Genomic DNA, 72,089 nt, shown 5'->3' on the forward strand with positions numbered 1-72,089 from the left:
ACCTGGCGGTATCATATTCTGTCCCAACTTTATTCTTTTGGCCTTTCGTGGGAATCTCCTTCTCTTCCTCCAAAATTTCCTCTCTCGTCGTTCCTTTTGAGTGATGCTTGGTATCACTCTCTCTGCCCCTTTTCGGCAATATGAGGGTGTGCCCCAAGGTAGTGTTCTGAGCACTACTCTTTTTCTTGTTGCTCTCAATGGTCTTCTTTCTTTCCTTCCTACTGGCGTCTTCTCTGCTCTCTATGTAGACGATCTTACCCTTTGCTTTCGGGTGGATGATTCGCCTCTCCTTCAACGGCGGCTTCAACTTGCGATTAATGCCGTGTCATCTTGGGCCACCGATCATGGCTTCAAGTTCTCTGCGTCTAAGACTTGTGCCATGACTTTTATTTGGAAGTGTGTCATTCTTCGTCCCTCTTTGTCGCTTTATGGACGTCCCCTTGTGTACATGGATTCCGCTAAGCTTCAGGGGTTAATCTTTGACACTCGTTTGTCTTAGTCAGCTCATATCTCTTACCTCCGTGTGCTGAATGCTCTAAGGTCCTTTCCCAACTTAAGATTTTGTCCCATACTTCTTGGGGGAGCGGATAGGCGTACGCTCCTCTCTCTACATTCCTAACTCGTCCTGTCTAAACTCGATTATTGTTGCCCTGCTTACTCGTCCGCTTCTCCTTCTACTCTTCGCCATCTTGATGTTATGCACTATGCTGGGCTGCGCTTTAGCTCTGGTGCCTTTCACTCGACTCTTACCCTCAGCTTGTATGATGACACTGGATTCATATCTCTCCAGGACCGCCGTGATCGCTACTGTCTTTGCTATCTGACGCTGTCCTTGGAGCATCCTTCCTTTCGCCTCTGTCATGCTTTGACTTTTACCCCCTCCTGTAGTTCCTGTTCCACTTCACCACCTCCCTCTTTCTGTCCGGCTATCTCACTTACAGGACACTCTTTCCATTCGTCTTTCTCATATTTCTCCCCGTATTTTTCCTTCCTTGCCCCCGTGTTGGATCCCTCTTCCAAAGTTTTGTACATCCTTGACCCGCATTACTAAAGCTTTTACTCCTCCTAAGGTTCTGAAACACCTTTTTCTTGAGGACTTCTTCACACTCCCGCTCCGTTTCCGTCTCCACCGATGGGTTTAAGTCTGCAGACGGTGTGGGCTACTCTGTTGTTTTTCCTGACCACATTTATATGTGTCACCTCCCTTCTGGGACTAGGATCTTCACAGCGGAACTTTATGCTGTTCTCCATGCTCTCTGTCTCCTGCTTTCTCGTTGTCAGTCCTCCTTTGTGATTGAAGTTGACTCTCGTAGTGCCCTCATGGCTCTCAGGTCCTTTAATCCTGTCCATCTGGTAGTTGTTGAGATTCAACATTGGCTGTTTCTTATCTCTAGTAAATTTAAATCCGTGGAGTTTTGGCTGGTTCCCAGCCATGTTGGTGTTTCTTTAAATGAGCATGCGGATGCTGCTGCTAGAGAGGCTATCCGCTGTTGTCCCGTTTCCTGTAAAAGTATTCCTTTTTCCAACTTTTATCCGGTTATTCATTCCTCCATCTTTGCCCATTGGCAGGGTTGTTGGTCTTCTGTTGTTGGTAACAAACTGCGTGCTTTTATGCTATGTGTGTCCCCATGGCCTTCCTCCTGCCATCGTAACCAGCGGTGGGAAACGGCTCTGGTGCGGTTGCATCTTGCCCATACTCGCTTAACTCACGGTCACTTAATGGAGCACCGCCTGGCTCCTTATTGTCCAAATTGCATTGTCCCTCTTTCCGTCGTGCATACCCTTGTTGAATGTCTTGACTTCCAGGATGAGCGTGTGTCTTGCTTTCCGACCGTCCCTCGCGGTCACTTGTCCCTTGATCCGATATCAAAAGTATCCGATTCATGGTGAATCAGATACTTTTGATATCGTTTGCCTTATGTGTTTCTGTTCTCATATTGGCATCCTTTGTGATATTTAGGGCCCTCTGATTATTCCGCACATTTGGTGGTGCTACATAGTCTTCCCGGTTTGGTGCCTTCTTTTGATAATTACTTACGAAATGAATAGTATGGTAAGCAAAATAGTCCAATTCCAATGCAATGTCACACAAAATAATAAAATCGAAATGAAAATAAATCAAAATCTATGAAAATTAAATTTATCAATGCAATTGGAAACATTGAAATGGAATCATAACATATTTACCATAGTGTGTGTTGCTATTACATGCAATAGATGGCGCTGTTAAAAAAAAAAACATGTTTTTACTTGTCACAGGTGTGGCGTCTATATAGTAGGAATATAAAAACATGCGCATATTCGAATGGAACGTTTGTGTCACAATTTCAAAGAAATCGGTAAAGAACTATGGAGATTACAGAATGTGTTGCACTTACATCCAACAAATGCCACTGTTTAAAAAAAAAAACATGTTTTTTTCCTGTCACAGGTGAGGCATGTATATAGTAGGTATATCAAAATACGCACCTATCCGAATGCAAATTTGTGTCAAAATTTCAAAGCAATCGGTAAAGAGATTTCAAAGATTTCTCTCACATGAAAAATACATTATTTCAAATAAAGCATGTTTTTACTTGTCACAGACGTGACATCTATATAATATGTATATAAAAACCCGCTCGGATGCAAATGGAACGTTGAGTGAAATTTCTAATCAATCAATTTAGAACTTTCGGAGATTAGCGATTTTGAACAAACTAACATTTCCATTTTTATTTATATACTAGCAGTACCCGCCACGCATTGCTGTAGCTCAGTCTGGTTAAATGGAAAGAAAAGAGAAAGAGCACGTTTCTAATATGTTTAATTTCACAGTGTTTGTGTGTATACAGTATTTTTTATTGTTCCATTGTCTGTGGAGACAACACGTTCTCGTACTTTCTTACAGTCAATATTGACTTATTAAATACGTGCATATGTGACATACTAAACATACTAGTTTACCTTGAAGAGCTTCATAGAAAACACCGACCTTCTCTAACCTTCTTAGTATGTTAAGATAAGCATCTTATTGCTTCGTAATTACAATTATTACTTAACCGAGACCTATAACAGGTTAAGTAATAATTGTAATTACGAAGCAATAAGATGCTTATGTGACTGCCTCGCTCTGAATGTTAGACTGAATAATATTGTTAAGGTCGTAGACGTTTTGTTCTTGGCCACAAGAATAGCTCGTTCACTCAGCCAATCGTGATTCTTATAAATGGTTTAAATATTGGGAAATACTTTTTCAAGCAATTCTTCTTTTGATGTCACTAAATTGCATAAGTTATGAGGCAATGAAACTCGTCCTGAGGTCAGATCAACCGGCCCATTTATGTTCCCAATTTTTTTTGTTAATTTCTAGAAATTTATGTGAGAATATCTCAGCTGATGGATTGTTTTGCAGTAGCTACATAACTACACGCATATTTGTAGTTAATTTAAATGTCTTTACGTGGCGCCACAAAGTAGAGTATTTCAGGCAACCATTTATTTCGTCCACTAGTGTCGATCGAGGAATTACAGGTAATGTTTGCCTGAAATCTAATGCAAGCAATATTAATGCATTCCCAAATATATGGTCTGATGTTTCCATGCAAATCATGCAATGATCGATCAAGAGCCTCGAACAATTTTTTGTGGGGCATTGTGCATTCATCCCAAACAATAAGTCTGCATTTGTGCAATACTTTTCCCATGCCGGATGCTTTGGAAATGTTGCACGTGGGAATTTCAATGAATTGCATGTTCAATAGCGATTTCAAAGCCGAAGTAGCAGTTCTTCCACCTGGTAGCAATGTCGCAGCTATTACGGACGATGCAAGAGCTAAGGTTATGCCATTTTGGGATCGAAATACGGCCAGAATCAATCTAATTAGAAAGGTTTTACAGTTCCTCCTGGCGCATGTAAGAGCATTTCTCCAAGCCCGTTATTGACAGTTTGAATTATTTGATTGTTAATGTCTTTTCGCTCAAGCGTTAGCCTAGGAATATTAGATTAAACATACAACAACAGATCGCCCGTGTTGTAATGTTGTTCACGACGCAATTCTACATCGAACGAAGCAGCAGCAGCATCCTCTCATCCTCCCAACTACTCCCCACTCCCCCATTCCCTTGTCCTCCCCACCATTTTCCCCTCCCCATCCCTTTTTTCTCCTCACCATCTCCCACTCCACCGTTCCCTCGTCTTCCCTATTATCTTCGACTCCCCTGTCCCCTCGTCCTGTCTACCACTCCCCCCTCCCCTGTCTCTTCGTCCTCCCCACCATCTCCCACTTCCCTGTCCCATTGCCCCCCCCCACCATTCTCCATTCCCCTCGTCCCCACTATCCCCAACTTCCCCATCCCCCTCATCCTCCCACCATCCCCCACTACTGTCCCCTCGTCCTCCCCTCCATTCCCCATTCCCTCGTGCCGATGCATTCCCAAATGATCTGACGTTCGCATCATAAAATTGGGAACATTACATGATGTGATGTTCATATCACTGATATATAAGAATAACAGTAAAATAAAACGAAATGAAAAAAATGAAAAAAACTATTTACATGAAATGAACGGTATGGTAAACAACACAGCTCAATTCAAGCGCAATGTCAAACAAAATAATTAAATCAAAATGAAAATAAATCGAAATCTATGAAAATTCAATTTATCAATGAAATCGGAAACATTGAAATGGCATCATAATATATTTAGTATGGTGTGTGTTGCTCTTACGTGCAACAGATGGTGCTGTTTTCCAAAAGAAGCATGTTTATACCTGTCACAGGTATGACATCTACATAGTAAGTATATGAGAACATATGCCTATTCGAATATAACGTTGTGTCAAAATTTCAAAGCAATCAGTGAAGAACTTTCAGATATTACAGCATGTGTTGCTCTTAAGTCCTACAGATGGCACTGTTTAAAAAAAAAACATGCTTTTTTCCTGTCACAGGTGAGGCATGTATATAAGAGGTATATAAAAACATACACCTATTCGAATGCAACAGTGTGTCAAAATTTCAAAGCAATTGATAAAGAGGTTTCGAAGATTTCTCTTACATGAAAAACACATGAAAAACACAGTTTCTCAAAAATGTATGTTTTCCCTGTCACAGACATATCATCTATATAGTATGTATATAAAAACTCACTCGGATGCGAGTGGAACATCGTGTGAAAATTTCAAAGCAATCGGTGAAGAATTTACGGAGATTAGGGATTTTGAACAAACGAACATTTACCTATATATATATATATATATATATATATATATATATATATATATATATATATATATATATATATATATATATATATATATATATATATATATATATATATATATATATATATATATGACAATGTCAGACCACGGAGGAAAAATGAAACAGGAAATTTCCTTAAGTACTTTCGTATATTAAATACATCTTCAGAAGGTCTTTTAATATACGAAAGTACTTAAGGAAATTTCCTGTTTCATTTTTCCTCCGTGGTCTGACATTGTCACATTCTTAATCACGTGTTTATTTTCGTGATATACACACATATATATATATATATATATATATATATATATATATATATATATATATATATATATATGGTATTAATAGGGTATTAATTTCATCAACACAAGACAGAACAAGAGTATTAATAGGGTATTAATTTCATCAACACAAGACAGAACACGAAGCAATGGATATTGAATAGAAGTGTTTGTAGAAAGCCTATTGGTCCATATTTCTTGATGCTTCTATATTGGAGCGGAGTCTTGAGGTGGGTAGAATATAGTTGTGCAATAATTGGCTGTTGATTGCTGGTGTTGACTTCTTGATGTGTAGTGCCTCGCAAACGTCAAGCCGCCTGCTATCGCTGTATCTATCGATGATTTCTGTGTTGTTTACTAGGATTTCTCTGGCGATGGTTTGGTTGTGGGAAGAGATTATATGTTCCTTAATGGAGCCCTGTTGCTTATGCATCGTTAAACGCCTAGAAAGAGATGTTGTTGTCTTGCCTATATACTGGGTATTTTGGAGCTTACAGTCTCCAAGTGGGCATTTGAAGGCATAGACGACGTTAGTCTCTTTTAAAGCGTTCTGTTTTGTGTCTGGAGAGTTTCTCATGAGTAGGCTGGCCGTTTTTCTGGTTTTATAGTAAATCGTCAGTTGTATCCTCTGATTTTTGTCTGTAGGGATAACGTTTCTATTAACAATATCTTTCAGGACCCTTTCCTCTGTTTTATGAGCTGTGGAAAAGAAGTTCCTGTAAAATAGTCTAATAGGGGGTATAGGTGTTGTGTTAGTTGTCTCTTCGGAGGTTGCATGGCTTTTCACTTTCCTTCTTATGATGTCTTCGATGAAACCATTGGAGAAGCCGTTATTGACTAGGACCTGCCTTACCCTACAGAGTTCTTCGTCGACTTGCTTCCATTCTGAGCTGTGGCTGAGAGCACGGTCGACGTATGCGTTAACAACACTCCTCTTGTACCTGTCAGGGCAGTCGCTGTTGGCATTTAGGCACATTCCTATGTTTGTTTCCTTTGTGTAGACTGCTGTGTGGAAACCTCCGCCCTTTTCCATGACTGTTACATCTAGAAAAGGCAGCTTCCCATCCTTTTCCGTCTCGTAAGTGAAACGCAGCACGGAACTCTGCTCAAATGCCTCCTTCAGCTCCTGCAGATGTCTGACATCAGGTACCTGTGTAAAAATGTCGTCAACATACCTGCAGTATATGGCCGGTTTCAAGTTCATGTCGACTAAGACTTTTTGCTCGATGGTACCCATGTAGAAGTTTGCAAACAGGACACCTAGGGGAGAACCCATGGCGACCCCATCTACTTTCATCGAAGACATCATAAGAAGGAAAGTGAAAAGCCATGCAACCTCCGAAGAGACAACTAACACAACACCTATACCCCCTATTAGACTATTTTACAGGAACTTCTTTTCCACAGCTCATAAAACAGAGGAAAGGGTCCTGAAAGATATTGTTAATAGAAACGTTATCCCTACAGACAAAAATCAGAGGATACAACTGACGATTTACTATAAAACCAGAAAAACGGCCAGCCTACTCATGAGAAACTCTCCAGACACAAAACAGAACGCTTTAAAAGAGACTAACGTCGTCTATGCCTTCAAATGCCCACTTGGGGACTGTAAGCTCCAAAAAACCCAGTATATAGGCAAGACAACAACATCTCTTTCTAGGCGTTTAACGATGCATAAACAACAGGGCTCCATTAAGGAACATATAATCTCTTCCCATAACCAAACCATCGCCAGAGAAATCCTAGTAAACAACACAGAAATCATCGATAGATACAGCGATAGCAGGCGGCTTGACGTTTGCGAGGCACTACACATCAAGAAGTCAACACCAGCAATCAACAGCCAATTATTGCACAACTATATTCTACCCACCTCAAGACTCCGCTCCAATATAGAAGCATCAAGAAATATGGACCAATAGGCTTTCTACAAACACTTCTATTCAATGCCCATTGTTTCTGTTCTGTCTTGTGTTGATACTTTTAATACCCTATTAATATCCCCTAGTGTTCTGTCTTGTGTTAATGCCACATCACCCTTCCCACCTCACTCAAATGTAATGCCACATCACCCTTCCCACCTCACTCAAATGTAATGCCACATCACCCTTCCCACCTCACTCAAATGTAGATATAAAATCAGGGAAACGCAAGTCCTAATCAGTTGTGTATTTGTGAAGTCTTTGAAAATGTAATAAGTTTTACGAAACGCGCCCGTGTCGCGTCAGACTAGAAATAAAAATGAATTTTGGAGAAGTGATTTTTGATTTACCTCCAACAGTGAAGCGTAATGTACGAAAGATTGAGAAAATTCGTGTTAGAATTATTAATCTTACTTTTTCGGTCATATTTAATAATATATGTCTACAGGAAAGACTGCTACCAAAATATACTAATATATATATATATATATATATATATATATATATATATATATATATATATATATATATATATATATATGCATACATACATACATACATACATACATACATACATACATACATACATACATACATACATACATACATACATACATACATACATACATGCATACACACTAGCTGTACCCGCCACGTGTTGCTGTGGCTCAGTCTCATTAACTTTTATTTATTTATTTATTTTTTTTTGAGATATATACAAGAGTTGTTACATTCTTGTACAGCCACTAGTACGCGTAGCGTTTTGGGCAGGTCCCTGGAATACGATCCCCGCCGCGAAAAATCGTTTTTACAACCAAGTACACATTTTACTGTTGAGTTAAACACAGGCTACAGTTAAGGCTTTGCGCCCAGTAAATCCTCCCCGGCCAGGATACGAACCCATGACAAAGCTTTTGCAGAATGCCAGGCGAGTGTCTTACCACTGCACCACGGAGAATAGTGAAAATGTTTGAAATGGAAAAGAAAGAAAAGAGAACGTGCACATTTCTAATATGTTTAATTTTACAATGCTTGTGGTGTATACAATATTTTTTGTTGTTACATTGTCTGTGGAGATATAGAGATTGTTTGGTTTGCCGACTCTAGAACACGCAACATATAATTGTCCATGTGAGAAGCAATCCGTGTCTAGATATAAACTGCACGATTCTAAAGATTGGCCCTGAGCTTTGTTGATGGTGATTCCAAATGCCAATCAAATTGGAAATTACAATCTCTTAAATTGAAATGGCATATCTGTTGGAATCACAGGAATGCGAGGAATCAGGACATCTTCACATTTCAAAGATTCTCTCAAGATTGTTACTTCTACGACATTGCTGATTATTCTTTTTGATGCAAAGTTTTGGCTGGTTGATATTTCGCAACATGATAATTGGCAAGCAGATTTTCAATTAACGTACATGTGATGGTATCCCTGGCAGATTGAGTGAAATCAAAAATTCTGTTGGATAATTAACCACTTCATCTGCTTACTCAACAGTGTCGACAGACTTGTATGTGACTGTCTCACTTTGAATGTTTGATTGAACAATATTGTTACGTTCGTTGACTTTCTGTTCTTGGCCAGAAGAATAGCTCGTTCATTCAGCCAATCATGATTCTTGTAATTGGTTTCAATATTGGGAAATACTTTTTCAACAAATTCTTCTTTTGACGTCACTAAATTGAAGAAGTTATGAGGCAATAAAATTCGTCCTGAGGTCAGATGAACGTCAATATTAACGTCTTTACGTGGCGCCACAAAGTAGAGTATTTCAGGCAAGCATTTATTTCGTCCACTGGTGTCGATCGAGGAATTACAGGTAATGTTTGCCTGAAATCTCCTGCAAGCAATATTAATGTGTTCCCAAATGGTCTGATGTTTACGTGCAAATCATGCAATGATCGATCAAGAGCCTCGGACGATTTTTTGGGGGCAATTGTGCATTCATCCCAAACAATAAGTTTACATTTGTGCAATACTTTTCCCATGCCGGATGCTTTGGAAATGTTGCACGTGGGAGTTTCAATGAATTGCGTGTTCAATGGCAATTTCATAGCCGAAGTAGCAGTTTTTCCACCTGGTAGCAATGTCGCAGCTATTACGGACGATGCAAGAGCTAAAGTTATGTCATTTTGGGATCGAAATGCGGCCAGAATCAATCTAATTAGGAAGGTTTTACCAGTTCCTCCTGGCGCATGTAACAGCATTTCTCCAAGCCCGTTATTGACAGCTTGAATTATTTGATTGTTAATGTCTTCTCGCTCAAGCGTTAGCCAAGGAATGTTTGACTGCCCATACGACAACAGATCACCCGTGTTGTAATTTTGTTCACAACGCAATTCTACATCAAATGAAGCAGCAGCAGATCGATTCGATGATGGCATTTCCAATTGATTTAGAACTTTGTTCACGATTTCTAAGCACATATCTTCAGTCATTATCAACGCTTCGTTGTAGATTTCTGATGTAAAATCAATGTTCATATTTGAATTTTCCTTGCGTATTCGACGGATAATATCTTCAGCCATGTGCGATTTATATTTCTCCCATAACTCTGATAGAGATGAAGGAGAGCAGGTGGACAATATGATTGCAAACAATCCTCGAATTTGATTTGGATATGATGTGTCATTAATTCAGACACCTCAGTGTCGGTCGTTCTCCAATAAATTAAGAGCTTGACATGCACTGTGGCATAAGTTATGCCGTTGACAAATCTCAATGGCTGGAAAGACGTTGGACCGGGCACATTTACCAACAGTTTGCGAAGAAAGAAGCATTCATCTTGATTGGGATGCACCGTGTGCAGTCTGCCTATCGTAGTTTATTTGAATATGCCAGGTTGTCCGTCGACTCCCTCTCCTTGTTTGCGTCGTTCAAATGATTTTCTAATGACATTCTATGTGTAATACGTAGGCACTTCCGAATCCAGCAGTGTTTTCGCAAACACGTCATTTTGACATAACGTGAAGAAAGCAGTTAGCGCTGTAGCCGGTGGATTCATGGCTGTTTGTTGGACATTTGCAGCTGTGAAATAAACGTGTTGTCCATTTTCATGTTTTCAAAACAAAAACAAAAAACACTAACGAAATATTTAAATTGAAACGCAGATCAATCGACACAGTTCAAATTCACCACCAATTGCATTAAAACATAAGAAGCACAATTGAAAAAACGAAATGAAAAACAATGAAAAAAGAAACAAATAAGCTATACCCACGAAATGAACGGTATGGTAAACAACACAGCTCAGTTCCAATGCAACGTCACACAAAACAATTAAATCAAAATGAAAATAAATCAAAATCTATGAAAATTCAATATATCAATGTAATCAGGAACATCGAAATGGAATCGTATCATATTTTGTATATCGTGTGTTGCTCTTACATCCAACAGATGGCGCTGTTTTTCAAAAAACGCATGTTTTCACCTGTCAAAGGTGTGACATCTAAATCCTATGTATATAAAAACACGAACATATTCGAATGGAACGTTGTGTCAAAATTTCAAAGCAATCAGTGAAAAACTTTCGGAGATTATAACGTGTGTTGCTCTGACGTCCTACAGATGGCGTGGTTTTTCAAAAAAGCATGTTTTTTCCTGTCAGAGGTGAGTCATGTATATAGTAGGTATATAAAAACACTCACCTATTCGAATGCAATGTTGTGTAAAAATTTCAAAGCAATCAGTAAAAAAGTTTCGAAGATTTCCCCGACATGAAAAAGACACGAAAAACACAGATTTTTGCAGGCGATGAGTCACAGGACGGATTGAAACGTCGTCGTCCCTTCACCTTGTAGTGTGTGGTCTGGTCAACAACACAGCTTTTCAAAATAAGCATGTTTTCCCTCGTCACCGTCATATTTACCGTCATACCGTCTCGTCATATTTATAAAGTAAGTATATAAAAACTCTCTCGGATGCGAATGGAACGTTGTGTGAAAATTTCAAGGCAATCGGTGAAGAACTTTCGGAGATTACCGATTTTGAACAAACGAACATTTCCATTTATATATATATATATATATATATATATATATATATATATATATATATATATATATATATATATATAAATATATATTTTATACCTAGAAGGGGTACCATCTCTGGTGCAAGTGTAGGGACCCATAGCCTCGGAGAAGAAAATAAATATATATATATTTAATATAGAAATATAGATAATAAATAAAAAATATAGAAAATATAAGAAAATAAATATATATATATTTAATATAGAAATATAGAATATATATATATATATATATATATATATATATATATATATATATATATATATATATATGGCATATTGTCCTGGGGACCATTCAGGCTTGTTCGCATATATATATATATATATATATATATATATATATATATATATATATATATATATATATATATATATATATATATATATATATATATATATATATATATACTAGCACTACCCGCCACGCGTTGCTGTGGCTCAGTCTGGGTAACTGGGAAAGAAAGAAAGAAAAGAGAAAGCGCACGTTTCTAATATGCTTTATTTCACAATGCTTGTGGGTATACAATATTTTTTTTGTTCCATTGTCTGTGGAGATATAGAGATTGTCTGGTTTGCCGATTCTTGAATACTCAACATATAATTGTCCATATGAGAAGCAATCCGTGTCTAGATATAAACTGCACAATTCTAAAGATTGGCCCGGAGCTTTGTTGATGGTGATTGCAAACCCCAATCCAATTGGAAATTACAATCTCTTAATTTGAAATGACATATCTGTTGGATTTATTGAAATGCGAAGAATGAGGACATCTTCACCTTTGAAAGGTCCTGTCTGATTGTTGCTTCTACGAAGTCGCAGATTAATTTTTTGTACTGCAAGGTGCGTGGCGTTGCAAAGTTTTGGCTGGTTGATATTTCGCAACATGATAATTGGCAAGCCGATTTCCTATTGCCATACGCGTGATGGTATCCCTGGCAGATCAAGTGAATTAAAAAATTCTGTTGGATAATTAACTGTTTCATCTTCTTCCTCAACAGTGTCGACGGACTTGTATGTGACTGTTTCGCTTTGAATGTTAGACTGAATAATATTGCTAAGTTCGTGTGCCGGATGCTTTGAAAATGTTGCACGTGGGAGTTTCAATGAATTGCAAGTTCAATGACAATTTCAAAGTCGAGGTAGCAGTTCTTCCACCCGGTAGCATTGTTGCAGTTATTCCGGACGATGCAAGAGCTAAGGCTATGCCATTTTGGGATCGAAATGATGCCAGAATCAATCTAATTAGGAAGGTTTAGCCAGTTCTTAATGGCGCATCTAAGATTTAACCAAGCCCATTATTGGCAGTTTGAATTATTTGATTGTAAATGCCTTTTCGCTCAAGCGTTAGATTAGGAATATTTGATTGCACATACGACAACAGATCACCCGTGTTGTAACTTAGTTCACGACGCAATCCTACATCGAACGAAGAAGCAGCAGCTCGATTCGTTGATGGCATTTCCAATTGATTGAGAACTTTGTTCGCGATTTCTAATCACAAATCTTCAATTATTATCAACGCTCCGATGTAGATTTCTGCTGTGAAATCCATGTTCTTATTTGAATTTTCCTTGCTTATTCGACGGATAATATCTTCAGCCATGTGCGATTTATATTTTTCCCATAACTCTGTTGGAGATGAAGGAGAGCCGGTGGTCAATATGATCGCAAACAATGCACGATTTTGATTTGGATGTGACGTGTTAGACGCGTCATTAATGCATACATCCCAGTGTCGGTCGTTCTCCAATTAATTCAGAGCTTAACATGCACTACGGAAAGTGGCATGTGTAACGCCGTTGACAAATCTCAGTTGCTGGAAGACGTTGGACCAGGCACATTTACCAACAGCATGCGAAGAAAGAAGCGTTCATCCTGATTAGAATGCACGGTATACAGTCTGCCAATCGTAGTTTATTTGAATATGCCAAGTTGTCCGTCGACTCGGTCTCCTCGTTTGAGTCCTTCAAATGATTTTCTACTGACATTCCACGTGTCATACGTAGGCACTTCCGAATTCAGCAGTGTTTTTCCAAACTTGTCATTTTGACATAACGTGAAGAAAGCAGTTAACGTTGTAGCCGGTGAATTCATGGCTGTTTGTTGCACATTTGCAGCTGTGAAATAAACGTGTTTTCCATTTTCTCGTTTTCAAAACAAAACCAAAATATACTAACGAAATATTTCAATTCAAACGTAGATCAATCGACACAGCTCAATTTCACCACCAATTGCACTGAAAAATAAGACCAGTTAAAAAAACGAAATGAAAAAAGAAACAAATAAACTATACTCACGAAATGAACACTATGGTAAACAACGCAGCTCAATTCCAACGCAATGTCACACAAAATAAATCAAAATGAAAATAAATCAAAATCTATGAAAAATTAATTTATCAATGCAATCGGAAACATTGAAATGAAATTGTAATGTATTTTGAATAGCGTGTTGCTCTTACCTGCAACAGATGGCGCTGTTTTTCCAAAAAAAAGCACGTGTTTACCGGTCACAGGTGTGACATCTAAATAGTAGGTATATAAAAACCTTCACGTATTCGAATATTCGCATTGTGTTAAAATTTCAAAGCAATGAGTGAAGAACTTTCAGAGATTACAGCATGTGTTGCTCTTACGTCCTACAGATGGCACTGTTTTTCACAAAACGCATGTTTTTTCCTGTTACAGGTGAGGCATGTATATAGTAGGTATACAAAAATACTCGTCTATTCGAATGCAAAGTTGTATAAAATTTTCAAAGCAATCGGTAAAGATTTTTCGAAGATTTCCCTCACATGAAAAACACAGTTAAAAAAAAAACAAGTTTTTTTCCCGTTACAGACGTGACGTCTATATGGTATATATATATATATATATATATATATATATATATATATATATATATATATATATATATATATATATATATATATACACAACTTTAGAACACTTTCCCACCAGGAGACTCGAACCCTAGCCAGCACAGAAGCCTTCCAGCAACTGGCATAACAGGTACGCCTTAACCCACTCCACCACCTGCTCAGACCCTTAAAAGAGATGGTAATTTCGGAGTATTTATATACTCCAAAGATCACCACCTCCCAAGAGCACTAGAGCAAGTGAGGGGTCATTTATACGTTTTTTCATCAAGTCCCTGTTAATATGGGAGAACACTGTGTCTATGCTTAAGGCACAACTCTCCTAAACACGAGAGTGAAGTATACAACTTTAGAACACTTTCCCACCAGGAGATGGTGGGAAAGTGTTCTAAAGTTGTATATATATATATATATATATATATATATATATATATATATATATATATATATATATATATATATATATATATATATATATATATATATATGTCGTACCTAGTAGCCAGAATGCATTTCTCAGCCTACTATGCAAGGCCTGATTTGCCTAATAAGCCAAGTTTTCATGAATTAATGTTTTTTCGACTACCTAACCTAACCTAACATTTCGGCTACCTAACTTACGGAGTGTCGTTGTTTCTACAAGAGTTTTATGTTGTTGTTTCAGGTTAAATAGTTCACTGTTGATGGTTTGCTTGAGTTGGATAGGGATGTCGTACTGGGTACGACACGAGAATCACGAGGAACCCCGTTGAAGACCTTAAGCGGAAAGTAAACAAAACAATTACAGCAATCAACGCAAAGAAAGGTAGTGTGCATTTCAATAAACTTCAAGGCGACTATGGCTTAGGATATGCCTACGGCAATGTTAAGACGCATAAACCAGATAACCCACTACGCCCTATAATCAGCCAAATACCAACCCCAACTTATCACCTGGCAAAGAAACTCAATGAACTCCTAACTCCATACACTCCAAGTAAGTTTAGTCTACAATCATCAGCAGATTTCCTAGAATTGATCAAATCTACCCAGCCCGATGAAATCATCGCTTCCCTGGACGTTGAATCCCTATTTACCAACGTCCCAGTCGACACAACCAAAGGAATGATACTGGACAGAGTATACAGAGACGAGAGCACCCCCAAATTAGACATACCTGAGCCACACTTGAAAAGTCTTCTCGAAGCATGTACAAAGGAAGCCCCTTTCATCAGTCCACAAGGAGACATGTATTTACAAACAGACGGAGTAGCAATGGGCTCCCCCTTAGGAGTTTTATTTGCTAATTTTTATAGGGGAACCATCGAAGACAGGGTCTTCAGTAGCAGACAAAAACCAACTGTATATTGCCTTTATGTAGATGACATATTCGTAATAGTAAAAGACTCAGATGAACTAATTGACCTAAAAAGACACCTAGAGAGAGAGTCAGTACTCCGATTTACACATGAAAATAGTGAAAATAACAGTCTGCCATTCTTGGATGTACTAATAACAAAAACAGGAACCTCTTTAAGCACCAACGTATATACCAAGCCCACCAACATAGGATTATGCCTGAACGGTAGAAGTGAGTGCCCCCAAAGATACAAAGCCAGTGTTCTCAATGCTTATATTCGTCGAGCGCTTACCCACTGCTCTGAATGGAGCAACGTGAGTAGAGAGTTTGAAAGAGTAACTCAGGTATTGGTGAGCAACGGATATAGCAACGCGGAAATAAACGCTGCTATAAGAAGACACTTGGACCGTTGGTATAATTCAGAACCTAGAACAGAAACCACAACACCCCCAATAAAATTATATTACAAATCAACCATGCACAGTGAACATATAAAAGAGGAAAGAATAATGAAAGAAATAATCCGTAAAGGAGTAAAAAGCACTACTCCTAACCAAAACATAAACCTGATAATATTCTACAAAACCAAGAAGACTTCCGAACTCCTTATCAAAAACAGCCCGAAGCCGACGGAGAACCCTCTACAGCAGTCAAGCGTTGTATACATGTACACTTGCCCCCACGAAGGATGTAACCTTCAATGTAAGTACATAGGTATGACGTCGACCAAGCTGACGAGGCGTTTGACATGCCATCTTCAATCTGGTGCCCCTAGGAATCACATGAGACAAGCCCATGACATTACTCTAACAAGAGAAATGTTGAACAAGAATACCTGCATAATAGACAAAACCCAAGATGCAAGAAGATTACAAATTCTTGAGGCAATTCACATAAGAATAGAGCGACCTACCATGAACACCCAAATCACGGAACTATTTACTCTACCCACCATGAGAGTAACGACAAGACAAGAACATATCGATGCCAACACAGAAGACAATGTCCAACATAATAGGCCAATTACACTGGATTAATCTTTGTGTTTAGATAGGAGATGCCTCGTATGGGCCAATAAACCTTCTGCAGCCTCTATGTTTCACCTCACATTTATCCCTTATGTATCCCCCCATGTTTTCACCTTTATTGTATTATCACCTGACCCAGTGCGGGTATAAAATCAACTAGTATTGTAAGATCTGTTCACTTGAGAATGAACCATGGAGGTTCGAAACGTTGTGCAAATTATATAATTTGCACAAATTATATAATTTGCACAAGAATTTACTCTATAGTAAATCACTTCTTTTCTTCACCTTAAAAGTACGAAAATGAGTTTTGGAGAATTATTTCAATTAAGCCCTGATGCTAAGAAAATAGTTAGAGGGATAGAAGCCCTAAACCAGAAAATAATAAATACAGAATATGCGGTCATATTCATTGAAACATGTTTGAGAGAAAACCTGCTGCCAGTATACACCAATATATATATATATATATATATATATATATATATATATATATATATATATATATATATATATATATATATATATATATATATATATATATATATATATATATATATATATATATATATGTCGTACCTAATAGCTAGAATGCACTTCTCAGCCTACTATGCAAGGCCCAATTTGCCTAATAAGCCAAGTTTTCATGAATTAATTGTTTTTCGACTACCTAACCTACCTAACCTAACCTAACTTTTTCGGCTACCTAACCTAACCTAACCTATAACGATAGGTTAGGTTAGGTTAGGTAGGGATGGTTAGGTTCGGTCATATATCTACGTTAACTTTAACTCCAATTAAAAAACATTGACCTCAAACATAATGAAATGGGTAGCTTTATCATTTCATAAGAAAAAAATTAGAGAAAATATATTAATTCAGGAAAACTTGGCTTATTAGGCAAATCGGGCCTTGCATAGTAGGCTGAGAAGTGCGTTCTGGCTACTAGGTACGACATATATATATATATATATATATATATATATATATATATATATATATATATATATATATATATATATTGGTAGCAGTCTTTCTTGTAAAACATGTTGTTAAATATGACCGAAAAAATAAGATTAATAATTCTAACACGAATTTTCTCAATATTTCTTATGTTTCTTTTTACTGTCGATGGTAATTGAAAAATCAATTCTCCAAAATTCATTTTTATTTCTAATCTGACCCGACGCTTGAATGTGTTTCGTAATAACGTATTACATTTTCAAAGACTTTAGTTTGCACACACACACAACTGTAACCTTAAAACACTTAACAGAGTTTTACTAATTCTAACGCTAAACAGCTTGTCTTATATACTCGCATTTGGGTGAGGTGATATGTTGAAACAGTTTTGGATGAGGTGAACAAACTTTTGACCAACACAAGACAGAACACGGTTCAAGGGGTATAAATTGGATAAGTGAAAGTGAAGAATAGAAGTAACTGCAAAGGGCCTATTGGCCTATACTTCTTCCTGATGCTTCTATATTGGTGCGGAGTCTTGAAGTGGGGAGAATATGGTTGTGCATTAATTGGCTGTTGATTGTTGGTGTTGACTTTTTGATGTGTAGTGCCTCGCAGATGTCAAGCCGCCTGCTATCGCTGTATCTTTCGATGATTTCTGTGTTGTTTGTTAAGACTTCTCTGGTGATGGTTTGGTTGTGGGAAGAGATTATATGTTCCTTAATGGAGCCCTGTTGCTTATGCATTGTTAATCGCCTGTAACAGTGGGTGGTGGAAATGGCTCTCTCTAGTCCATTATTCCACCCCCCCAGTTAACTAACGTGGCCGGGGGAAACTGCTCTCTTTAGTCCGTTATCCCACACTCAGTTAGCTAACTATTCAGGAGCACTCCTAAAGTTCCTACGGCAGCCTCTCTCGTTCAACACCTTGTAACCTAGGTATTCGATTACCTAGGTGCATTGACTACAAGGCGCCGTAACTTGACCGGCTACCCGCAACTCTACAGAACTCTAGAACACATTCCACTGCCACAAACGTATAAGAGAAACGAAAGGGAAGAGATGAATAATGAAGTAATTAGTGAGGGTTTAGGGTGAGAGAGGTAGAGAGGTGGGAGGAGCGAGGAGGGTCGTCAGTTGAAAGTGAGAGTTTGGAGAGGGGTGGAGGGAGAGGAGTAGATAGGTAGAAGTAGAAAAGTAGATAGCAGAAGTAGTAATTGCTGCCACCATCCATTCAAGACTATTACTTACAAGATAAGGAATGGAACTTATCTGTATCACCATATTCTCAAAGATGTTATCACAAGGTCATTATTAGTATGTTTCATCTGTATCATGTACTCATTAAAATCATGAAACCAGTAAACGCAGAGGCTTTCTCATCTCAACTCAAAAAACTCTAGGGAACAAAGTTTAAGACAATTTAAACAATAAATTCATCAATTATATTTCACATGATAAGTATCATAATTTAAGCAATTCAACTTAATGTTTAAGATTAATATACAAAGTGAATCATCATCCAAGAATTCGAGAACCCTACAACTTGACTGCCCCTGATCTTCACACAACACTTGTAAATACGATCAAGTCACCTTTCATGCTCAACTCACCAAGTGTTTGCCTATAGTTGGATAGAGAGGGAGGGGGGAGGGGAGAGTCTGTAGTTGACAGAGACTGTCCCGCCCCGTCCGACTGACAGCCTCCCTGGCTAGGCTGTCCTCTGTTCTGCTCCGCTGGCTGTTCTCCTGTCTTATCTTCACGAATCTACAGCTCCCTCAGTATATATTGGGAAACCTAGTAGCTAACTCCGCCCACAAGTAGATAGCCCCAGGCTCTCTACCAAACTACTCCTTAAACTGGCGGCTTGTTTGAAGGCTATCAGGCTACAATTATAACATTAGAAGAAGCAAGGTGAAATTCGCATGAGCTGACCTCAGGTCAACTTGAGGTCATTAATGCTTAGAGGTGTGAGTTTCAGGCTGACAGAATGGCGCCTCTCAAATCCTTGTCTGTGGCTCATGAACTATATGTATATATTAAATAAAACTAAACCAAACATTTTTCCGGTGTTACACGCCTGGAAAGAGATGTTGTTGTCTTGACTATATACTGAGTTCTTTGGAGCTTACAGTCCCCAAGTAGACATTTGAAGGCATAGACGACGTTGGTCTCTTTTAAGGCATTCTGCTTTGTGTCTGGAGAGTTTTTCATGAGTAGATTGGCCGTTTTTTTGGTTTTATAGTAAATGGTCAATTGTATCTTCTGATTTTTGTCTATAGGGATAACGTTCCTATTAACAATATCTTTCAGAACCCTTTCCTCCGTTTTATGAGCTGTGGAAAAGAAGTTCCTGTAAAATAGTCTAATAGGGGGTACAGGTATTGTGTTAGTTGACTCTTCAGAGGTTGCATGGCGTTTCACCTTTCTTCTTATGATGTCTTCAACGAAACCATTGGAGAAGCCGTTGTTGACTAGGACCTGCCTTACCCTACAGAGTTCTTCATCGACTTGCTTCCATCCTGAGCTGTGGCTGAGAGCACGGTCGACGTAAGCATTGACATCGCTTCTCTTGTACCTGTCTGGGCAGTCACTGTTAGCATTGAGGCACATTCCTATGTTTGTTTCCTTAGTGTAGACTGCAGTGTCGAAATCTCCGCTCCTTTCCGTGACTGTTACATCTAGAAAGGGCAGCTTCCCATCCTTCTCTATCTCGTAAGTGAAACTCAACACAGAATTCTGCTTGAATGACTCCTTCAGCTCCCGCAGACATCTGACATCAGGTACCTGTGTAAAAATTTCGCCAACATATCTGCGGTATATGGCAGGCTTCAAGTTCATGCCAACTAAGACCTTCTGTTCGATGGTACCCATGTAGATGTTCGCAAACTGGACACCTAGGGGAGAACCCATGGCGACCCCATCTACTTGCTTATACATGTGCCCATCAGGGCTCAAGAAGGGTGCCTCTTTAGTACAAGCATGGAGTAGTTTCCTTAGAATGTTTCCTGGTATGTCAAGAAGAGTACAGGCCGGATCACAATACACTCTGTCAGCTATCATCTCGATTGTTTCATCCACAGGTACGTTGGTAAACAGTGATTCTACGTCCAACGAGGCTCTTAACCCTGTGGCCCGTGTTCCCCACAGTAAGTCAACAAATTCCTTTGGAGACTTCAGGCTGAAAGCACAAGGTACATAAGGAGTCAGCAAGCTGTTGAGTCGCTTCGCCAGTCTGTACGTGGGTGTGGGTATCTGGCTGATGATTGGCCGAAGTGGGTTTCCAGGTTTGTGTGTCTTGACATTTCCATATGCATACCTAGGTTTGCATTCCCCAATTATCTTTGGCAATTGTAGTCCGGATTTCTTGGCGTTCACAGTTTCGATCAATCTGTTTACCTTTGTTTTCAATTCGGCTGTAGTGTCCTTCGTTACCCTTTGGAATTTAGTTTGGTAAGAGAGTATGAGGTTCATTTTCGCCAGATATTCGTCTTTTTTAAGAATGACGTATATTGGCGACTTGTCACCTCTCCTGACGACTTTCTCCTTCTTCTCACGAAGGCTCTAAGCTGCCGCTTTGAGCTCGGGGGACAGTATGGTGCTTCTGTAGTTGCCTCGAATCTTTCCTCCTTCTGCAATAAATTCTGCTTGCAAGGTGTCTTTGGTGGTGACCTTCTTTTGTGTCTCGAGGTCGAATATGTCGTCCAACAGGATCTCCAAGTCCACTTTCCGGGCCATCTCACTCGATCTGGACATAGCGTGACAGTTTATGCCCAGATTTAGGAGAATTACTTGGTCCTCAGTGAGGTTGATTCCTGCAAGGTTCAGGAAGTCATCTCTGGGTCGTGGAATCGCCATAGGTCCTCCATATAATGTTGTTAGTTTCTTGATTATCCTGGTTTCGGTGCTGCAGTGATGTCGATCTGTGAGGATGTCGAGGTGTTGTTCGAAACGAGTACGGAGGTTTTCGTCGATGTTGCTGTTTCTCCATTGTTTGTGGCGTGAAGTAGTTACGTTTTGTTTCCTTTGATTTCATTTTCTGCCTTGTGTATCTGATTTCGAATCAGATCTTGGCGATATTTTATCGTGAAGGCTTGATTTCTTGCTGCTGGGTCGTGTGCTTTAATATTAGTATATTTTGGTAGCAGTCTTTCTTGTAAACATATGTTGTTAAATATGACCGAAAAAGCATGATTAACAATTCTAACACGAATTTTCTCAATATTGCTTATGTTTTTTTTTACTGTCGATTATAATTGAAAAATCAATTATCCAAAAGTCATTTTTTTTTCTAGTCTGACGCGACGCTTGAACGCGTTTTGTAATAAAGTATTACATTTTCAAAGACTTTAGTTTACACACACACGCAACTGTAACCTGAAAATACTTAACAGAGTTTTACTAATTCTAACGCTAAACATATACGTTACGTCTAACGTCTTATATACTCGCATTTGGGTGAGGTGATATGTTGTAACAGTTTTGGATGAGGTGAACAAACTTTTGACCAACACAAGACAGAACATGGTTCAATGGGTATAAATTGGATAAGTTAAAGGAAAGAATGGAAGTAACTGCAAAGGGCCTATTGGCCTATACTTCCTCTTGATGCTTCTATATTGGTACGGAGTCTTGAAGTGGGTAGAATATAGTTGTGCATTAATTGGCTATTGATTGCTGGTGTTGACTTTTTGATGTGTAAACATCAAAAACATGTTTGATGTGTATAACATTTTGATGTTGTACACATCAAAAACACCAGAGCACACACAACACCAGAGCACACACAACACCAGAGCACACACAACACCAGAGCACACACAACACCAGAGCACACACAACACCAGAGCACACACATCACCAGAGCACACACAACACCAGAGCACACACAACACCAGAGCACACACAACACCAGAGCACACACAACACCAGAGCACACACAACACCAGAGCACACACAACACCAGAGCACACACAACACCAGAGCACACACAACACCAGAGCACACACATCACCAGAGCACACACAACACCAGAGCACACACAACACCAGAGCACACACAACACCAGAGCACACACACAACACCAGAGCACACACAACACCAGAGCACACACAACACCAGAGCACACACATCACCAGAGCACACACAACACCAGAGCACACACAACACCAGAGCACACACAACACCAGAGCACACACAACACCAGAGCACACACAACACCAGAGCACACACAACACCAGAGCACACACATCACCAGAGCACACACATCTCCAGAGCACACACAACACCAGAGCACACACAACACCAGAGCACACACAACACCAGAGCACACACAACACCAGAGCACACACAACACCAGAGCACACACAACACCAGAGCACACACACACAGGGGGGCCTCGTAGCCTGGTGGACAGCGCGCAGGATTCGTAATTCTGTGGCGCGGGTTCGATTCCCGCACGAGGCAGAAACAAATGGGCAAAGTTTCTTTCACCCTGAATGCCCCTGTTACCTAGCAGTAAATAGGTACCTGGGAGTTAGTCAGCTGTCACGGGCTGCTTCCTGGGGTGTGTGTGTGTGTGGTGTGGGAAAAAAAAAAAAAAAAAAAAAAAAAAAGTAGTTAGGAAACAGTTGATTGACAGTTGAGAGGCGGGCCGAAAGAGCAAAGCTCAACCCCCGTAAAAACACAACTAGTAAACTAGTAAACACATCACCAGAGCACACACAACACCAGAGCACACACAACACCAGAGCACACACAACACCAGAGCACACACATCACCAGAGCACACACAACACCAGAGCACACACATCACCGGAGCACACACAACACCAGAGCACACACATCACCAGAGCACACACAACACCAGAGCACACACATCACCAGAGCACACACAACACCAGAGCACACACAACACCAGAGCACACACAACACCAGAGCACACACATCACCAGAGCACACACAACACCAGAGCACACACAACACCAGAGCACACACAACACCAGAGCACACACATCACCAGAGCACACACACCATCAGAGCACACACAACACCAGAGCACACACAACACCTGAGCACACACAACACCAGAGCACACACATCACCGGAGCACACACAACACCAGAGCACACACATCACCAGAGCACACACAACACCAGAGCACACACAACACCAGAGCACACACAACACCAGAGCACACACACAACACCAGAGCACACACAACACCAGAGCACACACAACACCAGAGCACACACACAACACCAGAGCACACACAACACCAGATCACACGCAACACCAGAGCACACACAACACCAGAGCACACACAACACCAGAGCACACACAACACCAGAGCACATACAACACCAGAGCACACACAACACCAGAGCACACACATCACCTGAGCACACACAACACCAGAGCACACACAACACCAGAGCACACACAACACCAGAGCACACACAACACCAGAGCACACACATCACCGGAGCACACACAACACCAGAGCACACACATCACCAGAGCACACACAACACCAGAGCACACACAACACCAGAGCACATACAACACCAGAGCACACACAACACCAGAGCACACACATCACCTGAGCACACACAACACCAGAGCACACACAACACCAGAGCACACACAACACCAGAGCACACACAACACCAGAGCACACACATCACCGGAGCACACACAACACCAGAGCACACACAACACCAGAGCACACACAACACCAGAGCACACACAACACCAGAGCACACACACACCAAAGAACACACATCACCAGAGCACACACAACACCAGAGCACACACAACACCAGAGCACACACATCACCGGAGCACACACAACACCAGAGCACACACAACACCAGAGCACACACAACACCAGAGCACATGTCGGAAAATCCGACACCATTTAATAATAATATCATACAGACAGATAAGAGCTGTGTTGTATAAACAAGTTACCCATAGAAAACGTAACTTGTAGTGGAATTACCGTCTATAGAAAACGGGATATCTTCACCACATACTATTATAATTCACCAGCTATTCTGCTGGGAATTGTTCTTAAATACATTAGTCTTTGGACTTTACCATCATAAAAACATCTTATATAAATTAACTTAATTATCATAATTCGAAGGAGGAAGGAGGGCAGCCATTGTTGTGTCACCTCCGAGACGTGTGGAGCAAATTCGGCTCCTATCATTCTGGACAATGTCGGCCAGTAACGTCAATAGTATGGAGTGTTGAGCAGTCATTGTTTATACGAGACCAGAGGCACACGGGAGCAAATACGGCTCCTGTTAATTTTACTTGGACGTAGTGTTATGGAAACCAAAGGTACCATCTCCAACACGATGTCTACAATTCAAGTTAAGTGTCTATCCGAAACCCGTTTATCATTCATTTATGGCCATTAATGTCAGGATATAGGGTGACCCGGTTAGATCGCGAAATCGCCTCAAACTAAAGGTAATTAAGCCAGGTCTTCATGTTCCATGTACTGTATAGTGTTTTCTCTGATATACTTGTCATATATAGGATTCTGGCTTCACAGCTAGCGCACTTTTGACAGGTCAAGACGAGGAAGCAAGATTTGTGCACCAGTTACTGGGTGATATGGAAGCTACCTCAAAGAGGATAATTTGGTGTCTACACCCTAGTTATACCTGGTGGACTAACCTGCTGTACTATAAGATAAGGAACCTCTTCAATGTAAGTAGTTACTGTAGTTTGATTGGCTGCATATATATATAAATATAAACCCCCCCTAATGTGTAGAGGATCGATTTGTGAGATTATGAGATTATTGCAGAAATACAGTCCACTTATCATTATACAAATTGCTATCGAAGTATATAAATTCAATATAAATTCATATAAATTAAATAAATATAAATCTCACAGGTCGGTTCCCACATTATTTGGTCCTTCGAACCGGATGACGGATTATTCGGTCCTATGAACCCACATTTGGTCATCTTAGTACCGGATGAACCAGTTAACCAGTGGATTCATTAAATATACTAGTGCAGTGTTATTTAAACAAAGCCAGCAGTCAAGACGGCAGCGTAGCCTCGAGGGAGCTCAGGAGCCTCCCTCAGCCCAGTTCAGCTTCGTCAGCGGTTTCATGCACACCCACAGATATTTGGTGGCGTGTTATTTCGTGAAATGACAGCGCTAATATAGAAGCCAGCCTAATTAGTGACTGTGTCTTCGCGATATTGTTCACGGATTTCGTGGTGTTACATTTCGCGAGAGATTATCTACGAATTTTGTGGACTTTATTTCGCGAGGTCACTAATAATATTTAATACTTCTAGATAATATTAGAAGTTTCATAGAGGCTAATTAAGAGGCTATTATCAATAATTGTGTATATCATTTCTCCAAAATAGAGAATCATTTAATATATATTGCACTAGTGATCACAGTATATTTACTAATTGCCAACCCACAACAGGGTAGGATATGACTAGTTGAACTATTATCGTTCATCCTAGTCCCATTATTACCATAGTCAGTTGTACTATATTGATCAACCTAACACCATTAATGAATGGTCCAGACCCTATTTTGGGTGTAATTTTTATCAACTCGAGTTGAGTTGTATATATAATAATTTACTTATGATCATTACACCTTTGAGTGATTAATTAGTGTCTATTCCATCCTAGGGTGATATAGAAGAGCTAACCTAAAGGTACTTCCAATGACACTGGTTTATCACTCAAATCATTAGTGTGGATGATTGTATATATATAATGTGTATTAATTTTAAGTGCTAACCTCTAGTAGAGGTAGGATTATTGCCTAGTGAGTGCAGAATTTGACCCTAGGCTACCATCAGTGCTTGTTCAGTATTATGAGCAGCCCAAGTACAAGCCCCACAAGGCTTCACCAACTAGCCAGTATGGATAATGCAGGGAGAATGAAAAGAATCCTTGCAGGTCTTAAAGGCCACTTAACAAGACAGATCAAGAAATGTGAAGATTTGTCACAACAATCAACAGTTGATTATGCTGACCTGGAAAGCTATTATCAAGCAGCTGCAGGTAAATTTGAGCAAATCAAATGCCAAATGGCTGTCCTTGTGGGGACAGACTACTACCATCAATTCATTGGTAGCCCTACTAAATATCAGGGCATAACCATGTTAAACTCTGCAGGAGGTAAATTACTCTCAGGCCCAGTATCAAGCCTGAGGAGACCTATGCCTGCAGATAAACAATACCAGTAGAAATCTAATTTTGTCAGCTGATTATATTTCTCCAGTAGCATTATACTAAGGAGATTACAGCTGACTATAGTAACAGAGGTTGATGTTAGTATCATCATTTAAAGCTGGAGATGAGTTCATGAGGCTTCAGTGGCAAATCAGTGAACAGTAGCCTAAAACAGCTACAAGTCACTGCGACCAATGTCACTGAACCCACTGCAGTCTCAGAACCATACTTTACTTTAATGATGAGCTATTCAATCTTCTGAATCAATTAATTAAATTAAACCCCAATAAATCTGATGACTGATTTGATACATTTATTATTTAATCAAGATGCATTCCATGGGCCTCAGTGTTTATATATCAGTGACCAGTTACCTGAAGAAACTTCAAGTTATATCTAATGTCACTGATCTCACTGCAGTCCCTGAATCATACTTGACTGTAGTACTTGATCACATTCAGTCTTCTGGGTTAAATAATATGTAATAAGGCTTGAATATTAGCCTTTCAAGAGTTGACAGGGAAATGAAATCGCATTAGACTTCTAACCCCTGCAACTCTAGTACGGGACATCCGTCCTGTACGAACAGACACACAAACGTGTGATTACTAACTACTAACATCAAATTAATCTAATAATTCGAAGGAGGAGTATCGGTGTTCGTCTGTTCTAATTAGGACTTCGACCCGTGAGCAGCCCCCTGGGGAATTATGTCGGAAAATCCGACACCATTTAATAATAATATCATACAGACAGATAAGAGCTGTGTTGTATAAACAAGTTACCCATAGAAAACGTAACTTGTAGTGGAATTACCGTCTATAGAAAACGGGATATCTTCACCACATACTATTATAATTCACCAGCTATTCTGCTGGGAATTGTTCTTAAATACATTAGTCTTTGGACTTTACCATCATAAAAACATCTTATATAAATTAACTTAATTATCATAATTCGAAGGAGGAAGGAGGGCAGCCATTGTTGTGTCACCTCCGAGACGTGTGGAGCAAATTCGGCTCCTATCATTCTGGACAATGTCGGCCAGTAACGTCAATAGTATGGAGTGTTGAGCAGTCATTGTTTATACGAGACCAGAGGCACACGGGAGCAAATACGGCTCCTGTTAATTTTACTTGGACGTAGTGTTATGGAAACCAAAGGTACCATCTCCAACACGATGTCTACAATTCAAGTTAAGTGTCTATCCGAAACCCGTTTATCATTCATTTATGGCCATTAATGTCAGGATATAGGGTGACCCGGTTAGATCGCGAAATCGCCTCAAACTAAAGGTAATTAAGCCAGGTCTTCATGTTCCATGTACTGTATAGTGTTTTCTCTGATATACTTGTCATATATAGGATTCTGGCTTCACAGCTAGCGCACTTTTGACAGGTCAAGACGAGGAAGCAAGATTTGTGCACCAGTTACTGGGTGATATGGAAGCTACCTCAAAGAGGATAATTTGGTGTCTACACCCTAGTTATACCTGGTGGACTAACCTGCTGTACTATAAGATAAGGAACCTCTTCAATGTAAGTAGTTACTGTAGTTTGATTGGCTGCATATATATATAAATATAAACCCCCCCTAATGTGTAGAGGATCGATTTGTGAGATTATGAGATTATTGCAGAAATACAGTCCACTTATCATTATACAAATTGCTATCGAAGTATATAAATTCAATATAAATTCATATAAATTAAATAAATATAAATCTCACAGGTCGGTTCCCACAGCACACACACACCAAAGAACACACATCACCAGAGCACACACAACACCAGAGCACACACATCACCAGAGCACACACAACACCGGAGCACACACATCACCAGAGCACACACAACACCAGAGCACACACAACACCAGAGCACACACAACACCAGAGCACACACACAACACCAGAGCACACACAACACCAGAGCACACACAACACCAGAGCACACACATCACCAGAGCACACACATCACCGGAGCACACACAACACCAGAGCACAGACACACCCCCAGAGCACACACATCACCAGAGCACACACAACACTAGAGCACAAACACCAGAGCACACACACACCACCAGAGCACACACAACACCAGAGCACACACAACACCAGAGCACACACATCACCAGAGCACACACAACACTAGAGCACAAACACCAGAGCACACACACACCACCAGAGCACACACAACACCAGAGCACACACAACACCAGAGCACACACATCACCAGAGCACACACAACACCAGAGCACACACAACACCAGAGCACACACACACACCAGAGCACACACAACACCAGAGCACACACAACACCAGAGCACACACATCACCAGAGCACACACAACACCAGAGCACACACATCACCGGAGCACACACAACACCAGAGCACACACAACACCAGAGCACACACATCACCAGAGCACACACAACACCAGAGCACACACAACACCAGAGCACACACAACACCAGAGCACACACATCACCAGAGCACTCACAACACCAGAGCACACACATCACCGGAGCACACACAACACCAGAGCACACACAACACCAGAGCACACACAACACCAGAGCACTCACAACACCAGAGCACACACATCACCAGAGCACACACAACACCAGAGCACACACAACAACAGAGCACACACACAACACCAGAGCACACACACAAAAGAGCACACACAACACCAGAGCACACACAACACCAGAGCACACACACATCACCAGAGCACACACAACACCAGAGCACACACAACACCAGAGCACACACACAACACCAGAGCACACACACAACACAAGAGCACACACACAACACCAGAGCACACACAACACCAGAGCACACACAACACCAGAGCACACACAACACCAGAGCACACACATCACCAAAGCACACACACAACAACAGAGCACACACACAACACCAGAGCACAGACAACACCAGAGCACACACACACCAGAGCACACACAACACTAGAGCACAAACACCAGAGCACACACACACCACCAGAGCACACACATCACCAGAGCACACACAACACTAGAGCACAAACACCAGAGCACACACACACCACCAGAGCACACACAACACTAGAGCAAATGCACCAGAGCACACACACACCACCAGAGCACACACATCACCAGAGCACACACAACACTAGAGCACACACACACCACCAGAGCACACACACACCACCAGAGCACACACATCACCAGAGCACACACACAACACCAGAGCACACACACCACCAGAGCACACACATCACCAGAGCACACACAACACCAGAGCACACACAACACCAGAGCACACACAACACCAGAGCACACACATCACCAGAGCACTCACAACACCAGAGCACACACATCACCGGAGCACACACAACACCAGAGCACACACAACACCAGAGCACACACAACACCAGAGCACTCACAACACCAGAGCACACACATCACCAGAGCACACACAACACCAGAGCACACACAACAACAGAGCACACACACAACACCAGAGCACACACACAAAAGAGCACACACAACACCAGAGCACACACAACACCAGAGCACACACACATCACCAGAGCACACACAACACCAGAGCACACACAACACCAGAGCACACACACAACACCAGAGCACACACACAACACAAGAGCACACACACAACACCAGAGCACACACAACACCAGAGCACACACAACACCAGAGCACACACAACACCAGAGCACACACATCACCAAAGCACACACACAACAACAGAGCACACACACAACACCAGAGCACAGACAACACCAGAGCACACACACACCAGAGCACACACAACACTAGAGCACAAACACCAGAGCACACACACACCACCAGAGCACACACATCACCAGAGCACACACAACACTAGAGCACAAACACCAGAGCACACACACACCACCAGAGCACACACAACACTAGAGCAAATGCACCAGAGCACACACACACCACCAGAGCACACACATCACCAGAGCACACACAACACTAGAGCACACACACACCACCAGAGCACACACACACCACCAGAGCACACACATCACCAGAGCACACACACAACACCAGAGCACACACACCACCAGAGCACACACATCACCAGAGCACACACACAACACCAGAGCACACACAACAACAGAGCACACACACAACACCAGAGCACACACAACACTAGAGCACACACACACACCAGAGCACACACACACACCAGAGCACACACAACAACACCAGAGCACACACACAACACCAGAGCACACACACCACCAGAGCACTCACACATCACCAGAGCACACACAACACTAGAGCACAAACACCAGAGCACACACACCACCAGAGCACACACATCACCAAAGCACACACACATCACCAAAGCACACACACAACAACAGAGCACACACACAACACCAGAGCACAGACAATTCAGTGACTACATAGCAGGTACTGTAACAAATGGAGGGAAAAAAATTATAGCCGCAGTCATATATAATCCACCACCAAATGACAGAAGACCTAGACAGGAATATGATAGAAACAACATGGCCACCATTAACATAATAGAAAGAGCAGCTTCTGTTGCTAGCAGGAATAGATATGGACTACTAATTATGGGAGACTTCAACCATGGGAAGATAGATTGGAAGAACAGAGACCCGCATGGAGGACCAGAAACATGGAGAGCTAAGCTGCTGGACGTGGCAACAAGAAACTTTCTAAGCCAGCACACCAAAGAACCAACAAGAATGAGAGGAGAAGATGACCCAGCAATGCTTGATTTGATATTTACCCTAAATGAATGGGATATAAGGGAAGTTAAGATGGAAGCGCCCTTGGGAATGAGTGACCACAGGTTATTGAACTTTGAGTACTTGGTAGAGCTAGGACTTATCTCCCCCAAAAAAGAACTAGGAATCAAAAGGCTGGCATACCGAAAGGGGAATTATGAACAGATGAGAAGTTTCCTAAGTGAAATACCTTGGGACACAAACCTCAGAGACAAGTCTGTACAGGGTATGATGGACTATGTTACCCAAAAGTGTCAGGAGGCAGTAAATGGTTCATCCCGGCCCAAAGGGAAAAATCCGAGAAGCAACAGAAGAATCCATGGTATAATAGGGCATGTATCGAAGCGAAGAAACTGAACAAAAAGGCGTGGAGGAACTTCCGGAATAACAGAACACCAGAAAGCAGAGAGAGATACCAGAGAACCAGGAATGAGTACGTCAGGGTGAGAAGAGAAGCAGAGAAAAATTTTGAAAATGATATAGCAAACAAAGCCAAGACTGAACCAAAGCTACTCCACAGTCACATCAGAAGGAAAACAACAGTGAAAGAACAGGTATTGAAATTTAGAACAGGCGAGGACAGGTATACAGAGAATGACAGAGAGGTGTGTGAGGAACTCAAGAAGAGGTTCCAAGAGGTCTTCACAATAGAACAGGGTGAGGTCACTGTGCTAGGAGAAAGGGAGGTAAACCAGGCGGCCTTGGAGGAGTTCGAAATTACGAGAGAGGAGGTCAAGAGACACCTGCTGGATCTGGATGTTAGAAAGGCTGTTGGTCCAGATGGGATCTCACCATGGGTACTGAAAGAGTGTGCAGAGGCACTTTGCTTGCCACTCTCCATAGTGTATAGTAAGTCACTAGAGACGGGAGACCTACCAGAAATATGGAAGACGGCGAATGTGGTCCCAATATACAAAAAGGGCGACAGACAAGAGGCACTGAACTACAGGCCAGTGTCCTTGACTTGTATACCATGCAAGGTGATGGAGAAGATCGTGAGAAAAAACCTGGTAACACATCTGGAGAGAAGGGACTTCGTGACAAATCGCCAACATGGATTCAGGGAGGGTAAATCTTGCCTTACAGGCTTGATAGAATTCTACGATCAGGTGACACGGATTAAGCAAGAAAGAGAGGGCTGGGCGGATTGCATTTTCTTGGATTGTCGGAAAGCCTTTGACACAGTACCGCATAAGAGGCTGGTACATAAGCTGGAGAGACAGGCAGGTGTAGCTGGTAAGGTGCTCCAGTGGATAAGGGAGTATCTAAGCAATAGGAAGCAGAGAGTTACGGTGAGGGGTGAGACCTCCGATTGGCGTGAAGTCACCAGTGGAGTCCCACAGGGCTCTGTACTCGGTCCTATCTTGTTTCTGATATATGTAAATGATCTCCCGGAGGGTATCGATTCATTTCTCTCAATGTTTGCGGACGATGCTAAAATTATGAGAAAGATTAAAACAGAAGAGGACTGTTTGAGGCTTCAAGAAGACCTAGACAAGCTGAAGGAATGGTCGAACAAATGGTTGTTAGAGTTTAACCCAACCAAATGTAATGTAATGAAGATAGGTGTAGGGAGCAGGAGGCCAGATACAAGGTATCATATGGGAGAGGAAATTCTTCAGGAGTCAGAGAAGGAAAGAGACTTGGGGGTTGATATCACGCCAGACCTGTCTCCTGCAGCACATATCAAGCGGATAACATCAGCGGCATATGCCAGGCTGGCCAACATACGAACGGCACTCAGAAACTTGTGTAAAGAATCATTCAGAACTTTGTATACCACATATGGCAGGCCAATCCTGGAGTATGCAGCCCCAGCATGGAGTCCATATCTAGTCAAGGATAAGACTAAACTGGAAAAGGTTCAAAGGTTTGCCACCAGACTAGTACCCGAGCTGAGAGGTATGAGCTACGAGGAGAGACTACGGGAATTAAACCTCACTTCGCTGGAAGACAGAAGAGTTAGGGGGGACATGATCACCACATTCAAGATTCTGAAGGGGATTTATAGGGTAGATAAAGACAGTCTATTTAACACAAGGGGAACACGCACAAGGGGACACAGGTGGAAACTGAGTGCCCAAATGAGCCACAGAGATATTAGAAAGAACTTTTTTAGTGTCAGAGTGGTTGACAAATGGAATGCATTAGGGGGTGATGTGGTGGAGGCTGACTCCATACACAGTTTCAAGTGTAGATATGACAGAGCCCGATAGGCTCAGGAATCTTTACACCTGTTGATTGACGGTTGAGAGGCGGGACCAAAGAGCCAGAGCTCAACCCCCGCAAACACAACTAGGTGAGTACAACACCAGAGCACACACAACACCAGAGCACACACAACACCAGAGCACACACAACACCAGAGCACACACACAACACCAGAGCACACACACAACACCAGAGCACACACAACACCAGAGCACACACAACACCAGAGCACACACAACACCAGAGCACACACACAACACCAGAGCACACACACAACACCAGAGCACACACAACACTAGAGCACAAACACCAGAGCACACACATCACCAAAGCACACACACAACAACAGAGCACACACACAACACCAGAGCACAGACAACACCAGAGCACACACACACCAGAGCACACACAACACCAGAGCACACACAACACCAGAGCACACACAACACCAGAGCACACATAACACCAGAGCATACACAACACCGGAGCACACACACAACACCAGAGCACACACATCACCAGAGCACACACACCACCAGAGCACACACATCACCAGAGCACACACACAACACCAGAGCACTGACATCACCAAAGCACACACACACCAACAGAGCACACACACAACACCAGAGCACACACACAACACCAGAGCACACACAACACCAGAGCACACACACAACACCAGAGCACACACAACACTAGAGCACAAACACCAGAGCACACACATCACCAAAGCACACACACAACAACAGAGCACACACACAACACCAGAGCACAGACAACACCAGAGCACACACACACCAGAGCACACACAACACCAGAGCACACACAACACCAGAGCACACACAACACCAGAGCACACATAACACCAGAGCACACACAACACCGGAGCACACACACAACATCAGAGCACACACATCACCAGAGCACACACACCACCAGAGCACACACATCAATAGAGCACACACACAACACCAGAGCACTGACATCACCAAAGCACACACACACCAACAGAGCACACACACAACACCAGAGCACACACACAACACCAGAGCACACACATCACCAGAGCACACACACAACACCAGAGCACACACATCACCAGAGCACACACACACCAACAGAGCACACACCACACAACACCAGAGCACACACATCACCAGAGCACACACACCACCAGAGCACACACATCACCAGAGCACACACACAACACCAGAGCACACACATCACCAAAGCACACACACACCAACAGAGCACACACACAACACCAGAGCACACACACAACACCAGAGCACACACATCACCAGAGCACACACACAACACCAGAGCACACACATCACCAGAGCACACACAACACTAGAGCACAAACACCAGAGCACAGACACACCACCAGAACACACACATCACCAGAGCACACACAACACTAGAGCACAAACACCAGAGCACACACACACCACCAGAGCACACACATCACCAGAGCACACACAACACCAGAGCACACACATCACCAGAGCACACACAACACCAGAGCACACACAACACCAGAGCACACACAACACCAGAGCACACACACACACCAGAGCACACACAACACCAGAGCACACACATCACCAGAGCACACACATCACCAGAGCACACACAACACCAGAGCACACACAACACCAGAGCACACACAACACCAGAGCACACACAACACCAGAGCACACACAACACCAGAGCACACACAACACCAGAGCACACACACACACCAGAGCACACACAACACCAGAGCACACACAACACCAGAGCACACACAACACCAGAGCACACACAACACCAGAGCACACACACACACCAGAGCACACACAACACCAGAGCACACACAACACAAGAGCACACACATCACCAGAGCACACACAACACCAGAGCACACACATCACGAGAGCACACACAACACCAGAGCACACACAACTCTAGAGCACAAACACCAGAGCACACACACACCACCAGAGCACACACAACACTAGAGCACAAACACCAGAGCACACACACACCACCAGAGCACACACATCACCAGAGCACACACAACACTAGAGCACAAACACCAGAGCACACACACACCACCAGAGCACACACACACCACCAGAGCACACACACAACACCAGAGCACACACACCACCAGAGCACACACATCACCAGAACACACACAACACCAGAGCACACACAACACCAGAGCACACACAACAACAGAGCACACACACAACACCAGAGCACACACACACCAGAGCACACACAACACCAGAGCACACACAACACCAGAGCACACACACAACACCAGAGTACACACACAACACAAGAGCACACACACAACACCAGAGCACACACACAACACCAGAGCACACACACCACCAGAGCACTCACACATCACCAGAGCACACACAACACTAGAGCACAAACACCAGAGCACACACAACACCAGAGCACACACACAACAACAGAGCACACACACAACACCAGAGCACAGACAACACCAGAGCACACACACACCAGAGCACACACAGGTCAGAGTTGAGGTCAGACAGCCGCGGAGGTCAGAAGGGTCTGGGAAGCTCTTGCGTAGCTAGTGAATTGGGGGGAATAATCAGTGTATATGCGTATATGAGTGTATATGAGTGATTGAATAACTAGTAAGCTCACTCAAACCACAAGAAAGTGAAGAAAAACAGTACAAACACCACCACTGAAAATAAGTGTCGAGTACATCGTGGTATTGTGAATTTGTGGAGCCGAAAATTGTGGAGCCGAAATTGTGGAGCCGGAGTGACCTCACCAGTAGTGACCTCACCAGCTGTGATGCGGGACGGACGCAGCGACCTCACATCTGGACCAGCCGCGTGGAGTACTTTCTCGCCTGTTTGTGCTGCAGATTGTGCAAGGTATTGAGGAGCGCTTTTTTGGCTAGATTGTTACTGCAATGACTAGAAGGGGTTCAAGGTCAATCACCAGCAGGGATGAGGAGGAGGACAGATTTATAGACAAATTAATAGGGAAATTTGTAGAGAGAAGGAGTGATTGGTTGGAGGATCTAATCCAGGGGATTAAAAGTGAGGTATTTCAGCAAATACAGGATGCGGTAGAGAGGCAGAAACAAGAACTTATGCTCTATGTTCAGGAAGAGATTAGGAAGGGAAGAGAGGACTGGGAGAGGGAATGTGCTCGTATCACAATCGAATTAGGAAGGATTAACAGCATGGCTAAGGACAGAGGATTAGTGGGGGATGGGTTAGTGACTGCGGTTGGGATGGAGAATCCCCAGGGGACAGGCTACCAGCATGACAATGAATTACTGAGGAGTCTGTCTATTATAATACATGGATTATTCGAATCTGGGGCACCAACAAGACAAGAGAGAATACAAACGGAAAAATACGAATTGCACGAGATATTGAGGTGTATTGGAGCAGGAATGGCAGAACACGAGGTGGATATCAGCTGCCGGGTTGGACCTTACAATTGTACCAAGAACAGACCTGTTCTGGTGCAATTCTCCAATGAGGAGACTGTGGAGTACATAATGAGGACCAAGCATTTACTCAGAGGAAGTGAAACCCATTACAATGTGTTTATAGAGAGGTTTATGACGAAAGATGAGCAAATAGCCCACAAGAATAGATGGCAACAACGACACCGAACTAGCCTCTCAGGTAGTCTCACCTCCCAGGTCACATCCCAGGTCACCTCCCAGGCCACCTCCCAGGTCGCATCCTCCCCAACTCAGCCATCCTATACCTCCCCCCTGCCTCAGCCTCCCAAAACCCCCCTGTCCCTTCCACATTTGCACCTCCCCAACGATTCCCCTGCCCCTGCTACATCACACCTGTCAACGACCCCAGTGGGTCAAGCCATGCCCTCCCCAAACCCACCTTCCCATCCCCCCTCCCCAACTACCCCTTCCTACTCCCCTGCCCCTTCTACCCCATTGACTTCAATTCCATCTACTCCATCCCAGCTTCCACTGCACCCCTCTTCCACTCACCCCCAAACCCCACCCAACCCTCACCCCTCCTATGCACCTCCAGCCCACATTTAACCCCCTCACCTTGTGACCCCCTAACACCTTCCCCCATCTCCCTCTTCCCCTCTTCTACCCCAAAACCCCCACCTACCCCCGATTCCCCCCTAACTAATATACCCTCTCTTCCACTCCCAGCACCCATGCTCTATTCTCATCTCAGCCCTCCGCACTCAGTATCCCTCTCCCTCCCAACCTCTCAACCTCTATCTGACTCTCAGTCTCACTCTATTTCTCAACCCCCCTATGCTATTCAGACCCCTAACTTTCAGACCCATTATGCCCTTCCTACCCCCCTAGATGCCCAGACCCCATTCGCCTACCAGGCACTCCCAGGCACCCCCCTAGCACCCCCCCACTCACCCCCACAGCCCCCACTTGCCCCCCAGACACCCCCCAGTTCCCCCCAGACCCCTGGTGAAAGGGGGAACTCTGACACCCGAGTTTCCAAGAAGAGTCTCAAGGTTTGGTACACCAATGCTGATGGGGTAGCCAATAAAGCAGAAGAGATAAAAGAAAGAGTTAGTGAGGCAGACCCAGACATAGTGGCAATAGTGGAAACTAAAATAAATGGCATGATCTCGGATGCAATCTTTCCAGAGGGGTACCAGGTGATAAGAAAAGAAAGGACACAGAGACAGGGAGGAGGAGTGGCACTACTAATAAAGCGGAAATGGAAGTTTGATGAGCTGGAAAATCCGGGTACCAATGAAAGCACGAGCTTCATACATGGAACTCTGACAGTGGATGGGAAGAAGATTGTAATCTTGATACTCTACAATCCCCCACCAAAGAGTAGAAGGCCCAGGCAGGAGTACGAGGGCAGCAACAAGACATGTATAGATGAACTGCAGAGGGCAGCAACTTTAGCGCATAGAATGAGAGCGAAGCTGCTGGTCATGGGGGACCTAAATCACGGAGAGATAGATTGGGAAATGAGGAATCCCCATGGCGGGGAGGAGACCTGGGGAGCGAAGCTGGTAGACGTTATTGACAGGAATTTCCTAACACAGCATGTGAAAGAAGATACTAGGGAAAGAGGAGGGGATACGCCCAGCCTATTAGATCTCATTTTCACTCAGAATGTAGAAGACATCGAGCAGTTGGAACATGAAATACCACTAGGAGCTAGTGACCACTGTGTCCTAGTCTTTGACTACATGATGGAGCTTAAAATTGTGACCAAAGGACAAGAGGTCCGGGAAAGGAGACTTGATTACAGAAAAGGGGACTACAGAAGGATAAGGGACTACCTGGGAGAAGTGCAATGGGAGGAAGAACTTAGAGGAAAAACAGTGCAAGGTATGATGAACCAAGTCATATTGAAATGCAAGGAGGCTGAAGAGAGATTTATTCCAACAATAAAGGAAAAAAGCAGGAGGGAATATAATAACCCATGGTTTAATAGACAGTGTCAGGAAGCAAAGGTGAGAAGCAGGAGGGAGTGGAGGAGGTACAGAAGACAAAGGACAGAGGACAACAGGATTAGATGTAACAGAGCTAGGAATGATTACATTAACATAAGACGAGTGTCGGAAAGAAATTATGAGAATGATATTGCAGTCAAAGCGAAAAAGCAACCAAAATTACTACATAGCCATATAAGAAGGAAGATGTCGGTAAATGACCAAGTGACAAGACTGAGGAAAACAGAAGGGGCATATACAGAAAGCGATAAGGAAATCTGCGAGGTACTGAATGCAAAATTCCATGGAGTGTTCACAACCAAGCCTGAGCAGCTCCCATTGTTAGAAGAGATTACCCAAGATGAAAAACTATCAGATATAGAGGTGACAGCAGAGGATGTAATGAAACAGTTGACAACACTGGATGCAAATAAAGCTGTTGGACCAGACAAAGTATCACCGTGGATACTTAAAGAGGCAGCGCAGGCTCTCAGCGTGCCTCTGGCAATGATCTTTAATGAGTCACTTATGTCGGGAGAATTGCCCAGTTGCTGGAAGGAGGCAAATGTCGTACCGATTTTCAAAAAAGGTGATAGGGAGGAGGCACTTAACTACAGACCCGTATCACTGACAAGCATCCCCTGCAAAATACTTGAAAGAATAATTAGGCTAAGACTTGTTGAGCACCTGGAGAGCATTGGGTTTGTAAACAAGCACCAACATGGGTTCTGGACAGGGAAATCATGCCTAACAAACCTTTTAGAATTCTATGATAAAGTAACAAGGATAAGGCAGGACAGAGAAGGCTGGGCAGACTGCATATTTCTTGACTGCCAAAAGGCCTTTGATACGGTACCGCACATGAGACTGCTATACAAACTTGAGAGGCAGGCAGGAGTAAGCGGAAAGGCCCTAGTATGGGTGAAGAACTACCTAACAGGAAGGAGCCAGAGGGTAATGGTAAGGGGCGAAAAGTCGGACTGGCGAACAGTAACAAGTGGAGTACCTCAAGGATCGGTGCTGGGACCAATCCTCTTTCTAATTTACGTAAATGATATGTTTACAGGAGTGGAATCATACATGTCAATGTTTGCGGATGACGCAAAATTAATGAGAAGAGTTGTGACAGACGAGGATTGTAGGATCCTCCAAGAGGACTTAAACAGGCTGCAGAGATGGTCAGGGAAATCGCTACTGGAGTTTAACACCAGTAAATGTAAAGTTATGGAAATGGGATCAGGTGACAGGAGACCAACGGGACAGTACACAATGAAGGGGAACAGCCTACCTGTAACGATTCGAGAAAGAGACCTGGGAGTGGATGTGACACCTAATCTAACTCCTGAGGCACATATAAATAGGATAACGACAGCAGCGTACTCTACACTGGCGAAAATTAGAACTTCATTCAGAAACCTAAATGAGGAGGCTTTTAGGGCGCTTTACACTGCCTACGTGAGACCCGTCTTAGAGTATGCCGCGCCATCATGGAGCCCCCACCTGAAGAAACACATAAAGAAACTGGAGAAGGTTCAGAGGTTTGCGACGAGGCTTGTCCCAGAGTTACGAGGGATGGGATATGAAGAGCGGCTGAAGAAACTAAACCTTACGACACTAGAGAAAAGAAGGGAGAGAGGAGATATGATAGGGACATATAAAATACTCAGGGGGATTGACAAAGTGGAAATAGATGAAATGTTCACACGTAATAATAACAGAACGAGGGGACATGGGTGGAAACTGGAAACTCAGATGAGTCACAGAGATGTTAGGAAGTTTTCTTTTAGCGTGAGAGTAGTAGAAAAATGGAATGCACTTGGGGAACAGGTTGTGGAAGCAAATACTATTCATACTTTTAAAACTGGGTATGATAGGGAAATGGGACAGGAGTCATTGCTGTAAACAACCGATAGCTAGAAAGGCGGGATCCAAGAGTCAATGCTCGATCCTGCAAGCACAAATAGGTGAGTACAAATAGGTGAGTACACAACACCAGAGCACACACATCACCAGAGCACACACAACACCAGAGCACACACAACACCAGAGCACACACAACACCAGAGCACACACATCACCAGAGCACACACAACACCAGAGCACACACAACACCAGAGCACACACAACACCAGAGCACACACAACACCGGAGCACACACATCACCCGAGCACACACAACACCAGAGCACACACAACACCAGAGCACACACAACACCAGAGCACACACAACACCGGAGCACACACACAACACCAGAGCACACACATCACCAGAGCACACACAACACCAGAGCACACACATCACCAGGGCACACACACCACCAGAGCACACACAACACCAGAGCACACACAACACCAGAGCACACACATCACCAGAGCACACACATCACCAGAGCACATACATCACCAGAGCACTCACACATCACCAGAGCACACACAACACCAGAGCACACACAACACCAGAGCACACACAACACCAGAGCACACACAACACCAGACCACACACATCACCAGAGCACACACAACACCAGAGCACACACAACACCAGAGCACACACAACACCGGAGCACACACACATCACCAGAGCACACACATCACCAGAGCACATACATCACCAGATCACACACATCACCAGAGCACACACACATCACCAGAGCACACACATCACCAGAGCACACACAACACCAGAGCACACACATCACCAGAGCACACACAACACCAGAGCACACACATCACCAGAGCACACACAACACCAGAGCACACACAACACCAGAGCACACACAACACCGGAGCACACACAACACCGGAGCACACACAACAACACCAGAGCACACACACAACACCAGAGCACACACACAACACCAGAGCACACACACAACACCAGAGCACACACATCACCAGAGCACACACACAACACCAGAGCACACACAACACCAGAGCACACACAACATCAGAGCACACACATCACCAGAGCACACACAACATCACCAGAGCACACACACAACACCAGAGCACACACACATTACCAGAGCACACACAACATCAGAGCACACACATCACCAGAGCACACACAACACCAGAGCACACACATCACCAGAGCACACACATCACCAGAGCACACACACAACACCAGAGCACACACATCACCAGAGCACACACAACACCAGAGCACACACAACACCAGAGCACACACAACACCAGAGCACACACAACACCAGAGCACACACAACACCAGAGCACACACAACACCGGAGCACACACAACATCAGAGCACACACAAAACCAGAGCACACACATCACCAGAGCACACACATCACCAGAGCACACACAACACCAGAGCACACACACATCACCAGAGCACACACAACACCCGAGTACTCACAAAACAAGAACACACACAACACCAGAGCACACACATCACCAGAGCACACACAACACCAGAGCACACACAACACCAGAGCACACACAACACCAGAGCACACACAACACCAGAGCACACACAACACCAGAGCACACACACATCACCAGAGCACACACACAACACCAGAGCACACACATCACCAGAGCACACACAACACCAGAGCACACACAACACCAGAGCACACACAACACCAGAGCACACACAACACCAGAGCACACACATCACCAGAGCACACACATCACCAGAGCACACACAACACCAGAGCACACACAACACCAGAGCACACACAACACCAGAGCACACACAACACCAGAGCACACACAACACCAGAGCACACACAACACCAGAGCACACACATCACCTGAGCACACAACACCCGAGTACACACAACACCAGAGCACACATAACACCAGAGCACACACATCACCAGAGCACACACATCACCAGAGCACACACAACACCAGAGCACACACAACACCAGAGCACACACAACACCAGAGCACACACAACACCAGAGCACACACAACACCAGAGCACACACAACACCAGAGCACACACATCACCTGAGCACACAACACCCGAGTACACACAACACCAGAGCACACACACCACCAGAGCACACACAACACCAGAGCACACACAACACCAGAGCACACATATCACCAGAGCACACACATCACCAGAGCACACACAATACCAGAGCACACACACATCACCAGAGCACACACAACACCAGAGCACACACAACACCAGAGCACACACACATCACCAGAGCACACACACAACACCAGAGCACACACACAACACCAGAGCACACACAAAACCAGAGCACACACACATCACCAGAGCACACACAACACCAGAGCACACACAACACCAGAGCACACACAACACCAGAGCACACACATCACCAGAGCACACACAACACCAGAGCACTCACATCACCAGAGCACACACAACACCAGAGCACACACAACACCAGAGCACACACATCACCAGAGCACACACAACACCAGAGCACACACAACACCAGAGCACACACAACACCAGAGCACACACAACACCAGAGCACACACATCACCAGAGCACACACATCACCAGAGCACACACAACACCAGAGCACACACATCACCTGAGCACACAACACCCGAGTACACACAACACCCGAGTACACACAACACCAGAGCACACACAACACCAGAGCACACACAACACCAGAGCACACACATCACCAGAGCACACACAACACCAGAGCACACACAACACCAGAGCACACACATCACCAGAGCACACACATCACCAGAGCACACACAACACCAGAGCACACACACATCACCAGAGCACACACAACACCAGAGCACACACAACACCAGAGCACACACATCACCAGAGCACACACAACACCAGAGCACACACAACACCAGAGCACACACAACACCAGAGCACACACAACACCAGAGCACACACATCACCAGAGCACACACAACACCAGAGCACACACAACACCAGAGCACACACAACACCAGAGCACACACAACACCAGACCACACACACACATCACCAGAGCACACACAACACCCGAGTACTCACAAAACAAGAACACACACAACACCAGAGCACACAAAACACCAGAGCACACACAACACCAGAGCACACACAACACCCGAGTACTCACAAAACAAGAGCACACACAACACCAGAGCAAACACACACCAGAGCACACACATCACCAGAGCACACACAACACCAGAGCACACACACACCAGAGCACACACATCACCAGAGCACACACACATCACCAGAGCACACACAACACCAGAGCACACACACACATCACCAGAGCACACACAACACCCGAGTACTCACAAAACAAGAACACACACAACACCAGAGCACACAAAACACCAGAGCACACACAACACCAGAGCACACACAACACCCGAGTACTCACAAAACAAGAACACACACAACACCAGAGCACACAAAACACCAGAGCACACACAACACCAGAGCACACACATCACCCAAGTACACAACACAAGAGCACACACAACACAGGAGCACACACATCACCCGAGTACACACAACACCAGAGCACACACATCACCTGAGCACACAACACCCGAGTACACCCAACATCAAAGAACACTCAACACCAGAGCACAAACAACACTACGAGCACACACAACTTGTGGTGTTATATCACTCTCAAGGCGAAATAGTTCGTGTCAAATTTGACCTGAATACGTGCCTGAATTTTTGACCTAAAAAGACCACGTGAACTTCTCACCTGCATTAAATAAATTATCAGTGAGATGTAAAGAAACTGCTTTGAGCAGAATTTGTATATAGACTGAAAGGTTTATCACAAGATCTCTGTGAAGACCACAGCTGGTGTGGCAAAATGTTGTAATGCGACTTGTTAAACTACAACAAAATCAGCCATAAATACTGTATTATCCAGGGTCAGTTAACCCACCCGTGCGCCTTTCATCCCTGAGCCTTAAATTTAGCTGCCTGGTGGTAATTGTCCTGACTGATGACGCGAGTGGCGGAGACTTTCCTCACTCTCCTGTGAACTCTGGGGGCTCCCTGGGCGTCAACACCAGGGCTCCCTCGGCGTCAACACCAGGGCTCCCTCGGCGTCAACACCGGGGCTCCCTCGGCGTCAACACCAAGGCTTCCTGGGCGTCAACACCAGGGCTCCCTCGGCGTCAACACCAGGGCTCCCTGGGCGTCAACACCAAGGCTTCCTGGGCGTCAACACCAGGGCTCCCTCGGCGTCAACACCAAGGCTTCCTGGGCGTCAACACCAGGGCTCCCTCGGCGTCAACACGGGGGCTCCCTGGGCGTCAACACCAGGGCTTCCTGGGCGTCAACACCAGGGCTTCCTGGGCGTCAACACCAAGGCTTCCTGGGCGTCAACACCAAGGCTTCCTGGGCGTCAACACCAGGGCTCCCTCGGCGTCAACGCCAGGGCTCCCTCGGCGTCAACACCAGGGCTCCCTCGGCGTCAACACCAAGGCTCCCTCGGCGTCAACACCAAGGCTTCCTGGGCGTCAACACCAAGGCTTCCTGGGCGTCAACACCAGGGCTCCCTCGGCGTCAACGCCAGGGCTCCCTCGGCGTCAACACCAGGGCTCCCTCGGCGTCAACACCGGGGCTCCCTCGGCGTCAACACCAAGGCTTCCTGGGCGTCAACACCGGGGCTCCCTCGGCGTCAACACCAAGGCTTCCTGGGCATCAACACCGGGGCTCCCTCGGCGACAACACCAAGGCTTCCTGGGCGTCAACACCAAGGCTTCCTGGGCGTCAACACCAGAGCTCCCTCGGCGTCAACACCAAGGCTTCCTCGACGTCAACACCAGGGCTCCCTCGGCGTCAACGCCAGGGCTCCCTCGGCGTCAACACCAGGGCTCCCTCGGCGTCAACACCAGGGCTCCCTCGGCGTCAACACCGGGGCTCCCTCGGCGTCAACACCAAGGCTCCCTCGGCGTCAACACCAGGGCTCCCTCGGCGTCAACACCAAGGCTTCCTGGGCGTCAACACCAAGGCTTCCTGGGCGTCAACACCAGAGCTCCCTCGGCGTCAACACCAAGGCTTCCTAGGCGTCAACACCAGGGCTCCCTCGGCGTCAACGCCAGGGCTCCCTCGACGTCAACGCCAGGGCTCCCTCGGCGTCAACACCGGGGCTCCCTCGGCGTCAACACCAAGGCTTCCTGGGCGTCAACACCGGGGCTCCCTCGGCGTCAACACCAAGGCTTCCTGAGCGTCAACACCAAGGCTTCCTGGGCGTCAACACCGGGGCTCCCTCGGCGTCAACACCAAGGCTTCCTGGGCGTCAACACCAAGGCTTCCTGGGCGTCAACACCAAAGCTTCCTGGGCGTCAACACCAAGGCTTCCTGGGCGTCAACATCAGGGCTCCCTCGGCGTCAACACCAGGGCTCCCTCGGCGTCAACACAGCCGGGCTGGGAGTCATCACCCGGGCCTCAACACAGCCGGGCTGGGCGTCATCACCAGAGCCTCAACACAGCCGGGCTGGGCGTCATCACCAGAGCCTCAACACAGCCGGGCTGGGCCTCATCACCAGAGCCTCAACACAGCCGGGCTGGGCGTCATCACCAGAGCCTCAACACAGCAGGGCTGGGCGTCATCACCAGAGCCTCAACACAGCCGGGCTGGGAGTCATCACCCGGGCCTCAACACAGCCGGGCTGGGCGTCATCACCAGAGCCTCAACACAGCCGGGCTGGGCGTCATCACCAGAGCCTCAACACAGCAGGGCTGGGCGTCATCACCAGAGCCTTAACACAGCTCTGTTGTCCATGTCCCCCCTCCCACCTTTCCGCCCCTGTCCCCCCTTCCCCCTTCATCCTATACCCTCCCTATCCCTCCTCCCCCCTCACCCCTTATCCTCCATGTCCCCCCTATCTCCTTAACCCACACCCTACCTGTCCCCCCTTCCATGAAACCCCCACCCCTCACCCCAAACTCCCCTGAAACCCTGCAAACCACCTCACAGATCCTGTCACCCACGGAACAGCTTCCCACACCAGCAGAATGCTCGCCAAGAAAGTGACAAGAAAATGAACTGAAGAAAGTAAGCTTCAAGGCAATGTACACTAACATAGATGGAATTACAAATAAAACAAGTGAACTCGGAGAATGGGCACTAGAAGAAAACCCATACATAATAGCACTCACAGAAACAAAGCTAACAAACACCATAACAAACGCAGTGTTTCCACAGGGCTACTATGTAGTGAGGAAAGAGAGAGAAGGGAGAGGAGGAGGTGGTGTAGCTATGCTAGTAAGAGAAGGTTGGAATTTCGAAGAGATGGTAATTCAGAACTGTGAAGGTTTCAGTGACTACATATCAGGCACCATAGCAACTGGAGGACAGAAAATTATAGTAGTAGTCATATATAACCCCCCACCGAATGTCAGAAGACCCAGACAGGAATATGATAGAAACAACTTGGCCACCATCAATATAATAGAGAGAGCAGCTTCTGTGGCTAGCAGGAACGGATCCAGGCTACAAATCATGGGAGACTTCAACCATGGAAAGATAGATTGGGGGAACAGAGACCCACATGGAGGCCCAGACACACGGAGAGCTAAGCTGCTGGATGTGGCAACAAGAAACTTTCCAAGTCAACACGTCAAGGGACCGACAAGAACGAGAGGAGAGGATGAACCAGCCTTGCTTGATCTGATATTTACCCTAAATGAGTCGGATATAAGGGAAGTTAAGTTGGAAGCCCCCTTGGGAATGAGTGATCATAGTGTATTCAGCTTTGAGTACCTGGTTGAGCTAGGAATTATCACCCCCAAAAAAGAACTGGGAAACAAAGGGCTGGCGTACCGAAAGGGAAACTATGAGGAGATGAATAAATTCCTATGGGATATACATTGGGACACAGAACTCGGAACCAAGTCCGTACAAGACATGATGGACTATGTCACCCAAAAATGTCAGGAGGCTGTATGCAGGTTTGTCCCAGCCCAACAGGAAAAAACAGAGAAGCAAAGGAAGAATCCGTGGTTTAATAGGGAATGTATGAAAGCAAAGGAGCTGAACAAAAGGGCATGGAGGAACTTCCGTAATAACAGAACACCAGAAAGTAGAGAGAGATACCAGAGAACCAGGAACGAGTATGTTAGTGTGAGAAGAGCAGCTGAGAAAAGGTATGAAAATGATATAGCTAACAAAGCCAAGACCGAACCAAAGCTACTACACAGTCACATCAGGAGGAAGACAACAGTGAAGGAACAGGTGATGAAACTTAGGGTGGGCGAGGACAGGTACACAGAGAATGACAAAGAGGTGTGTGAAGAACTCAACAAAAGGTTCCAGGAGGTCTTTACAATAGAACAGGGAGAAGTCACGGCGCTAGGAGAGGTGGCAGCAAACCAGGTGACCTTGGAAAGGTTCGAAATTACAAGAGATGAGGTCAAGAAGCAGGATGTGAGAAAAGCTGTTGGGCCGGATGGAATCTCACCATGGGTATTGAAAGAGTGTGCAGGAGCACTTTGCTTGCCACTCTCCATAGTGTATAGTAGGTCACTGGAAACGGGAGACCTACCAGAAGTATGGAAGACTGCTAATGTAGTACCAATATTTAAAAAGGGTGACAGACAAGAGGCACTGAACTACAGGCCAGTGTCCTTAACTTGTATACCATGCAAGGTGATGGAGAAGATTGTGAGAAAAAACCTAGTAACACATCTGGAGAGAAGAGACTTCGTGACAACCCATCAACATGGGTTCCAGGGAGGATAAATCTTGCCTTACAGGCTTGATAGAATTCTATGATCAGGTGACAAAGATTAAGCAAGAAAGAGAAGGATGGGCGGACTGCATTTTTTTTGGACTGTCGGAAAGCCTTTGACACAGTACCCCATAAAAGGTTGATGCATAAGCTGGAGAAACAGGCAGGAGTAACTGGTAGGGCGCTCCAGTGGATAAGGGAGTACCTAAGCAATAGGAAGCAGAGAGTTATAGAGAGGGGTGAGACCTCAGAATGGCGTGAAGTTACCAGTGGAGTCCCACAGGGCTCTGTGCCTGGACCTATCCTGTTTCTGATATACGTAAATGATCTCCCAGAGGGTATAGACTCATTCCTCTCAATGTTTGCTGACGACGCCAAAATTATGAGAAGGATTAAGACAGAGGAGGACAGCTTGAGGCTTCAAGAAGACCTGGGCAAGGTGCAGGAATGGTCGAACAAATGGATGTTAGAGTTTAACCCAAGCAAATGTAATGTAATGAAGGTAGGGGTAGAAAGCAGGAGACCAGATACAAGGTATCACTTGGGAGATGAAATACTTCAAGAGTCAGAGAGAGAGAAAGACCTGGGGGTTGATATCACGCCAGACCTGTCCCCTGAAGCTCATATCAAGAGGATAACATCAGCAGCATAAGCCAGGTTGAAACTTGTGTAAGGAATCTTTCAGAACATTATATACCACATATGTCAGACCAATCCTGGAGTATGCGGCTCCAGCATGGAGTCCATATCTAGTCAAGCATAAGACTAAACTGGAAAAGGTTCAAAGGTTTGCCACCAGACTAGTACCCGAGCTGAGAGGTATGAGCTACGAGGAGAGACTACGGGAATTGAACCTCACTTCGTTGGAAGACAGAACAGTTAGGGGGGACATGATCACCACATTCAAGATTCTCAAGGGAATCGACAGGGTTGATAAAGACAGGCTGTTTAACACAAGGGGCACACGCACTAGGGGACACAGGTGGAAACTGAGTGCCCAAATGAGCCACAGAGATATTAGAAAGAACTTTTTTAGTGTCAGAGTGGTTGACAAATGGAATGCATTAGGAAGTGATGTGGTGGAGGCTGACTCCATACATAGTTTCAAGTGTAGATATGATAGAGCCCAATAGGCTCAGGAACCTGTACACCTGTTGATTGACGGTTGAGAGGCGGGACCAAAGAGCCAGAGCTCCACCCCCGCAAGCATAACTAGGTGAGTACAACTAGGTGAGTACAGCCGGGCTGGGCGTCATCACCAGAGCCTCAACACAGCCGGGCTGGGCGTCATCACCAGAGCCTCAACACAGCAGGGCTGGGCGTCATCACCAGAGCCTCAACACAGCCGGGCTGGGCGTCATCACCAGAGCCTCAACACAGCTGGGCTGGGCGTCATCACCAGAGCCTCAACACAGCCGGGCTGGGCGTCATCACCAGAGCCTCAACACAGCTGGGCTGGGCGTCATCACCAGAGCCTCAACACAGCCGGACTGGGCGTCATCACCAGAGCCTCAACACAGCTGGGCTGTGCGTCATCACCAGAGCCTCAACACAGCCGGGCTGGGAGTCATCACCAGAGCCTTAACACAGCCGGGCTGGGAGTCATCACCAGAGCCTTAACACAGCCGGGCTGGGCGTCATCACCAGAGCCTCAACACAGCTGGGCTGGGCGTCATCACCAGAGCCTCAACACAGCTGGGCTGGGCGTCATCACCAGAGCCTCAACACAGCAGGGCTGGGCGTCATCACCAAAGCCTCAACACAGCAGGGCTGGGCGTCATCACCAGAGCCTCAACACAGCTGGGCTGGGCGTCATCACCAGAGCCTCAACACAGCTGGGCTGGGCGTCATCACCAGAGCCTCAACACAGCCGGGCTGGGCGTCATCACCAGAGCCTCTACACAGCCGGGCTGGGCGTCATCACCAGAGCCTCAACACAGCTGGGCTGGGAGTCATCACCAGAGCCTCAACACAGCAAAGCTGGGCGTCATCACCAGAGCCTCAACACAGCCGGGCTGGGCGTCATCACCAGAGCCTCAACACAGCCGGGCTGGGCGTCATCACCAGAGCCTCAACACAGCTGGGCTGGGCGTCATCACCAGAGCCTCAACACAGCTGGGCTGGGCGTCATCACCAGAGCCTCAACACAGCCGGGCTGGGCGTCATCACCAGAGCCTCAACACAGCCGGGCTGGGCGTCATCACCAGAGCCTCAACACAGCCGGGCTGGGCGTCATCACCAGAGCCTCAACACAGCTGGGCTGGGAGTCATCACCAGAGCCTCAACACAGCCGGGCTGGGCGTCATCACCAGAGCCACAACACAGCAGAGCTGGGCGTCATCACCAGAGCCACAACACAGCAGAGCTGGGCGTCATCACCAGAGCCTCAACACAGCAGAGCTGGGCGTCATCACCAGAGCCTCAACACAGCAGAGCTGGGCGTCATCACCAGAGCCTCAACACAGCTGAGCTGGGAGTCATCACCAGAGCCTCAACACTGCAGAGCTGGGCGTCATCACCAGAGCCTCAACACAGCAGAGCTGGGCGTCATCACCAGAGCCACAACACAGCAGAGCTGGGCGTCATCACCAGAGCCTCAACACAGCAGAGCTGGGCGTCATCACCAGAGCCACAACACAGCAGAGCTGGTCGTCATCACCAGAGCCACAACACAGCCGGGCTGGGCGTCATCACCAGAGCCTCAACACAGTCGGGCTGGGCGTCATCACCAGAGCCTCAACACAGCTGGGCTGGGCGTCATCACCTGAGCCTCAACACAGCCGGGCTGGGAGTCATCACCAGAGCCTCAACACAGCAGGGCTGGGCGTCATCACCAGAGCCTCAACACAGCCGGGCTGGGAGTCATCACCAGAGCCTCAACACAGCTGGGCTGGGCGTCATCACCAGAGCCTCAACACAGCTGGGCTGGGCGTCATCACCAGAGCCTCAACACAGCCGGGCTGGGCGTCATCACCAGAGCCTCAGCACAGCCGGGCTGGGCGTCATCACCAGAGCCACAACACAGCAGAGCTGGGCGTCATCACCAGAGCCTCAACACAGCTGGGCTGGGAATCATCACCAGAGCCTCAACACAGCTGGGCTGGGAGTCATCACCAGAGCCTCAACACAGCACAGCTGGGCGTCATCACCAGAGCCACAACACAGCAGAGCTGGGCGTCATCACCAGAGCCACAACACAGCAGAGCTGGGCGTCATCACCAGAGCCTCAACACAGCTGGGCTGGGCGTCATCACCCGGGCCTCAACACAGCAGGGCTGGGAGTCATCACCAGAGCCTCAACACAGCTGGGCTGGGCGTCATCACCAGAGCCTCAACACAGCTGGGCTGGGCGTCATCACCAGAGCCTCAACACAGCCGGGCTGGGCGTCATCACCAGAGCCACAACACAGCCGGGCTGGGCGTCATCACCAGAGCCTCAACACAGTCGGGCTGGGCGTCATCACCAGAGCCTCAACACAGCTGGGCTGGGCGTCATCACCTGAGCCTCAACACAGCCGGGCTGGGAGTCATCACCAGAGCCTCAACACAGCAGGGCTGGGCGTCATCACCAGAGCCTCAACACAGCCGGGCTGGGAGTCATCACCAGAGCCTCAACACAGCTGGGCTGGGCGTCATCACCAGAGCCTCAACACAGCTGGGCTGGGCGTCATCACCAGAGCCTCAACACAGCCGGGCTGGGCGTCATCACCAGAGCCTCAGCACAGCCGGGCTGGGCGTCATCACCAGAGCCACAACACAGCAGAGCTGGGCGTCATCACCAGAGCCTCAACACAGCTGGGCTGGGAATCATCACCAGAGCCTCAACACAGCTGGGCTGGGAGTCATCACCAGAGCCTCAACACAGCACAGCTGGGCGTCATCACCAGAGCCACAACACAGCAGAGCTGGGCGTCATCACCAGAGCCACAACACAGCAGAGCTGGGCGTCATCACCAGAGCCTCAACACAGCTGGGCTGGGCGTCATCACCCGGGCCTCAACACAGCAGGGCTGGGAGTCATCACCAGAGCCTCAACACAGCATTGCTGGGAGTCATCACCAGAGCCTCAACACAGCTGGGCTGGGCGTCATCACCAGAGCCGCAACACAGCCGGGCTGGGCGTCATCACCAGAGCCTCAACACAGCCGGGCTGGGTTGGACTTCTTCACAACTTACAACAAAGAGTTCAAGGAACAGTTGTAATTCAGTTCTTGGCATTTTGACAAGACAACGTAAATTAATATTTGTTAATCTCACCATTTTGTGCCTGGCCAGAGAGGCAGATCAGAGGTCACGGAAGCCGTCGCCCGCGTCCCCTGGCGTGTGGCTTTGTCCTTAGTTGGGGTAAATTATACTCTGCGAGGCGGTCAAGGTCGTCTCGTGTTGTGTGAGATATATTTGGCTGCTGTTATGATATAGTTATGCTGCCTTACCTCGGCGCTTGTTCTCCAGGTATGTTAAGCTGGCAAGCGGTCGATCACATTTACTTCTCAACCGTGTAAGTGTTGAAGTGCGTGTGTGTCGAGTTCGTCCTCATCTTTAGTGTACACCGCAAGCATGTTAAACATCTGGTCTTTTGCAAGCACACCTGCGGCCCGCTGCAAGCACACCCGCGGCCCTCACAAAGGATTCTGTAATTTGATCATTTAACGGCCAAAATCATTTAGCTCCAGGATCTGGCTGTTGTTGTGGGCATTACTGCACAATTAACTGATCTTAATTTGGAATTACAAGGTAAACTCATCACTAAGTTGTATAATGACATCAAGAGCTTCAATACAAAACTAAGCTTCACACCTTAGTTTTGTCACACTAAGCTGTGAAGTCACAGCTGTCAAATTAAATTTAGTTCTTCGTTTAAGTAATACAAATATTCTTCAATATTTTTGGATTAAATGACTTCATTTTCACTCTCCAAACTTTATTTTTCACAATTTATTATGGTCTGACGCCTAGGGATGCGTTTTGCAAGGCGCTTTCTACACTTTCAAAGACAAATTTTCCATGTTGTTATTGTTGTTTTAGATTCAGACACTCAGATCGAAGAGTTCCAATTAGCACGGGCTATTGTGAGCCCGTAAATGAAGGCTCTTTGGAGCCATTATCTGTATTAATAGCTGATACTAGAGATCTGGGGATGGATGGGGGCCTTCATGGTCTTCACTGTATTGAAATCGACCTCGTGGTCGTCCTGGTGATAGTCTCCGGAGTGGTAGTGGAGGCAGTGAAACTTGCGCCAGGGGAGTATGATGGGGGCCAGGCCATTGGCTAGGTATAATGTACTCAGTTCACTGACTAAACGGTGGTTGTCTGGTCCGGCAAGCCTTTCCGCTAGTCTAATAAGACCAGGAGTAATGCCTGCACGGGATGCAGGAGGCTATGAAGGAGCCTGTGGGGCCTTGGGTCCCCATTGTGATGGCTGGGTCGCCAGGTGGGAGGAGCAACTCTTTGGTAAGACTGGAAAGTCTTCTGGTCGGTTGGTGGGAGCTGAGGTGGTGGGTTGAGCACCTGGGGCTCTGGTCGCAGAGGTAGAAGGGTTGTTTCTCTTGGCTTCAACCTGAGCCTTGATGTCTTCCTGTCTGCGGGGGCAGCGGTAGGAAATTGCAGGGTGATTGTCATAACAGAGCAAGCAGCGATGAGCTGTTGCCTTGCATATGGAGTAGTGATGGTCCAGTATGCACAGGCTGCACTTCTGGATGGGGTACTGACACTTGTTGGTGGGGTGGGAGAGCTTGTAGCACTTGAAGCACTGCTGGATCTCATGGTATCGTTCCTTTTTTACTTGGTGGGGTTGTATTTATAAGCCGAAGCAGTAGAAACCTTGTGTGGCAACCTGAGTGGCCGCAGCTATAGTGGTGTAAGTAATCTTCATTGATGATTTGTCGGTTCTGCAGAACTCTAGGTTGAATACACCCAGGTTCGGATTTTCGTCCTCGATATTGTCTATGAATTTATGTTGTGGTCGGTCAGGGATTCACTGGCTGGAAGAACCAGCTGGTCCTGCTGGTTTTTACCAGCAGGACCAGCTGGTTCTTCCGGCCAGGAACTGACGTGGGAAGTGAGGATGTAGGTTGTGCTCCTTGCGAACGAAGTATCGCATCGTTGATCAAGAACTTTTCTAGCTTTCCTCACATGAAAAGAAGAGCACGATAACAGCACCTTCCTGACGAATATCAGTGGGTGTGATGCCGGTAACGTCCTTCAGGATCTTCAGAATATTGCTTTTCCTGAAAGCATGACCGTCAAGCAGGGGGGACGGGGGGGTGTTGGGGGTAGCTCGAACCTTTAGACGTTTGGATCGCATTGTGTCCACACCCTCAACGGGTTGCAATGTGAATGATTTTCCATGTTGCTGTTGTTGTTGTTTTTTAGATTTAGCTACTCAGAACGAAATGTCGATGTAGCACGGGCTATAGTTAGCCTGTAATTGAGTTCGGTTATTCGCGATAACCTTGTTACTGTAATATTTGGGTCAAAGTTTTAAATGGAGGTGGGGTTTACTCCTTTTTCCGTTTCTTTTTCGATTCTGTTTTAATTCACTGGTTTTAGTCTTGTTTTAATAACATTGTCTTGGTGGCGGATGCAGATGCAGAATGTTCACTAGAGTCCCATTCTTCAACGGCTTTTCTAATCATTCTAGTCACTGTGGAATTTGCATCTAATGCAGCTGCTGTCGTTGGATTAATGTTGAGTTTTGATGCGCAGGGCTTCAGTAGCTTCACATTCCAGTAAGTAGTGCAATAGTGGCGCCTCTGCTTCTGTTCCACAGATGTGACACTCTTTAACTATTGGGTTCATTACCTCCCAGCAGCACTTGTAACTAAGTCTGAGTCTGTGTGTGGCTACTGCAATGTCTCTGGATATATTTTTGCCAGGCTTGAAAGAGTAGTAACCAGTGGCTTGTTCATACCATATCGCAGTGGATCTTCCTTCCGTAACTTTGGCTCTGTGGCGACTTTTGATAGTTGAGAATATTTTCTTCTTGATTTGCTCCTTATCTGTGAAAAACTTGAAGGTATTTACCTGTACAACAGGTAAAGCAGTGGCAGTTTTTGCTAGTGCATCTGCCTTTTCATTACCATCTGTGCCAATGAGACTTGATACCCAATTTAGGAATATCTTGAGGTTATCTTGAGATGATTTCGGGGCTTTTTAGTGTCCCCGCGGCCCGGTCCTCGACCAGGCCTCCACCCCCAGGAAGCAGCCCGTGACAGCTGACTAACACCCAGGTACCTATTTTACTGCTAGGTAACAGGGGCATAGGGTGAAAGAAACTCTGCCCAATGTTTCTCGCCGGCGCCTGGGATCGAACCCAGGACCACAGGATCACAAGCCCAGAGTGTTGTCCGCTCGGCCGACTGGCTCCGGCCGAGTGATTGACAGTCCTAGATTCTGGGCTTGTTTTCCTATATGTTGGATTTCTGTGATGAGATGTATATTATCTCTGTGCTGGCTAGATAACAATGCCTGGAGCGAAGATTTAGAGTCTGTATGAATGATGACATCATTTAAATTATTCTCAATTGTATAATTTATGACCTCCTTCAGGGCATATAATTCTGATTGTTATGTTGAGCACCCACTATTCATGCTCCAGTAAGCTTCATGGTTGGTAGTGTAAACTGCTGCCCCAGCAGAACCTCTTTCTTGATCAACTGATCCATCTGTGAAGATGTGAGTTGTTGTAGGTCTTGAGATGGTTTCCATTTGTTGTTCTATGACCGTTTTAAGAATCTGCGAGTCACATGCTGATTTTTTAACTGATAATCCTTCAATGATTATCCTGGCTTCTGGATAATCCTGGATCTCAGAGTACAATCTTTTCAGATGTGACAGGAAACACCGGCTACAAGGTGGGGTCAGCCTCTACATTAAAGACACTCTCATCTGTACTGAGCTGCTAAACACCACAAATGATGTGGTGGAAGTGCTGATAATCAAAATAGAGATCGTAAATGTAGTTATTGTCCGTGTATATAAGTCACCGGAGGCAAACCCACAGTAGTTTAAAGACCAACTAATGAAAATAGAACACTGCTTGGAAAATCTCACAAATCAAGCCCCGAACATCATCCTGCTTGGGGACTTCAACCTACCGCACCTGAAATGGAAGTACCTGGCTAATACAGTAATATCAGAAAGAATACCAGGAAGTAGCCTAAATGAACAGGCACATGCAAATGACCTGCTACGGATGTGCGACAGGTTTTCCTTAAACCAACAAAGAGTAGAACCAACTAGGAAAGGAGAACACGCTGGACCTCATTTTTAATAAACAGATAAACTGTGAGAAAATAAACCAGGACTTCACAGAAATAAACTGGGAAGAACAGCTAGAAAATTTAAACGTGAACCAGTGCCTGGAAAAAATAAGCTCAGTAGCACTAGAAATATGTTCAAATAGCATACCCCTAAGAAAAAGGAGATGCAGATTGGAACGGGAACGTCGCTCCCTCTATATGCGAAGAAAACGAATCGCGGAACAACTTGAGAGTCGCACCCTATCTCAAGAACGGCGAAGGTTAGGTAGAGAAATAGAAACAATTGAACTCAAGCTACAGGAATCATACAAACCCAGGAGAGGCAAAGAGAGCAAAATGCCATCAGTGAAATAGAGAGAAATCCGAAATATTTTTCTCCTATGCAAAATCAAGATCAAAAACCACATCTAGTATCGGGCTCCTGCGAAAGGGAGATGGAACTTTCCCCGATGACAACAAAGAAATGAGCGAGTTACTGAGGAAGCAGTACGACTCTGTTTTCAGCGAGCCATTAAACGCACTAAAGATTGATAACCCAAATGAATTTTTCATGGATATGATACCAACATCAAATCATATATCAGACGTCACCCTATCCCCACTGGATTTTGAAGAAGCCATAAACAGTATGTCTATGCACTCTGCACCAGGCCCTGATTCTTGGAACTCCATATTCATCAAGAACTGTAAAAAAACACTATCGCAGGCCCTTCACATTCTTTGGAGACAAAGCCTAGATACTGGCGTTATTCCTGACATAATAAAAACAGCAGAGATAGCACCACTCCATAAAGGAGGTAATAAGGCAGAGGCAAAACATTACAGACTGATAGTACTAACATCACACATTATAAAAATCTTTGAGAGAGTGCTAAGAAGTAAGATCACAAAATACATGGAATCACAACTTCTCCATAACCCCGGAAAACATGGTTTCAGGACAAGGCGCTCTTGCCTGTCACAGTTGCTGGACCACTATGACATGGCATTAGATGCCATGGAAGACAAATAAAACGCTAATGTAATTTACACAGATTTCGCAAAAGCCTTTGACAAATGTGATCAAGGTGTTATTGCACATAAAAAGCATTCAAAAGGAATTACCGGAAGTATAGGCAGATGGATCTACATCTGACTTATAGATTTCCTGACTAATAGACACCAATGTGTCAACAAAATAAAATCCGGTCCATCAACCATGAAGAGCTCAGTCCCCCAGGGTACTGTGCTTGCTCCACTACTTTTTCTCATCCTCATATCGGACATAGACAAGGACACAATCTATAGCACTGTATCATCCTTTGCAGATGACACTAGAATTTTTATGAGAGTAGACAACATAGAGGACACAGCAAACCTCCAATCAGATGTAAATCAGGTCTTTCTATGGGCTACAGAAAATAATATGGTGTTTAACGAGGATAAGTTCCAGCTCATGCGCTTAGAAAAAATAAAAATATAAAAATGGAAACCACGTATAAAACTCAGTCATATCATAACATAGAACGAAAAGGCAATGCAAAGGATTTGGGTGTACTCATGTCGGAAGACCTTACCTTTAAAGAACGCAATAAAGTAGCCGTCACAACTGCAAGAAAAATGACAGGTTGGATAACAAGAACTTTTCAAACTAGAGATGCTATACCGATGATGATACTCTTCAAGACGCCAGTGCTCTCTAGAGTGGAGTACTGCTGCACAATGGCAGCCCCTTTCAAAGCTGGAGAAATTGCTGACCTGGAAAGCGTGCAGAGATCCTTTACTGCTAGAATCCACTCAGTAAAACATCTAAATTACTGGGACCGACTAAAGAGCCTAAATCTGTATTCCCTTGAGCTCAGGCGGGAGAGATACATAATAATTTACACGTGGAAAATAGTAGAGGGGCTGGTCCCAAACCTGCACACAGAAATAACATCACATGAGACCAGAAGGTATGGCAGGATGTGCAGAATACCCCCAGTGAAAAGCAGAGGTGCAACAGGTACTCTGAAAGAGAACTCTATCAATATCAGAGGCCCGAGACTGTTCAACACGCTTCCACTACACATAAGGGGCATAACTGGCCGACCCCTCACAGTGTTCAAGAGAGAACTGGATAAGACCCTCCAAAGGATACCTGATCAACCAGGCTGTGATTCGTACGTCAGGCTGAGAACAGCCGCGTCCAATAGCCTGCTTGACCAGTCCAGCAACGAGAAGGCCTGGTCGACGATCGGGCCGCGGGGACGCTAAGCCCCGGAAGCACCTCAAGGTAAGGTATGATTATCTTTAGACTCGATTCTTCCCATGGAGGAGGCTGCCGAAAGTGTTGATATGGTCTATTTTCCCCTTTGTTTTTAATGGTCCATTTCAAGTACACTTTCTCTAGAATCTTGGCCAGATTATCCGTTCATGCACTTGTTCTATAGTGAAGGTTTCTCTGAAGCGATCTGTGTATGCTATCTTTGATTGACAGTCTGGCAGTGATTGCAACAAGTTGTGCTGTTATGGTGGCTATTCTTTGTTTGATCCTGTTTTCTAAGGCTGGTAAGTTGGTTTCCATTCTTAGATTCACTCGACGCGTCCATGTAGGTGCTCCCAGCATTGTTCTGAGGGCATCATATTGAAACAATACAGTTTCACAGAAACACTTCCAGTTTATCCCATTGGTTATCACTGAGGGATGTAAGAGCAGGAGCAGCATAGTCAATGAGTGACCCACCTGCTTGAACGTAGTACATTTTGAGTACTGGTAGAGATGCACCATCTCTAAGACTTGTCAGGGAGCGCAAAGCTGAGTTTCTGGCTTTACAGCGTTGCCAAAGATATTCAATTTCTTGAGTGAATTTCAACTGGCAGTCTATTATGACTCCTAGGTATTGAAAAGAGGTAACTCCACTTAATTTCGTGCCCTTGTATTGCGAGTCTGATGTCTTGAGTTCTCATTTTAAAGGTCATTGCTTTGGTTTTATTGTTTATTTTTTCTTCTATACGTTTCGTTTCCCTGCTGATGATGTCTAGGCATTTTTGTGCATGGTTCCTGGCGCCTTTGCCATTGATGATGACCACAAAGTTTTCCGCATAGTTAAGCAGTTTGGCTTTTGGTAACTTGAGCTTTACGAATTGTTCCATGAGACAGTTGAAGAGGAATGTGCTTAGTATTCCTCCCTGTAGAGTCCTATTTTCCAGCCTCTTTGAGGAAGATGTTTTCCTTTGAAATTTGACTTTGGCTTCTCGGTTAAGCAGGCTTCCTTTGGCAAAGGCAAGAGCATGTCCTTTGATATCCTTATGCACCAGCCAGCACAGTGTAGCTGGAGCATTGACTAGCTCCAAGGCTTTTTCTAGGTCTAGAAAAATAAGGATTCCTGGTTTGTCATTGATTTGATCCAGGAGGGAGGTAAGGCATTCTGTGGTTCCAACGCCTTTTTTATATATTATATTAATATGCTATATTAATAGCTGTTTTTGTGGCAAAGTGATAACTAGTCAGTACATGGTCAACTGACCAATGACACAACTCATAAATACTGGTGTAGACAAACGTGAGGTCCAGCTTTCCCCCCTCCAATATGGGTTGGTTCTGTCGAGTTAGGCTTTGTTTTTGAATCCTTGGATATTCCGTGTATAATCTTGAGATTGTCCATTATTCTGTTAGAGTTGAATCCATTGAGTCCATGGTGGTTTCTAAAGTGCTGTTTTCCCCGACGGCTTGTGTCTTCTTGGCTGGAGTGGAGACTGCCATTGGGTGCTGAAACAATTAAGTTTCGTCACCTTCTTCGACTTCTACTTCGTAAACCTTTTCAGGTAGGGCTTGTAGAAGTGTGGAAGAAATATGTTCAGTAGATTGTTTTTAACTCTGTTAACATTTCCTTCCTTGACTGAGGGTTGGTCTGTTCCAGTGCTTGGAATGCTTTGTTAAGCATCTTGCTGAAGGTCTCTGTTAGGGAGGCAATAATCAATGGAACAGTAGTCACTTGATACGCCTTTGGCTGTCTTTCTTTTTTCTTTGTAGGTGAGGAGACTCTTGGTTGGGCCGTGGGGTTTTTGCTACATCCAGTTACTGAGGCATTTGATGATGTAGGGATCGTCATTCGTGCTTAGGATGTCTTGGAGGCAATAGCAGGTGAATTCCTTTTCCTGCGCTGACCTGTTCGGTTGTTATTGCCTTGTAGAGCAGTGCTTTGTTTTCTCCAGTTATTCGAGGACCTGTTCTTGTTTAGATTGGAAGGAATTGGTGCGTTAGTCTGTTGGTGATTTTTATTTTCATTTATTCGGACTTTCCAAGGAGTGTTCCACTGGCTTTTAACTGAGGATCTGGTAGATTGTGGTCTTGGAGTTGTGACTTTGGGTTGCTGGGTAGATCCGAAGGCTTGTATTCCTTTTACCCTTTCTGGACATCGTTTGTTCCAGGTGTGATGTGTATCCCCGCAGTTTGGACATTTTGCTTTCGTCCGTTTGCCTTCTTCATGCAGATTTTTGCATATGTCGGTGTTGTGGAACTCGCTGCATACTCCACATCGTTCCGGATCTCTGCAACTATCTTTATGGTGGCCGAAGCGCTGACATCTGTACAGCGCATGGGGTTCTGGATTGTACAACCTTAGACTGAATTGTCCATAAATCCCAATATTCAGAGTGATGATGCGAAGTCCTTTTATTGATACAAGCACCTGTCTTGTTTCTACAGTGTCGTGCTTACACCTTTCCGCTGTGTGATTTTGTGGTATTCTAAGAGCCTTTTTGCATTGACTTCAATTGGGAAATGTTGTACTATCATCTTGGTGACTTTTTCCCCTGGTTTTAGTTCAACTAGGTCTCCCGTATTCCTGAGGTTTGTAATTATATCTCGGTTAGCTGTGGATATGTTATATCTACCTCTAATGTCAAGTTTGACTGTGAAATCTGATCTTGTGTGATCTTTTTCTGGTGCGGCAATGTAAGCATAAGTCGGACCATCTACTGTTTTTTTAGTTTTTGAAGATAGTCCTTGGCATTGGTTTGGGGGCGGCTCTTGGCTTCTGACTGGCTTCTAAATTGATTTTTTTGGTTCTTTTTCGTTTGTTTCCTTCAATTTGACAAGGTGGCTCATTGTGAGTAGGGTTATCCTCCGGTTCATTGTTCCTGTTATCTTCAGCCATTTTCTTTGCTCTCGCCACGCGATTACTGTGTCCCTCTGACCTCAACAATTTCAGAAGGATGGCCAGGAGAGTTATTACCTTGGGGGACATGGTCGCACTGCACTGAATTGCGCAATGATAAGGAACGTGAACTGTACAACCTGTCCTTTTAAAAAGAACGTCGCTTTTGGCCGTTTGCCCGTATGGCCGAATTTGGACGTAATTTGAAAATGAAAAAAAAATTGAAAATAAATTTGGGATTTTTTTTTTAACAACAGTAAGTTAAGGGTCCTCTGATAGGTTAGGTGGGCAGGAAATTCTCATAAAGTTTCAAAACGGTATGAAAAACGTTAATTTAAAGTGTCCTCTTATAACCTCTGCGCGTACGCCGGACTACTCAAACAGAAAACGGAACAGAACGTCACTTTTGTGAGTCGATTTCATTTCAAATTACGTCCAAATTTAGCCATATCCCGCATACGAGCCAAAAGTGATGTATTTTTAAGAGGACGGGTTGAACTGTAAGCTTGTCTCTCCTCTGAATCTGGTAATGATGAATTTTCCATGCTTTACAAAGGCTTATATTCGCTTGGAGTGAGGTAGTACAGGACGTAATTGAGATGAACAAGTGGATGAAGGCATAATGGATATTAATAGGCTATTAAATGCCTATGCTCTTGCTTCTATTGTCTCTGTGTTGGTTCGGGGTCTTGAGGTGGGTAGAATGTAATTAGGTGTTAACTAGTTGCTGATTGCTGGTCTTGACTTTTTGATGTGTAGGGCCTCGCTGATGTCCAGTCTTCTGTTGTCGTTATTTCTGTCGATTATTTCAGTGTTGCTTGTTAAGATGTCTCTGGTGATGATCTGGTGGTGTGAGGAGATTATATGCTCCTTGATGCAGCCCTATTGCTTGTGCATTGTTAATCGCCTAGAGAGAGACGTTGTTGTCTTACATATATACTGAGATCTTTGGGGCTGACAGTCCCCAAGTGAGCATGTGAAGGTACATGCCCACTTGGGGACTGTCAGCCCCAACGATCTCAGTATATAGTCAACATAACAACGTCTCTCTCTAGGTGATTAACAATGCACAAACAACAGGGCTCTATCAAGGAACATGTAAGCTCCACACACAACCAGATCATCACCAGAGGCCGACAGCAGGAGACTGGACATCAGTGAGGCACTACATATAATTAAGAAGACCAGACCAGCAATCAACAAGCAGCTAACACATAATTACATTCTATCCAGTTCAAGACCCAGAGCAAACGCAGACATCAAAGGATCTTAAGTCTACAATGCTACGCAGTAATTGGTTCCACAAGTTCATAACCCTGTTGCCAAACCAGCAATTACCCGGGTCTTTCCTAGATCTAAACTTATCCAATTTATTCCCATTGTGTCGTGTTCTATTAATATCTCCCTTGTTATGGCCCATGCACCCACTTGTACACTTCAATCATATTACTCCTAACTCTTCGCCTTTCTAGAGAATGTAAATTAAGCTTTGTCAATCTCTCTTCATATGAAAGATTTCTAATTTTCACGCCCGAAACGCTATGCGTGTTTGTGGCTTTGCAAGAATTTAAAAATACCATTCTTATGTAATCTCACAATCCCATTGCACCTTCTTGTGAATAAAAAAAATTATTGTTATAATTTGTGGGATTAACTTTGTCATCCTACGCTGGACGTGTTCAAGGGAATTTATATCCATTCTATAGTACGGCGACCAAAACTGAACTGCATAATCAAATGAGGCCTAGCAAGAGTAAGATATAGCTGAAGAACAACACCAGGTGTTTTATTACTAACGTTTCGATAAATAAATCCCAGTGTCCTATTTGCCTTATTATGTACATTTATGCATTGATTTTTCGGGTTTAAATTCTTACTAATCATAACTCCCAGATCCCTTTCGTAATCCGACTTCGCAATCTCAACACCATCTAGCTCGGATCCTGTAATTCTATAGTCATTACATAGCCTCGAAACCTTAAATTTGTCAGCATTAAACTGCATCTGCCAATCTTTTGACCATTTCAAAACCCTATTTAGATCTCCTTGAAGTGAATATTTTTCAGTGTTTATTTCACTCCCGATTTTCGCATAATCGTCAAATTTTCACATATTGCTGCTCAAACCTGAATCTAAATCATTTATATATATTATGAATAATAGAGGTTCCAGGACAGAGCCTTGAGGCACTCCACTTACAACATTTTCCCATTCTGACTTAACCCAGATTTATAACCATGCCCTAATCCAACTTAATATAGCACTCCCAATACCTTGAGCCTCTAACATTTTATTCAGTCTTTTATGTAGCACTGTATCAAAAGTTTTACTAAAATTTAGGTACACAACATCACAATCTTTACCACTATCAACTGCCTCAATAATGCTGGAACAGAACAATAGCAAATGTGTCAAACATGGACCTTAGTAAAACATAGTAAAAACTTAGTAAAACTTAGTAAAACTTAGTAAAACCATGTTGAGAATCATTCAGATAATTAAAACTGAAGTAATGTTTAAATTTATACATAGCTGTTTGATTAATGTGGCACATCTCCATCAAATTAATTTATAAATTACTGATATCTTGAATGAATAAGATTACTTGTTATTCAGAATAACATGCATAGGTTCCCAGAGCAGAATATATAAAGCAACACATTTAGGGCAGAAATGATGCAGCGGAATAAAACTCCAAAACAATGACCTTAAATGGCCAGAATACAACTGCCTGACTAACGGTCTCACACTATCAGGATGCAACTCCTTTGTCACCATACTCAAATGGCCAGGATAACAGCGCGCGTTCACCAGCATCAGATAACGAGGAGAGAACTGCCTGATCAATGGCCTCTCTCACTCCCCCCCCCCCCCCCACACACACACACACTCGTGTTTGACCCAGACGACGCTTAATCAATACCGAGGGCTGATTCTGGCTTCCCTCAGCACGCACTTGTTTCTCCTCACAATAATCACTAACCTTCCTCACGTAATTCTCACATTATTCCGCTGCTCGCCAACACTACATAAAAGCTTTGTTGAAAAAGGTACACACATAAACTCTGGCAATTTGCCCCATGGGAAAGTCTTTACTAGAACTTTACATATATATATATATATATATATATATATATATATATATATATATATATATATATATATATATATATATATATATATATATATGCAAACAAGCCTGAATGGTCCCCAGGACTATATGCAACTGAAAACTCACACCCCAGAAGTGACTCGAACCCATACTGCCAGGAGCAACGCAACTGGTATGTACAGGACGCCTTAATCCACTTGACCATCACAACCAGACATAATGAAGTGATAGCCGAAGCTATTTGAACCACTTCCTCGCCGGCACTCGGATGGTAATCTTGGGCATAGCATTTTATCAAATCACCTCATTCTTTGGGGCACACGTGAGGAACACAAATGCGAACAAGCCTGAATGGTCCCCAGGACTATATGCAACTGAAAACTCACACCCCAGAAGTGACTCGAACCCATACTGCCAGGAGCAACGCAACTGGTATGTATGAGTTTTCGTAACTGAGTTTTCAGTTGCATATATTCCAGGGGACCATTCAGGCTTGTTCGCATTTGTGCTCCTCACGTGTGCCCCAAATAATGAGGTGATTTGATAAAATGCTATGCCCAAGATATATATATATATATATATATATATATATATATATATATATATATATATATATATATATATATATATATATATATATATATATATATATATATATATATATGTATATATATATATATATATATATATATATATATATATATATATATATATATATATATATATATATATATATATATGCGAACAAGCCTGAATGGTCCCCAGGACTATATGCAACTGAAAACTCACACCCCAGAAGTGACTCGAACCCATACTGCCAGGAGCAACGCAACTGGTATGTACAGGACGCCTTAATCCACTTGACCATCACAACCAGACATAATGAAGTGATAGCCGAAGCTATTTGAACCACTTCCTCGCCGGCACTCGGATGGTAATCTTGGGCATGGTAATCTTGATGAAATTAACGTCTAAATGACCCCTCACTTGCTCTAGTGCTCTTGGGAGGTGGTGATCTTTGTGGTATTTAAATACTCCAAAATTACCATCTCTTTTAAGGGTCTGAGCAGGTGGTGGAGAGGGTTAAGGCGTACCTGTTATGCCAGTTGCTGGAAGGCTTCTGTGCTGGCTAGGGTTCGAGTCTCCTGGTGGGAAAGTGTTCTAAAGTTGTATACTTGACTCTCGTGTTTAGGAGAGTTGTGCCTTAAGCATAGACACTGTGTCTTCCCATATTAACAGGGACTTGATGAAATTAACGTCTAAATGACCCCTCACTTGCTCTAGTGCTCTTGGGAGGTGGTGATCTTTGTGGTATTTAAATACTCCGAAATTACCATCTCTTTTAAGGGTCTGAGCAGGTGGTGGAGAGGGTTAAGGCGTACCTGTTATGCCAGTTGCTGGAAGGCTTCTGTGCTGGCTAGGGTTCGAGTCTCCTGGTGGGAAAGTGTTCTAAAGTTGTATACTTGACTCTCGTGTTTAGGAGAGTTGTGCCTTAAGCATAGACACTGTGTCTTCCCATATTAACAGGGACTTGATGAAATTAACGTCTAAATGACCCCTCACTTGCTCTAGTGCTCTTGGGAGGTGGTGATCTTTGTGGTATTTAAATACTCCGAAATTACCATCTCTTTTAAGGGTCTGAGCAGGTGGTGGAGAGGGTTAAGGCGTACCTGTTATGCCAGTTGCTGGAAGGCTTCTGTGCTGGCTAGGGTTCGAGTCTCCTGGTGGGAAAGTGTTCTAAAGTTGTATACTTGACTCTCGTGTTTAGGAGAGTTGTGCCTTAAGCATAGACACTGTGTCTTCCCATATTAACAGGGACTTGATGAAATTAACGTCTAAATGACCCCTCACTTGCTCTAGTGCTCTTGGGAGGTGGTGATCTTTGTGGTATTTAAATACTCCGAAATTACCATCTCTTTTAAGAGTCTGAGCAGGTGGTGGAGAGGGTTAAGGCGTACCTGTTATGCCAGTTGCTGGAAGGCTTCTGTGCTGGCTAGGGTTCGAGTCTCCTGGTGGGAAAGTGTTCTAAAGTTGTATACTTGACTCTCGTGTTTAGGAGAGTTGTGCCTTAAGCATAGACACTGTGTCTTCCCATATTAACAGGGACTTGATGAAATTAACGTCTAAATGACCCCTCACTTGCTCTAGTGCTCTTGGGAGGTGGTGATCTTTGTGGTATTTAAATACTCCGAAATTACCATCTCTTTTAAGGGTCTGAGCAGGTGGTGGAGAGGGTTAAGGCGTACCTGTTATGCCAGTTGCTGGAAGGCTTCTGTGCTGGCTAGGGTTCGAGTCTCCTGGTGGGAAAGTGTTCTAAAGTTGTATACTTGACTCTCGTGTTTAGGAGAGTTGTGCCTTAAGCATAGACACTGTGTCTTCCCATATTAACAGGGACTTGATGAAATTAACGTCTAAATGACCCCTCACTTGCTCTAGTGCTCTTGGGAGGTGGTGATCTTTGTGGTATTTAAATACTCCGAAATTACCATCTCTTTTAAGGGTCTGAGCAGGTGGTGGAGAGGGTTAAGGCGTACCTGTTATGCCAGTTGCTGGAAGGCTTCTGTGCTGGCTAGGGTTCGAGTCTCCTGGTGGGAAAGTGTTCTAAAGTTGTATACTTGACTCTCGTGTTTAGGAGAGTTGTGCCTTAAGCATAGACACTGTGTCTTCCCATATTAACAGGGACTTGATGAAATTAACGTCTAAATGACCCCTCACTTGCTCTAGTGCTCTTGGGAGGTGGTGATCTTTGTGGTATTTAAATACTCCGAAATTACCATCTCTTTTAAGGGTCTGAGCAGGTGGTGGAGAGGGTTAAGGCGTACCTGTTATGCCAGTTGCTGGAAGGCTTCTGTGCTGGCTAGGGTTCGAGTCTCCTGGTGGGAAAGTGTTCTAAAGTTGTATACTTGACTCTCGTGTTTAGGAGAGTTGTGCCTTAAGCATAGACACTGTGTCTTCCCATATTAACAGGGACTTGATGAAATTAACGTCTAAATGACCCCTCACTTGCTCTAGTGCTCTTGGGAGGTGGTGATCTTTGTGGTATTTAAATACTCCGAAATTACCATCTCTTTTAAGGGTCTGAGCAGGTGGTGGAGAGGGTTAAGGCGTACCTGTTATGCCAGTTGCTGGAAGGCTTCTGTGCTGGCTAGGGTTCGAGTCTCCTGGTGGGAAAGTGTTCTAAAGTTGTATACTTGACTCTCGTGTTTAGGAGAGTTGTGCCTTAAGCATAGACACTGTGTCTTCCCATATTAACAGGGACTTGATGAAATTAACGTCTAAATGACCCCTCACTTGCTCTAGTGCTCTTGGGAGGTGGTGATCTTTGTGGTATTTAAATACTCCGAAATTACCATCTCTTTTAAGGGTCTGAGCAGGTGGTGGAGAGGGTTAAGGCGTACCTGTTATGCCAGTTGCTGGAAGGCTTCTGTGCTGGCTAGGGTTCGAGTCTCCTGGTGGGAAAGTGTTCTAAAGTTGTATACTTGACTCTCGTGTTTAGGAGAGTTGTGCCTTAAGCATAGACACTGTGTCTTCCCATATTAACAGGGACTTGATGAAATTAACGTCTAAATGACCCCTCACTTGCTCTAGTGCTCTTGGGAGGTGGTGATCTTTGTGGTATTTAAATACTCCGAAATTACCATCTCTTTTAAGGGTCTGAGCAGGTGGTGGAGAGGGTTAAGGCGTACCTGTTATGCCAGTTGCTGGAAGGCTTCTGTGCTGGCTAGGGTTCGAGTCTCCTGGTGGGAAAGTGTTCTAAAGTTGTATACTTGACTCTCGTGTTTAGGAGAGTTGTGCCTTAAGCATAGACACTGTGTCTTCCCATATTAACAGGGACTTGATGAAATTAACGTCTAAATGACCCCTCACTTGCTCTAGTGCTCTTGGGAGGTGGTGATCTTTGTGGTATTTAAATACTCCGAAATTACCATCTCTTTTAAGGGTCTGAGCAGGTGGTGGAGAGGGTTAAGGCGTACCTGTTATGCCAGTTGCTGGAAGGCTTCTGTGCTGGCTAGGGTTCGAGTCTCCTGGTGGGAAAGTGTTCTAAAGTTGTATACTTGACTCTCGTGTTTAGGAGAGTTGTGCCTTAAGCATAGACACTGTGTCTTCCCATATTAACAGGGACTTGATGAAATTAACGTCTAAATGACCCCTCACTTGCTCTAGTGCTCTTGGGAGGTGGTGATCTTTGTGGTATTTAAATACTCCGAAATTACCATCTCTTTTAAGGGTCTGAGCAGGTGGTGGAGAGGGTTAAGGCGTACCTGTTATGCCAGTTGCTGGAAGGCTTCTGTGCTGGCTAGGGTTCGAGTCTCCTGGTGGGAAAGTGTTCTAAAGTTGTATACTTGACTCTCGTGTTTAGGAGAGTTGTGCCTTAAGCATAGACACTGTGTCTTCCCATATTAACAGGGACTTGATGAAATTAACGTCTAAATGACCCCTCACTTGCTCTAGTGCTCTTGGGAGGTGGTGATCTTTGTGGTATTTAAATACTCCGAAATTACCATCTCTTTTAAGGGTCTGAGCAGGTGGTGGAGAGGGTTAAGGCGTACCTGTTATGCCAGTTGCTGGAAGGCTTCTGTGCTGGCTAGGGTTCGAGTCTCCTGGTGGGAAAGTGTTCTAAAGTTGTATATATATATATATATATATATATATATATATATATATATATATATATATATATATATATATTTATTTTTATTTATATTGTGATGGAAAAAAGAAGTGTAGGCGTTCTGCAGTCCTCCCAATGGCTGGTGTCAATGCCTATCACATTTAATAAAAAAAAAGATGACTGCGTAGCTGTTGTGTCCTGTGGCAAAGTAAGGCAAAACAAGCAAAACAAATAGAATGAACAATGAAACTTTAATTAAATTGAAAACAAATTATGAATAAGACAATTCCTTGGCTATGTACAGTGCAAACTCACAAGATTATTAAGTCAAAAAATAACATAAAATAAAATAGTGGTGACGTTACTCTAAAATGGATAAAGACAAAATGGAAATTAACAGGTACTGAGAATATAGCGCTAGCTAAGAACATCCACTAATAAAAAGAGCGTATATCAGATGGTTGTTTCAGCTTGAGAGCACAGGATATTCTATCTCCAACGGCTGGTGCAGGCCCAGACATCGGCTAGGTAGATGGTGCCGATGTGCAGAGGTGCAGTGGTGCAGACGTCGAATCACCAATCAGAAGCGGGCTGGCTGGAAATAGTAGTTTGGTGATCGGCGACGATGGAGGGAGGAGGTGGAGAGCGAGTGTGATATACATTCGCAGCAGGCCAAATCTCTCTTGAAGGAGATTATCGTAACAATATGTATATATATATATATATATATATATATATATATATATATATATATATATATATATATATATATATATATATATATATATATATATATATATATATGTGTGTGTGCGTGTGTGTGTGTGTGTATATCACGAAAATAAACACGTGATTAAGAATGTGACAATGTCAGACCACGGAGGAAAATGAAACAGGAATTTCCTTAAGTACTTTCGTATATTAAATACATCTTCAGAAGGAATCTTCCTTCTGAAGATGTATTTAATATACGAAAGTACTTAAGGAAATTCCTGTTTCATTTTCCTCCGTGGTCTGACATTGTCATATATATATATATATATATATATATATATATATATATATATATATATATATATATATATATATATATATATATATATATATATATATATATATATATATATATATATATATATATTCGTTTTTAATATCTACTATCATATGCTATTATTATCCACGTATGGGCCTAATAGTCCATATGATGAAGCTCTTATTTATATCAACCTAATCACATTCATATATTTGTCATTGTACCTCACTTCACTTCACCTCTCTCTCCTGCCTACATATGTCCAAACTTACTGACTTGTAAATCATTCGTTCTGAAGATGAATAATATAATACGAAAGTACTTAAGGAACCTGTTACCTGTTTCAATTCTTCCACTGTGATCTGACACTGTCACATTTTTCATCACGTGTTAATTTTCGTGTCTTACATATATATAAATATCTATATCTATCTATATAAATAAAAATGGAAATGTTCGTTTGTTCAAAATCGCTAATCTCCGAAAGTTCTTCCACGATTGCTTTGAAATTTTCACACAATGTTCCATTCGTATCCGGCCAGGTTTTTATATACATACTATATACATGTCACGTCTGTGACGGTAAAAAAACATCCTTTTTCTGAAAAACTGTGGTTTTCTATGTGATTTTCATGTGAGGAAATCTTCGGAACCTCTTTACCGACTGCCTTGAAATTTTGACACAACGTTGCATTTGAATAGGCCCGTCATAGTATATATCTACTATATACATGCCTCACCTGTGACAAGAAAAAACATGTTTTTTTTTAAAGTGCCATCTGTTGGACGTAAGAGCAACACACGCTGTAATCTCCGAAAGTTCTTCACCGATTGTTTGAAATTTTGACACAA

This window comes from Procambarus clarkii, chromosome 36 (assembly GCF_040958095.1).
Source record: "Procambarus clarkii isolate CNS0578487 chromosome 36, FALCON_Pclarkii_2.0, whole genome shotgun sequence".
In the NCBI taxonomy this organism is placed as follows: domain Eukaryota; kingdom Metazoa; phylum Arthropoda; class Malacostraca; order Decapoda; family Cambaridae; genus Procambarus; species Procambarus clarkii.